Source organism: Durio zibethinus, chromosome 8, assembly GCF_047325235.1.
Source record: "Durio zibethinus cultivar Kanyao isolate XHJ-2024 chromosome 8, ASM4732523v1, whole genome shotgun sequence".
Taxonomy (NCBI): domain Eukaryota; kingdom Viridiplantae; phylum Streptophyta; class Magnoliopsida; order Malvales; family Malvaceae; genus Durio; species Durio zibethinus.
Window position 1 is genome coordinate 28,276,850 of NC_143169.1, and position 72,089 is coordinate 28,348,938.

The 72,089-nt window shown below is 39.9% G+C and overlaps 3 non-coding genes and 7 pseudogenes across 3 annotated transcripts; all 10 read left to right on the forward strand.

The window, feature by feature from the left end:
• The first annotated feature begins 5,752 nt into the window (after positions 1 to 5,752).
• On the forward strand, positions 5,753 to 7,557 carry LOC149517822 (18S ribosomal RNA; annotated as a pseudogene).
• Positions 7,558 to 7,851: 294 nt separating this feature from the next.
• Positions 7,852 to 8,005, forward strand: LOC149517823 (5.8S ribosomal RNA). The gene has a single exon (XR_016344339.1). It is a non-coding gene; the product is annotated as a 5.8S ribosomal RNA (ribosomal RNA).
• Positions 8,006 to 8,237: 232 nt separating this feature from the next.
• LOC149517824 (25S ribosomal RNA) lies at positions 8,238 to 10,872 on the forward strand (annotated as a pseudogene).
• A 12,791-nt stretch (positions 10,873 to 23,663) lies between these two features.
• LOC149517825 (18S ribosomal RNA) lies at positions 23,664 to 24,750 on the forward strand (annotated as a pseudogene).
• Positions 24,751 to 28,765: 4,015 nt separating this feature from the next.
• On the forward strand, positions 28,766 to 28,921 carry LOC149517826 (5.8S ribosomal RNA). The gene has a single exon (XR_016344781.1). It is a non-coding gene; the product is annotated as a 5.8S ribosomal RNA (ribosomal RNA).
• Positions 28,922 to 29,153: 232 nt separating this feature from the next.
• Positions 29,154 to 32,500, forward strand: LOC149517827 (25S ribosomal RNA; annotated as a pseudogene).
• An 18,162-nt stretch (positions 32,501 to 50,662) lies between these two features.
• LOC149517828 (18S ribosomal RNA) lies at positions 50,663 to 52,444 on the forward strand (annotated as a pseudogene).
• Positions 52,445 to 52,792: 348 nt separating this feature from the next.
• On the forward strand, positions 52,793 to 54,090 carry LOC149517829 (18S ribosomal RNA; annotated as a pseudogene).
• Positions 54,091 to 54,380: 290 nt separating this feature from the next.
• Positions 54,381 to 54,536, forward strand: LOC149517830 (5.8S ribosomal RNA). Its single transcript, XR_016344383.1, has one exon. It is a non-coding gene; the product is annotated as a 5.8S ribosomal RNA (ribosomal RNA).
• Positions 54,537 to 54,767: 231 nt separating this feature from the next.
• On the forward strand, positions 54,768 to 58,047 carry LOC149517831 (25S ribosomal RNA; annotated as a pseudogene).
• Positions 58,048 to 72,089: the final 14,042 nt, after the last annotated feature.

The window sequence follows — 72,089 nt, forward strand, 5'->3', positions numbered from 1 at the left end:
AAAGGCCTTGGTAGAGGCCATGAGGGAGGAAATGGGGTAGCTTAAGAGAATCCTCTTCGTATGTGAGGCAATCGTAGGGGGAGGTATACTTGTAATAGCTCTTAGGACTAGGCTGGAGGTTTTTAAGCCTAAGGAGTTCGAGGGGACATGGTCTGCAAAGGATATAGATAACTTCTTATAGGGATAAAACAGTATTTCCATGCAATGGGCATTGAAGGGGATGATACTAATGTAAACACCACCTCTATGTATCTTGTAAACATCACACTTCTGTGGTGGCATCGTAGGTCCAAAGAGACCAGGCATAGGGGTGCTACCATTGGAAAGTGGGAGGAGTTCCAAAGGGAGTTTAGGTAATAGTTTTACCCATAATACGTCATATAGGTTGCACTCACCAATCTATGATGGCTCACCTAATGTGGAGAGGTATGTGACTATGTTGTGGAGTTCTTAAAACTTATGCTTCAAATTCCCAACCTTGGAGAGGATGGGGTGCTTTACAAATTTATGGATAGGCTCAAGCCATGAGCTAAGCAAGAGCTAATAAGGATGGGTGCCTAAAACATCATCCGAGCCGTGACTACTATTAAATCCTTTATGGAATTCAACAAAAGGGACAAGTTTAAGTCTTCCAACCCCAAAGGCAAAGGCAAAGGTAAGGGAGACATGAATAAGTGTAGCAATGGTAAGACACCAATGCATAAATGGAAGTCCTTCAAGAAGGGAGACAAGAAGAAGAACAAATGGGCAATGATAAGGGATGGACACATGACCAGTTTTTTGTGTGATGTTCAACACTAAGCCAAGGATTACCCTAATAAAGCCAAGCTTATGGCCATCATCAAGGGGTAAAAGAAGCAACCCAAGTAGGAAAGACTTGGTTCGATCATGCTAAGTTCTATATTAGCAAAGAAGGGGCATAAGAGAAATAGGCTCATGTTCATCAAAATCTTAATTGCAGAGAAGCACTTGAAAGCCCTGGTGGACATAGGTATATCTGATCTCTTCATGTTCAAAGGAATGGCTGAGAGACTAGGGCTTAAGGTCAAGAAAAAGGTGGGATGGATTAAGACCATTAACTCCAAAAAAGTTTTGATCATTGGCATGGCATAAGGAGTCAAGTTACAACTTAAAGTGTGGAAAAGCAAGGAATCCATTAACGTAATCTATCTTAATGACTATGACTTTGTCATTGGCTTAGATTTTCCTGATAGGATCAATGAACTCCTTGTTCCTTTCACCAACTACATTTGTATCATAGACCATCGATGCCATTGTATTGTCCCAGCGAAATGAGAGCAAAAGACCGTAACCAAAGCAGTATCTACCATCTAGCTTATGAAGGGCATGTAAAAAGAAGAGCCTAGCTTCTTGGTGGCCCTAAAGGATGATAACCTTTACGAATTGCATGACAACACCCACTTGGAGGTGTTGGAGTCCTTCAAGGATGTCATGCTTGTAGAATTGCCTAAGAGACTACCACCCAAAAAGTAGGTAGACCATAAGATTTAATTGGTGCTCGATGGCAAGCCACCAGCGTGAGCCCCATATAAGATGTCACCCCCAAAGCTAAAAGAGCTAAGGAGATATCTCAAGAAGCTTATAGATTTAGGGATTCATCAGGCCCCCTAAAGTTATATAGGGTGCATCGATCCTATTTCATGAAATTATGATGGGGCCTTATGGATGTGCATTGACTATCAAGCACTAAACAAGCTTATGATGAAGAACAAGTATCCTATTCCCCTCATTGTTGACTTGTCCAACCAGTTGGGAGGAACATGGTGGTTTACCAAGCTAGATCTAAAATTCTAAAGGTGATGAACCAAAGACACCATGTGTGACTCACTATAAGGCATAGAGTTCCTAGTAATGCCTTTCGGTATGATAAACACCCCCATAACCTTTTGAATGTTGATGAACAAGGTACTAAAACCCTTTTTTGATCAATTTGTTATAGTGTACCTTGATGATATTGTTATCCATAACTAATCACTTGAAGAACATATGGATCACTTACAACAAGTGTTCCAAGTACTAAGAGAGAATGAACGATACATAAAAAAGGAGAAATGTTCATTCACCTAGCATGAGGTCTTATTCTTAGGCCATATTGTGGGAAATGATCAAATCTAGATGAATGGTGACAAGGTCGGTGCAATCCAAGAGTGGAAACTACCAACCAAAGTCATAGAGTTGCAATCATTCCTTGGTTTAGCAAATTGCTATTGATGATTCATAAAGGGGTACTCAACCATTATGGCACCCTTGATCGACATTCTCAAGAAGGGAAGAGTTTGGGAATAGAGTCCTAAGAGTCAAGAGGTCTTAAATCGCCTGAAGCAAGCTATCATTGAGGAGCCAGTCCTAGCTCTCCTTGACTATACCAAGCTATATTAGGTAGCACTAATGCATCCAACTTTGCTTTTAATAGTGTGTTGATGCAAGACTGGTATCCAATTACCTTCGAGAGTAGAAAACTTAATGAGATCGAGCATTAATTTATAGTCCAAGAGAAAGAGATGACTGTTATGGTGCATTTCTTGCGTATGTGAAGGCCTTACTTATTGGGAAGTAAGTTGTGGTGATGACCAACAACATGGCTACCAGTTACTTCCAAAGTCAAAAGAAGCTTACTCATAAACAAGCTTGCTAGTAAGACTTCCTAGCTAAGTTTAATTTTACCATGGAGTACCAGCTAAGAAAGGCCAATGTCATGGCAGATACACTCAGCCACAAGGCTAAACTAGCAATGATTAGTAGGCCAAAAGGTTCCCTACTTGCGCATATCAAAAAAAGGTTGGTCTAAGATCCCACAACCAAAACCTTAATTGAATATATGAAATAAGGGAATACTAGATGGTTCTAGCTTAAGGGTGATCTACTCTACACCAAAGGAAACCAACTTTGTCCCACAATTTAGCAAGCTATAAAAGGAAATCATGAAGGAGTTTCACAACTCAGATGGGTAGGCCATCTAGGTGTGCACCACACTTTAGTCCTTATTGAGGACCTATATTATTGGCCTAGGATAAGGGATGATATGATGGCCTATGTTAGAACTTGTCTTGTGTGCTAATAAGACAAGATAGAGCAAAAGTCCCTAGTAGACCTCCTAAAACCACTGATAGTTCCCAAACACCTATAGGAGAGTGTCTCCATGGACTTTGTTACTGAACTACCCAAAGTCAATGGGTATGGCAACATCTTCATAGTGGTGGACCAGTTCTCCAAGTATGAAACCTTTGTTTCAACAACTAAGGAATGCCTAATAAAGGAAGCAACCTAATTGTTCCTTAAAACCATAGTCAAGTACTGAGGTGTTCCTTAATCCATCATCAATGATTGAGATGGTTGATTTATTAACAAGTTTTAGAGTGAACTGTTTAGGCTCCAGGGGTCTAACTTGAGGTTCTCTACCATTATGCACCCTTAAACAGATGGTAGACTAAGAGGGTGAATGGCTTCTTAAAGAGGTACCTTCAACATTATATTAGTGCCTCCTAATGAAATTGGCCTAAATTGTTGGACATAGCTCAATTCTCATACAATCTTTAGCAAAGTGAGGCTATGAATCAAAGACCCTTTGAGATTGTGATAGGGCAGTAGCCATGTGCACCCAGTTCTATTGCTTTGGGGTACATAAGATTGAATCTAGCAGCTTGTAAATTTGCCAAAGCATGGCAAGAAAAAGTTGATCTAGCCTAGGTGTGTCTACACAAGGCCATAAAGTAGTCAAAAAAGTGGGCTGATTAAAAGTGGAGGAACACGCAATATCAAGTAGGTGACATGGTACTAGTCAAGCTACACTTGATGCTACGATATCCAGGGATGCACAAGAGGCTTACTCATAGGTATGAAGGTTCTTTCAAAGTTTTTAAGCTAGTAGGCAAGGCTGCATACAAGCTTGAGCTACTTTTATAGTTAAGGTACATATGGTCTTCCATGTAAGTATGCTTAAACCCAACCATAAAAACTCAAATGATCCTTTTTAAGGCCAATCAAAGAAAGCACTAGTGGGCATTAAGGCCTTTTATGATCGAGAGGTCGAACGCATCTTAGTCAATCACATAGTACAATAGTTGCAAAAAATGCCTAGGCATGAGTACTTGGTACAATAGAAAAGTTAGCTAGATACTAAGATAAGCTAAAAGCCAATTAAAACATTATGGTAGTTTTAGGATTAGGTCGACAGGTTCTACAAAAAAGACACAATGAGGGCATCAATGAAACAGATGGAGGAAAATGTCACACCTCTTATGTGCACCATTGAGGCCAAGACCCAAGCACCAATGCATAGAGGCCAGACCCTCACTAAAGCACCAGGTTATAAGAATGAGTCCTTGCTAGAGTTACCTAATAATAAGCTTGAAAACTATTAAGGAGAAGCTTATAGAAAGCCCATAAAAGAGGTGCAAGCACTGTAGGTGTGAAGGCTCTAGATAACCTTAGACACAAGATAGGTGCATGGACATAGAACCTTCTAGAAGAGCCAAATATGAAAATGGGTATGGTTATTGTCGCACTAGGCAAAAAAGCTTCTAGAAGGCCCAAAGTGCAAGCACTTTATGAGAGAGCCAAGAAACTTTTGGACTCAGTGTGCCACAAAGTGTTTGGAACCAACTTTTTTTAAAAAAAATTCCCTTCTTAGAACCCTCTAGAATGTATATTAAAGCTACTCTTTGATAACCACTTAGGCCATTAGGGCTCAATTATAAATAGGGGTGCCTCATCCCCTATAGGACCAACTTATGATCTAATGAGCTTGTGAACCCACAAAGCTATTTAAGCACATTTGTACATAAGCCATATTGTTCCAGTAATAGAAAAGATCTTGTATTCTTTTACCAATGCCTCTTTGGTGTGCTATAGTGTTTGATTGTTTTTAGGGTCTAACTAGTCCTTAGTGAGTGGCACACTCAACCCAGTTAAAGGCTAACTTAGGCATACATCAATGGTAGTTTCCCACCTAGGGCTACACAATTGCAGGGCTTAAGATTGAAGCCCATGACACACGCAATCGATGCTACCAAAGAACCCCCCAAGAACAAGTCCCTTAATCAAGAATGTCCCCCTAGGGTGGTGATAATAAAGTTTGTGTATGTAGTCCTAGCCAAACCAGGCATTGGTGATGTCATGTTGTTGTTGCCTATTGGATGGTAGAGGTAGTCTCATGGCCCTTACTTGTGTTTTTCTCATGCTAAATGGTTATGGCATGGCCTCGTACATTATTTCCTCTATTCAGTCATCGAGTAATCAATTGGGTGAGTTGTAGACTGGTGTGCATGGATGCTACCACTTGTACACTATGGGCATATGAGTCGTGTTATGGTTGTGCATGTTGGTAAGCTCTATGATCGGTGCATCAAATTGTTGACCCATCATCCCTTTTAATCTCCCTCGTGTGGTTACATACCTTAGGGGCATAATCAGGATCCTGAGCTTAATTGATGGAAATCGGATGTCTTGCCATCCCTCGTCTATCTTGTGTCCTTAGGGACAATCTATCAGATCCCAATCATGCTTTGTGTCCCAAGTGTACCACCCAAACCTTTGTGGCCACTTTAGTACACTGGTGTTCGATCATGCTATCAAACACAAAACATTTTATGGGTGTGGGCTTTTGACCTTTGTTCATCCAATGCTATGATTTTATGTGCTCAACATGCATGACACTTGTGCTCCATGTTGGCTCTCTTCATCGCTCAGTCGATGCGTTGAGGCTTGCAGTGCCAACATCCCAAAAGAATGCTACCTAGTTAATCTTACTAGTAGTCATATGCTTGTCTCAAAGGTTTAGCCATGCACATTTAAGTACAAACTAATTTAGACTATGAAGCTATAAATGGCTCGTTAAATCAATTATAGTGTGTTTGATGGTATTTACTACTCAGATAATCGTAGTAACTCTAAAGCTAATTTGTGCAACAAGCCTTAAATTTTGGAAAAGATGCATTTATTGGATAAAAGGTCAATGCAGGCTTTGCCCATTACTCTAATGATTCATGATAACTCAATGAATCACATGACCTTTGTGTCGGTGACACATCATTCAAATTTCTACCTTATCAACTTTCAATGGATGGATAGTGGTCTACTACAGTGGTGACAAATAAAGGAGAATTAGGGTTCGATTCTAGAGAGAAAGCATGAGAAATGGCTACTGCATTTGTGGAAGACAGCAAGTGTGCTAATTACTCAATCTTGATAAGGGGAGGTAGTGACAATAAATAGCAATACTGGGCTTTATGAGTCTAGTAATTGGAATGGGTACAATCTAAATCCCTTAATAAGGATCTATTGAAAGGCAAGTCTACTGCTTGTAGGTGTTGTAATTCTAGCTCTAATCGCGTATATTTAAGTTGTTGTAGTTAAAAAGCTCATGGTTGGAGGTATGGTTGGGTTATTTGATTCACCTCATGGTAAGCATGTGTCTACTCATCCCTATTATCAATAATGTGCTCCTAACCTTAACTGGCTGAGTTGTAACTCCGATGTTGTTACTTTGAAGAAATTAGAGTTCTCAAAATATGCCTATGCTTGTATACATTAGGATTGGATAACAATATAGGATTTCGATCCTATTGTGTTGGCCTTTGGCATTGGAGTAATGATTAATAGGGATAATCGAAGGCATTTGTATTTCATAGTCAAAGGCGAAATTCTTAGATTTATGAAAGATGACCAATTGTGAAAGCATTTGCCAATGATGTTTTCATTAATCAAGAACAAAAGTTAGGGGCTTGAAGACAACCAGATACTATCTTAGTCTTAACCATAAAGAATACTAACCAGGGATTGATGGATGTTACTTTTAGGACTTTGCCAGCACTTTATGAGAAATTGAAGTCTTTGGGTTCTAAGGGGAGTGTGGTCACAAGGTTGAAACTTAAAGGAATTTATAGAAAGGCACACTAGTAGTGGAACCTAGGCTTAATTTGACTCAATACAAAGAAACTTCTAGGTCTAGACATAGTAAAGATTGATAGATTGGGAGCGCTCTTTCTTGATTTTATAGGTGGTGGTGCATGGCCATTCTTAGTTGGTGGAGCAATTTGTTTGGTTAATTTCGTTATCAAATGAGACCTCAGTCTACTAACCAACTACATTGAGGTGATCCTTTGTGGCTAGCTTCTTAGAGGGACTATGGCCACTTAGGCTAAAAAAGTTTAAGGCAATAATAGGTTTGTGATGCCTTCAGATGTTTTGGGCGACATGCCCCACACTGATGTATTCAAGAAATCTATAGCCTTTGTTGATAGGCTTGGGTCATCTTTGAAATTTCATCATGATGGGGATAGATCATTGCAATTGTTGGTCTCCAATGAGGAATTCTTAGTAAGCGTAAGTCATCAACTCATGTTGACTATGTCCCTACCCTTTATACACACCACCCGCTGCTTCTACTAATTGAATGGTCTAGTGAAGTGTTTAGATCATAGTGATGTGGATGGTTAACTACCCACGATGTCATAAAAAGTCCACTAGACCCTATCATTTAGAAGAAAGAGAAGTTATAACAAGGTTTACATAGGTGAACCTGTGGAAGGATCATTGTTGAAACTTGCTTAATGAATGACCTACGAACCTATTAACAAAACATCGAGGGTGTGGGCAAGGCTACCTCTGTGCCCAAACCCCTTCTGGCCCCGAGCATCCATGATGGTTGATTTGTTCCACTTCCCAAGTGATTGAAATGATTAGTATAATTTCCTACAACCAAATAACAAACCCTCGACACAAATTGCACCATGGAACTAAAATGAAAAAAAGCACATGTGCCATCACCATCCCATTTGCTTTACGTACGCGTGTAGTACCTTGACTCTTTTTTTTGTGAAAGACCAAAATGACTTTTGATAATGGATATCTCAGCTCTCGTATTAATGAAGAATGTAGCAAAATTCAATATTTGGTGTGAATTGCAGAATCCTATGAACCATTGAGCTTTAAATGCAAGTTGTGCCCTCAGCCATTAGTTGAGGGTACACCTACCTAGGTGTCATGCATTGTTGCCCCCTCTAACCCCCTACCTATTGGGTTCCAAGTGAAGGGGTGGAAGATGGCTTCCTGTGATCTCATTAGTCATGGTTGGCCTAAAAGTGAGTCCTTGACAATGATAATGCCATTACCATTGGTGGTAAATCTCTCAGCATGTCTTGTCTCTAGTGACATGCACTTGTTGTCCATCTGGACCCTATCAAAACCAATGCATCACTCAGTTGATGTTTGCATTGTAACCTTAGGTCAAGCAGGATTACCCATCGTGTTTAAGCATATCAATAAGTAGATAAAAAGAAACTTACTAGGATTTCCCTAGTAATGGTGAGTGAATCAGGAAGAACCTACCCTAAGAATTGTGTACCCATGGTGTCCAAATTGTAGTATGAAAAAACATCCTTAGTGGTGGACTGAGGCTAAGTACCCTTAAAAGGGGTGCCAAAAAGGGTGAGAGCCCCATTGTGCTTCGACCCTATCACACCATGAGGCACTATTTATGAGTCAGGTAGTTTAGGAATGTAGTCTCAATTAGGCAATAAATTTTGTCCAAGGTTGAGTACAGGTGAAGATTGATAGTGAACAAATACTAAAAAGGAAGGATGAAAATGACTGTGAAAAAAAAGTGAAAGAGTGCTTGAAAATATAGGGAAAGAAGTAGATAGAGGCTAGCAATGCACCCCAGTTGGATGTAGATAGGTGAAAGTTGGTCCACCAATTGGCTCAGGGTATAGACCGATGCAGGTAACAATGATAGCCCAAGCTCGGGCTTTCGATATGCCCATGTAGATGTCATCACTGTAATCAAACAATGTAGCACATGCCATATCAATGTGCCTTAGGACATGTGTGCTCCTAATATCAGCCTACAATTTCCCTATCTGGTCCATCTTGAAACATGGACCAAGGAGTCTGAATGTGTGCTAGTCAACGGGCTAGAAAACCCATAAAGCATAAGGTAGCTAATTTGTAAGATCCCTTATGAGTGTACTACCAACTAACCTTGATCTTCTGAAAAGGGTTCAAGTGTAAGCATGCCTATCGAGACCCAAGAGATAGTGAACTATACCTAAGCAAGGCAAAGCCAGAGAAAACTTTGGTGCAAGCCTACAGTGATACTGACATGCAAATCTTTCATCTAATTAAGTATAGGGTCAAAAGACTAATCGAACCATCTAGTAACTAGTTCCCTCCAAAGTTTCCCTGAGGATAGTTGGAGCCCATAGCAAGTTCTATTGGGTAAGGCCAATGATTAAAGGCATCAGAGGCATAACATCCTTGACATATTCTCAAACTTTAAATAGGTAAGATGGCATGGTTGCTTCATTGAGCCATGCCAAAAAATCGAGAGCTCTGAGTGGGCCATTTTTGGTAAGTCAAGCTATCGATGTGGGATGAATCAAAAGCCAGGTTACAGTGCCCAACTATGTATGAACCTAGAACCCATAAAGGATGTTGGTTGATTAAGACAACAGGATGGTGGTCATGGAAGTTAAAATTCACTAAGGAGTTTGTAATAACTCACCTACCAAATCAAGTAGCCTCGAAAGTGGATGGCACTTAATTTAATGATCTATACCCAATTATCAGGGCAAGGCCAGGCCCCAATGAGTTAAAAGGTGCAACAATTACTGCAAAACTTAGGGTACAAGTTCTAGCAGAGCAGCCATTAGTGCAAATCTTAGTGGTAGTAGCAAATATTCAAATAAGAATGAAAAGGAGAAAAGTTCCATGTAAATGCACTTGCACATGGGTTAGTTGATCCTAAGAGATGAGGAAAGCCTATCTTATAGCGTGTCCAATGTGAGCTTCAAAAGGGAATTAGGTTAAAATTCTTAAATCAGGATGCAACGACTGATGGCAATGTCAGGGAGTCTAAAGACATAGGTAGAGGCCTTGAGAAGGTTTATATTTTCTCGTTAATGGCTTGCCCACCTTGGAAATAGCTCAGCCAAAGGCCAGAAGAGTGCCACATGTTGCATAATGTCTGGTTCACCCTCAATAGCCCTTGAAATTTGGAAGACCATGTGCTATCAGTCCCAATCATACTAATAATTACATCAGGTCTCTAATAAGAATAGCCTCTAGTCAATGGAACAATATAGGCAAATGAAGTCAGCAAATTGTATCTGTAACCTTAGGAAAAGGATTGGCTCAAGGGTTAGGCATAAGGGTCCCAGTCCTAAACCCATCAGTTACCATTGTACTACTCGAGTTATTCCCACAGTGAGAGTGGGTTATCGCGTGTTAGCCAGGGGATGAACTAGGAATAGCTCCCTTGAGGGCCTTTCCTAAGTAATGAATAGTTGACTCAAAATTGATAAAGAGAAGGGAAATCCAACTGTTTAATTAAACCAAAGCATTGTGATTGTCCCTACGATGCTCAAGCAATGTGATTTCTACCCAGTGTTCTGAATGTCAAAATGAAGAAATTCAACTAGGCACGAGTAAATGGCAAGAGTAACTATGGCTCTCTTAAGGTAGCCAAATGCCTCATCATCTAATTAGTAATGTGCTTGAATAGATTAATGAGATTCCCACTATCCCTATCTACTATCCCACTTGTGGCAACCAAGCGTTCATAGCAACATTGCTTTTTGATCCTTTGATGTCAGGTCTTCCTATCATTATGAAGTAGAATTCACCAAGTGTTGCCAATAGGGAACATAAGCTAGGTTTAGACCATTGTGAGATAGGTTAGTTTAACCCTTTTGATGGCAGCATCATAATAGCAATTCAACCTAGTATAAATGGAATCATTGATTCACATAATTGGTCATTGTGTCATGGGCTTCGAACTTAAGCCTGAATCTGTATGGTCTTAGGGCTTGGAATTAACTCCGTATGCCTAAGTTTAACCTATGCAGCTAGTGTACAGGCAAACAAGAAGAAGAAAGGGTGGAATACACAAGTTAGTGAACACAATAGAGAATGCTGGAATATGCAGTATATTACTAAAGATAGATTGTGTCTAAAGATGTGATAATGTACAACTGAGGGTGGGGTGACCCTCTATTTATAGTTGAGGCTCCTAGTTTTACTTATGGCTAACTCCTAAAATTAAAGGATTTACAAGTTTTTGAAAAATCAGGGATTACACATTATTACACAGATTACATAAGGCTCCTCCTGATTTTCAGGGTCAATTAGATCCTCCTACTGAATGCTACCAATCTTAGATGCCTCTAGAAGATTCTAGATTGGCTAGGCTCCTTCGGTCCACCTAGGTACAGTGTGGGCATGTTACAGGGCTAGTCCTAGATGTGTGAGTAGGCCTGTATGTTGTGCGGGCAATTGGGACTTATCTCTCATGCTTATTGTGCCAACCCCTATAACTATCCTCGATGCTTGAACCTTGGTCCCTGTTGCTCGGGCCTAAGCGCTTGGTGCACCCATCCAGGGCATCATATTCTCCCTCACCTAATTGCACAATGCCCTTGTTGCATCCTCTATGTGGAACTACATAATCTGGCTGTGGAACTACCATAAGTCTTCTATTGGCTTCCAACTCACCTCACTGTCTCGAAGTCCTTTCTAGTGCACCAAGTACTCCTATCTTTGCTGGTAGTTCTTTTGTCACACCTCTCGATCAGCAATGATGCTATGGACCTCTGTTTTCTATAAGGCCTTGACTCCCAATGGTGCACACTTCAACTCTTCCCGTACTAGATCTCTCTCATCCTCATGGAATAGCATAAGCATGCTAACATGGAACACTAGGTGTACCCTTAGCTTGCGTGGCATATCTAGCTTGTAGGCAACCTTGCCTACCCTCTTAAGAACTCTAAAAGGTCCCTCGTACCTTTGGACTAAGCCTTTGTGTAGCACTTTTTGGTGCACAATGGGGTGCAACTTCATTGAAACCAAGTCCCCTACTTGGAACTATATGTCCCTCATATTCTGGTCTACCCACTTCTTTGACCTCTTTATGACTTTGTGTAGATAGACTCTGGCCAAGTTGGCTTACTCCTACCAAGCCTTGGCAAACTTGTACGTTGCTAGATTAGGCCCTGTATAACCTGTAGTGATCAAACTAGGGGTTAACAGTTGCTAACCTATCATAATCTTAAAAAGACTCTGGTTCGTTACTTCACTCCTCTGCAAGTTGTATGAAAACTGGGTGACATCTAACTACTTTGGCCAGTCCCTTTACGTGGCACTCACATAGTACCTCAAACAGCCCATTCACTCACTCAGTCTACTTGTCATTCTATAGATGCATGCTGGTGGAAAAGTTCAAGTCTAACCATAATAGCTTGAACAACTCAGTCTAGAGCCACCCTATGAAACACCCATCCTAATCACTAACAACGGTCTTCGATACTCCCTAGTACTTCACCATATTCTTCAGGAAGAAACGGGGTTGCCTATTTGGCTAAGCACTCTTTGGTTACTAGAATGAAAATCCTATACTTGGAAAACCTATCCACCACTACCATGATGTTCCCAAACCCCTCTATTTTTGGTAAATTGACTATGAAATCTAGGATGATGTTCTCCCGTGGTCACCTGGTATCGGTAATGGCTCTAAGAAACCACCAGTTTCTTGAGCTCTACCTTGTCTAATTGAGACATAAGACAAGTCTTCACATAGGCCTCCACATCCTACCTCATGTGTAGCCAGTAATACCATTCCTTTAAAAAGCCTAAGGTGCGACTCACTCCCAGGTGACCAGCCCACCTCGAATCATGGCACTCTTGCAAAACTTCCCTACAAAACTTTCCATGCTATGGCATAAATAACCAATTATCCTTGGTGTACAACAAATCAACTTGCAACCAAAACTGCCTAGTCTTACCTTGCTTGGCATACTCGATGAGAGCCTTGGCTATAGGATCATGCGTGAGCCTTTCCTTGATGCGTGGCACCAAAAACCTTTTTGGTTGGCTAATGGCAGCAAGGTTTGCATTCCTACTCAGGGCATCAGCCACTGTGTTTGCCTACCCAGGCTTATACTCTAACCTGTAATCAAATTTTGCTAGAAAATCCTACCAATGGGCCTACTTGAGGGATAACTTTTTCTGTGTCTAGAAGTAGCTGGTTGCCACATTATCCATTCTGACCATGAACCTCAACCCTAATAGGTAATGCTGCAAAGAGTGCAAGTAGTAGAAGTTACAATTACTTTAACTCTCCTTCATAGCATTCTCCCAAGCTCCTAGGGAGCCAATGGAGTGCATGGCAAAAGTGTTTGGCATAGAGTAAAAAAATGTGCTAGGATTAAGCTCCCGGCCTATGACACTGTACAGGTAAGCAAATGTGCATATTGGAGCCTAACTAAGAGAGGCTTGTGTGTTGAGCCATTATACAGACTAGTGCTTGATAGTGTGTACTATATTGGTGTGTTGTATTAATAGACTAGTGTGCTGGCTTGCAAGAACTAAAATTGGATTGCTTGAATGCCTACTAGAGTTGATGTAATCCTTCAATTTTTGCATTCATGAACTAATAGTTTGTGTGCTTTGGGCTATGGCATAGCTAGGGAAAACCAAATAAGGGGCCTAAGTGAGGTGTTTGAGGAACACCCATCTACAAACAGGTAGGGGAAGGCTTCAGCAAGATATGTGCTAACAAGCACTTGGTTAGTGAAATGTGTGAAGGCCATGTTTTAGATAATAGATCAGTTCAAGACATTAAGGGATCCTTAAATAAGGCAATGGAAAAGCTCATACAGGGTAATGAAGCATTAGAGTCCACAGTGACAACCTTATAAGAGGAATTGGCTAGGCTCAAGGTTCACCATGCTGCATTGTGAGCTATTGTGGTTGCTATTACGGGTTGAGACTGAGAGTAGAGGTGCCTAAGCATTTCATTAATGGACCAAAGTCATGGGTAAAGGCAAAGCTGCAATGAAAAGAGGTTTAGGAGTCAAGTTAGGCCAAAATTACTATGTAATCATTGAGTCAAGTTGAGTACACCAAGTCTCCAAAGCCAAAATGAAAAAGCCAAAGTGGGGGAGACACCGATGTTTGTTCCTCAAATGAGGAAAGGGCTACAGGGAAACCTAGATTTTGTAAAATCAATAGAGCCACCAATAGGGGCAAAAGGCCTTGAGTTACTATTTTTATGCCAGTCAACATCAAGTCAAGGAGTGATCGAATCTTTTGGGCCTCAAGCAAGCAAAGGGGCTATCTAAAAACCAGAGTGGAAGTGGTAAATAGCACCAGAATGAGACCAAAAAAGAGTGGCCAGGTGCTGGTCAAGACCACCAAGGGGTTAGGACCTCTTGAGGAGTTGATAAGGGAAAACCAATAGTAGTGGAGTGCCACAACATAAGTCCCATAGTACAGCCAAATTCCTCATAAGAGAGTGTGCCATAAGCAACTCAAAGGAAGCATAGGAAGCATCAGTAGCATAGATGGAAAGGTCCATTGTAGTAGAGTACTGAGGAATATAGGATTGTAGCAAAATGCTGAGGAACATAGGATCGAGAATAGTAAAAGCCAACAAAGTACATGTTTAGGAATAGGACCAAAATGTTGGAAAATTGGCTTATAGGGTAGGAGTCAATACCAGTGTGCATGGTGGGTGCATCATTGCCTAGCAATGAAGGCATTGCTAGAATGAGTGAGGAAGAATGTCATGGCCCGCAAGCTAGTCCAAGTCCAAGGGTTATCTCCAAGTCAAGTGACGATTGTAGTTCTGGCAAGACAAAGTCTGATAGCCAAGGGAACCACGCCTTGAGGTGCATTCGAGGTCTAGGTCATGGGGAACTACCCCAAAATAATGGGGTAAGTAGTGATCGAGACTCTAAAGGCTCAAGAAAGGTGTTTAGCTTTAGCAGGATTGAATCAGGCCCAAGCGTGGGTGCTAGTCAGTGATGCACGAGCACTTAGATAGACCTAGCAAGTAGCACTAATGATCAAGGTATAGGTGCATGGTCAGGCCCATACACTTAAACAAAGACTTGGGAAGATCAGATTTAAGGGCTTCAAGAAGGCTTATCGCTCAAGTTGATTTTAGCAAGTCAAATATTATGCTGTAGCACCAAATCCCCTAGAATCGAAGATTATAACTTAGCTCCTAAAATCAAAAGATTATAATCTCTAGAGTTTAAGAATATATCTCACACACTAAATGTAAGGCGGACTTGGCTATATATAGAGTCCCCCACCCTCATTGTACACACACTAGAACCATTGAGTAACAACATTCTTACCTCACCTTAAACCTTTTTGTTATTTTTTTGTTAGCCTTTTTTCCAGCATTTATTGTGCCTTTTTGTTTTTTATCGTATTGGGCAACCAAGCCCATAGTCTAGAGTGTCCGTGCACTGTTTCTTATGTTACGCTAATCTAGGATGCAAAAGAGTTCATTCCCATGTCTTAGAGCCACACTAGTTTAGAGCTTGAGTCTCGGCCCATGACAAGTGGGGTTCTTTCTGAGGTGAGTGATAATTTCAGTTCTATAGGATAGAGTCTAAAAGCCAAGACAATTATGCCCTGAGGTGCACTAGAAGTCTAGGTCATGCGAAACTAGCCCAAAACAATAGGAAGGCAGTGATCAAGACTTTAGAGGCTTAGGGACGATGTTCAAGTTCGATAAGATTGAGCCAAGCCCAATGGCAAGCACTAGTGAACAATGTGCGGGCTCTTAGTTGGATCTAGGCGAGTAGTCTGATGATCAAGATGTAGGTGCATGGTTAGACCCAAGTGTGGGCATGCCTGAACACAATCTTAGGAGGATTAGACTTGGAGGCTTATAAAAGGCCTGGTGCTTAGCATGATTTTAGCAAGTCAAGGAATGTGCAGCAACACCAAATCACCTAAAATCAAGGATTGTATCTTAGCTCCTAGAATTAAGGGATTGTAATCTTTAGAGTTTAGGAATGTATCTTAGGCACTAAATGTAAGGAGGACTCAGCTATAAATAGAGAGCCTCCACCCCTATTGTACACATAATAGAACCATTGAGTAATAACATCTTTACTCTTAACTTAAACGTTTCTATTCTTTTTTTGTCAGCTTTTCTTCTGACACTTGATATGCCCTTTTGCTTTACAACATGCTAGGTAACCAAGCTTGTAGTCTAGAGTGTCTATGTACCATTTCTTGCATTAGGTTGATCTAGGACATGAAGGAGTCCATTTTTATATCTTGGACCTACTCGAGCTTGGAGCTTGAGTCTTGGCCTATGACATGTGCACATGCATCGACCACTAGTGAGACTTGTTGGCCCTTTGTCTCGACACATGTCTCGACCACCATCGACACATGCTGGCCCTTTTTAGGCAATTCCCTTGAACACTGTCAGCACATGCTAGGTTGTGCACCACATGCCAGTGTCCTAGGCTTGAGTGACACATCATGTGCACCACGACTAGGTAATAAATGGGTTCAGGCATATGTTCATACTTTTGCCATGCCAATGGCTTTTTAATGGCTTGTAAATTCATATAATAGTCCGCTAACCTTCATGTGAAGTTTCATGGCAAGATGACTTGTTTTCTATTTGTCACAATCTTTAAAACTTTTCGCTATTTAGGATTTTTTGAAATTTTTTTAGGAGTTTTGGCCCCAAATTTGGTATACATGATCCTTGTATTTTTGTTGGAATCTATAAAAAAATTCAATTAAAAAATCAAACTGTAGAAGATTTTATGGTCATTTGAAAAAAACATCCCCATTTTAAACACTTAAATGGTTACTGGCTGAGAACCTATAAAAGCTTTTATGCTCTTTAAGGGGGTGTGAGTTGTCAAGGTTCATTAAGGTATAGGGAGCCAACATAAGGGACAAAGACTAGCACCCATCTCATATCATGTGTAAACACCCTCTGACACCCCACCCCAAATCATCGAAACCCCTAATGCCATCAACTAGATTCTATAGTGATGCTCCAACAATGGTTCCCTAGGCAAAAAAAAAGTGGCACCAACACATGCCTGAGCTCAGCATGTGCACCATAGCCTAGAATCAAACTTCAGTTAAGGCCTCGACCATCAATGGCACATGTTGGCACATGGTGCAAGCACATGCCTTAACCATCATCAAGGCCACCTACCTTAACCACCATTGGCACATGCTAGCCTTTGGTATAGGCACTTGCCTCAACCACCATTAGCACATGCTAGCCCTTGGTGTAGGCACATGCCTCGATCAGCATTAGCTGAAGATGGCCCTTGGTATGGGTAGTTGCCTTAAACACCATTGGCACTTGCTGGCCCTTACAGCAGGCACTTACCTTGGACATCTTTGGCACATGCTAGGCCTTGGGGCAAGTACATACCTTGACCACCACTGGCACTTACGGACCCTTGGTACAGGATATGCCTATTTGAAGAAAGTGTCCCCATTTTAGACACTTTAATGTCTATTGCTAGCATATCTGTAAAATCTCACATGCTCTCTAAAGGGTGGTTGTCTTGGGCCTCTTCTCCCCTCATGGAGGGAGTAGGTGTGTGTGATGGGCCTATCATTGCGTACATGCATGGCAATGTCCCTAGAGCAAATTCCAACCATGAATGCCTTTTAGCTATGTTATCTGGTGGCTAGTTGCTTTAGTAACCCATAGATGCCCATGGCTTCGTTAGATTGGTATACATGTGAAAAAAAGGCTCAGCTATGCCAAGCTTAATCCCATGCCTACAACTGATGTTGGCCTAGACACCAGACCAAGTCCCTAAATTAAGTAACGGCACATTGGGGTAGGCAAGCAAAATGTATGACCATGGGCTAGGTCTAACCAAGTCTTTTGGGTATTTGGTAGTTCCATGGTCCTTTCTTGTTGGCCACAAAAATGCCTTGGCCTGGCCAAGCTTGTGCATATGTCACACCCCACATGAGCACCATTGAGGCTAAGGCTCGAGTGCCAGCACATGGAGGCTAGACCTTCACTCAAGCAGTAGATCACATGAATGAGTCCCTACAAGAGTTACTTGATGTTGAACCTAAGGACCATTCGAGAAAAGCTTCTTAAAAGCCCTAGAAAGGTGGTGCGGGCACTGTAGCTGCGAAGGCTCTAGATAAGCCTAGTTACAAGCCAAGTGCATAGGCATAGAACCTTCTAAAAGGGTGAGATACAAAAATGGGTATGGTTACTGTAGCACTAGGTAGGGATGCTTTCAAAAGGCCAGAGGTGTAGGCACTTTACGAGAGAGCCTGGAACCTTCTAGACTTGGTGCACCACAAAGTGTCTAGAACTAACTTTTTTGTAGAGATTCACTAACCTTGTATGTGTTAAGGGCCTTGGAACCCTTTAGAATGTATATAAGAGCCATACACTTGGCTCACTGGTGACCACTTTAGCTGTGGAGGCTTAAATATAAATAGGGGTGCCCCCTCTCCCGTAAGCAACTTATAAGCTAGTGAATTTGTGAACCCACAAAGCTACTCAAGCACATTTGTACATAAGCCACATTGTTCCAGTAATAAAAAGGATCTTGTATTCTTTTACCATTGCCTTTTTAGTGTGCTATAGTGTTTAATTATCTCTAGGGTCTAATAAGTCATTGGTGAGTGGCACACTCACTCAACTCGATTAAAAGATGACTTAGGCATATGTGAATGGCAGTTTCCTACCTAAGGCTGCACGACTGCAACGCTTAAGATTGAAGTCTATGATAGTTGGCATCAAGGCACAGTTTTGTGCGACCCTAATCTAAGACATGTGTACTTCTAAAAGAGCCCCTAGCACATTGAAAGGTAAGAGACTCATGAGACACACACTATTGGAATGGGTAGAAAGACACCAATAAGGGCATGATCTCAACCTTAGGTGCTCAATTGGCCAAAGTGGAATTAGCCATGGCTAAAATACAAGACAAGTATGAAGACCAAATGGAGGAATTGGTCTTGGCTGGAAAAGAGATCATGGATAAGTTAAGGCAAACTCTTTATGAAGAAATTAAAAGCCTTACCTATAAGAACTCTACCCTAACGGCCTTAGTAGAGGCCATGAGAGAGGAGATGAAGCAACTCAAGAGGAAGCTTTCTACATACAAGGCAACCATAGGGGGAGGCATACTCACAATAACTAGGTAGAGGTTTCCAAGTTAAAGGAGTTAAGGGGGACATGATCTACAAAAGGCATAGACAACTTCTTATGGGACATGGAGTAGTATTTTCAAGCATTGGGCATCGAGAAGGATGGTGTTAAGGTAAGTATTGCCTCTATGTATCTTACAGACATTGCACTTCTATGGTGGCATTACAGGTCCACAGAGGTTAGGCATAGGGGTGATGCCATTGGAACATTAGAAGAGTTCCAAAAGGAGTTTAGGTAGCAGCTTTACCCAAGATACGCTATAGATGAGGCATATACCTAGCTACGATACTTCACCCAACATTAAAAGGTGCAAGATTATGTTTTGGAGTTCTAAGAACTTATGCTCCAAATTCCCAACCTTGCGGAGGATTAGCCCTTTTTGCATTTATGGATGGGCTCAAGCCATGGGCAAAGCAAGAGCTAAAGAGGATGGGTCTCCAGGACCTCACTCGAGCCATGACCATCGTTCAATCCTTAGTGGAATTCAAGAAAAGGTACAATTTTGAGTCTTTCAAGCCCAAAGGCAAGGGCAAAGGTAGGGGAGACAAAGACAAAAGTAGTAATGGTAAGACACTAATGCACAAATAGAAGTCCTCCAAAAAGGGACATAAGAAGAAGGACAAACAATCAGTGACCAAAGATGGACCTATGACCTATTTTCTATGTGACAATCAACATTGAGCCAGGGATTATCCTAATAGAGCCAAACTCATGGCCATCATCAAGAGGTATGAAGAGCAACCCAAGAATGAGGGACTAAAGCTTAGTTTGATCATGCTAAGTTCTATATTAGCAGAGAAGGGCATAAGAAAAAGGGGCTCATGTTCGATAAAATCTCAATTATAGGTAAGTGCTTGAATGCCTTGGTGGACACAAGTACATTTAATCTTTTCATGTTCAAAGGAGTGGCTAAGAGATTGGGGCTCAAGGTCAAGAAAGGGGTGGGATGGATTAAGATCATGAACTCTAAAAAGGTTTCGATCATGGGCATGGCACAAGGAGTCGAGCTATAACTTGAAGCATGGAAAAGTAAGGAATCCATTAAGGTAATCCCTCTCAATGACTATGACTTTGTTATCGATTTAGATTTCCTCTAAAGGATCAATAAACTCCTTGTTCCATTCACCAATTGCATTTGCATCTTAGATGATTTGCATCTTAGACCATTAGTGCCAGTGCAGTGTTTCAATGAAACAAGAGCAAGGGACCAAAACCAAGGCACTATTCATAATCTAGCTCGCTAAGGGCATGCAAAAGGAGGAGCCACCTTTTTGGTGGCCTCAAAGGAGGATGAACTTTAAGAACTAAAAGACAACACCCCTTTAGAGGTGTTGGAGTCCTTCAAGGTTGTCATGCCTATAGAATTATCCAAGAGACTACCTCTCAAAAGGGAGGTAGACCACAAGATTGAATTGGTGCCTGATGCCAAGCCACTAGCCTGAGCCTCATATAAGATGTCACCCCTAGAGTTGGAGGAGCCAAGGAGATAGCTCAAGGAGCTTCTAGATGCACGGTTCATTAAGCCTTCTAAAGCTCTATATGGTGCACTAGTCTTGTTTTAATGGAACCACAATGGGTCTTTACAGATGTGCATCAACTATTAGGTGCTAAACAAGCTTATAGTGAAGAACAAGTATCCTATTCCCCTTATTATCGACTTGTTCAACCAGCTAGGAGGAATACGATGTTTCATCAAGCTGGATCTAAGATTAGGATACTATTAAGTGAGGATAGTTGAAGGTGATGAACCAAATATAGCATGTATGACTAGTTATGGGGTGTACTAGTTCCTAGTAATGCCTTTAGATTTGACGAACGCACCATGATATTATATGCACTGATGAACAACATACTACAATTGTTCCTTAACCAATTTGTTGTCATGTACCATGATGATAATGTTATCTATAGTCAATCATTTAAGAAACATGTGGATCACTTACGGTAAGTGTTTCAAGTACTAAGCAAAAAGGAACTATACGTAAAAAAAGAGAAATATTCATTTGCCCAGTAAGAGGTCTCATTCCTAGGCCATGTTATAGGGAATGGCCAGATCTAGATGAATAGTAATAAGGTCTATGCAATCCAAAAAGTGGGAACCGCCAACCAAGGTCACAGAGTTAAGGTTATTCCTACATCTCGCAAACTACTATTAATGCTTCATAAAGGGATACTCATCCATTTTTTGCAGAATATACTTTGACCACCATTGGCACATACTGGCCCTAGTGTGGGTAGTTGTATTTAAAACTATTGGCATATGCTAGGCTATGCACCATGTATGGGTATCCTAGGCCTAGGCCACACACCATACTCAACACAACATGGCAATAGGTGGGCTTAGGCATATCTTCATATTTTTACCAAGCCAATGCCATTTTTATGGCTTTAAATTCAAATAAGTGCTCACCAGTGCTCACATTTAGGCTTTGCTCAATTTTACTGAACATGAACACCATGCCCTTACCACTATTTTGGCTAGTTCCCCGTGACCTGGGCCTCTAGTAGGCCTCAAGACCTTTTCCCCTAGCTATCAAACCCTATCTTGCTAGAACTAGAACTGCTTCTTGACTCGAAGAGAACCCTTGGGTCTGGAATAGTTTATGGACTATGACATATGCACATGCCTTGACCACCATTAGGATGCATTGGCCCTTGGTCTCGACACATGCTTTATCCACCATCGACATACGCTTGCCCTTTGTGTGGGCAGTTTACTCAAACCATTGGCATATGCTAGGCCACGTTTCATGCATAAGTATCATGGGCTCAAACCTTACACCATTTGCACCATGAGTGGGCAATAGATGGGTTCTTGCACATTATAGTTGTGCTATCCCAATGCCATTTTTATGGCTTGTAAATTTATATAAGGTCATGGAAGCTAAGGTCGTGGGCTAGGTCTAGCCAAGTCTTTTGAGTATTTGGATGTTTTGTAATCCCTTCTCATAGACCACAAAAATACCTTGGCCTGGCTAAGCCCCTGTATATGTCATATGTTGGGAGCTTAAGCCTAGCTACCATGTAGCCTTAGGTGGGAAACTACCATCCATAGGCCTAAATCAGCTTTTTTCTTGACTCTTTGCCAATCACTTTTGCCATGCCTTACATTAGCTCCCTAAGAGCTTAGGAGAAAGCTAGGAAGGAGGGTTAAAGCAATTGTAACTTTTATTTACATGATACTATATGCAATTGCTTAATGCCTAAGTCTATGATATGGTTCTTCTTATTTATGTAGCTTCTAACTTGTTGAAAAATGAGAGGAATGGCCTTTATTTATATTTGAGCCTTTCTAACACATATGACCCTTATTGATCCAAATGTGTGGCTCTTATAGGCCTTCTAGACCCTTTCATGGTCCCTAAACACTTCCTAGGTCAACTAAGGGCTTTGAAAAATCTAGCTTGTTCTATGCTCCCTACTAAGCCTCAGGTCTAGAAGTGTCCAAGTACTCTCACTTAATGCCCGCACCTAGTAGGTTCTAAAACCTTCCCCATCTAGTCACTGCTCCACATGCAGCTAGGTCCTTTCAAAGCCTTTCTTATTTAGGTTGCCTACTATTTTTCCTGCCTGATCCTTTTTGAAACCTTTAGTACCCATGTACATGGCTAGCCTTTAGGCTTATCTAGACTTTTTTGTGCTCGTGCACCTAGCTTGTCTCTAGGCTAATCTAGAGCTTTATCTACTTGCTTGCCTGTGCCACTCTTTTGAGGCATTCTAGATCCTTCCAACGAGCAGTCCTCATTCTTGGCACTAGGTTACTCACCTTGCTGTGCTCTTGCACCTTAGCCTAAGCCCTGATCTACACACTTAGGCCTCGTATATGCCTTTAGGACCTTATTCTTTATCCTTCCAAATCCTTTGCCCATACCAACTCAAACAAGCCATATCTCTTAACCCACTTGGCTTATGACTTGCACATGAACCATGACATATGCAGTCGATGCAACCCAAGAACCTAAGAATAAGTTAGGCAATGTCTTCTTAGGCTGCTGATAATAAAGTTTATATGTCCGATCCTAACCAGACCAAGCATCGATGGTGTCGTGTCATTGTTGTTTATTGGATGGTAGATATAGTCTCATAGCCTTTGCTTATGTTTTTCTTATGCGAAGCTGTTATGGCGTAGCCTCATATGTCATTTCCTCCACTCGCTTGTTGTGTAATTGAATGGGTGGGTTATAGACTGATGTGTGTGGATCCTACCACTTGTACACAATGGGTATATGAGTGGTGCTAAGGTTGTACATGTTGGCAAACTCCATGATCACTGCATTGAACTATTGACCCATCATCCTCTTCAATCTCCCTCTATGAGGTCATAGTACCCTAAGGGTGTAATCAAGATCCTGTGCTGCATACCTAAATTGATGAAAACTAGATGTCTTGCTATCTTTTATTGGTCTTATGTTTTTTGGGGCTATAGGTCGAACCTCAATCAAGGCCCATGTCCCAAGTATGCCACCCAAACCTCTGTGGCCACATTGGTGCATTGGTGTTTGATAGTGCTTCTAGATGCAGAACATTTTGTAAACACGGGCTCTCAACCCTTGTTCATCCAACGCAATACATTTTATGTGCTCGACATGCATGATGCTTCTGCTCTGTGTTAGCTCTCTCTGTCATTTAGTCGGTGCATTAAGGCTCATGTAGTGCCAACATCTCGAAGGAATGCTACCTAGTTGATCTTGCCAATAGTCATATGCTTGTCTAAAAGATTAAGCCATGCATGTGTCAGTTCAAACTAATTCAGACTATGAAACTGCGAATGGCTCAACAAATTAGTTATAGTTCGTTTGATGGTATCTATTACTCAGGTAACCATAGTAATTCTAGAGCTAATACGTGCAACAACTCTTGACTTCTGGAAGGGATGCATTTATTAGATAATAGGTCGATGCAGGCTTTGCCTATTGCTCTAATGATTCATGATAACTTGACAGATCACATTGCCTTTGTATTGGTGATGCATCATTCAAATTTTTGCCCTATCAACTTTCGATGGTAGGATGGTGGCTTACTATGGTGGCAACAAGTAACAAAGAATTAGGGTTTGATTCCAAGGAGGAATCTTGAGAAATGGTAGCAAGTGTGCAAATCACCAAATCCTGACTTGATGAGGTAGTAACAATAAATAATAATACTAAGCTCTATGAGTCTGGTAATTGGAATGAGTACAGTCTAAAACCCTTAATAAGGATCCATTAGAGTTCAAGTCTAGTGCTAGTAGTTGCAATAATTCCAGCTCTAATAGTGTATGTTTATGTTGCTGCAATTAAAAAACTTGTAGTTGAAACTAAGGTTGGGTTATCCGGTCTACCTCATGGTGAACGTTGGTCTACTCATCCCTACTGCCAGTGATGTACTCCTAGCCTTAACTAGTCGAGTCATTCCTCTAAAGTTGTTACTTTGAATAAATTAAAGTGCTCAAAGTAAGCCTAAGATTGTATACATTAGCATGGGATAACATCATAGGATTTTAGTCCTATTGTGTTAGCCTTTGGGATTGGAATAATGATTAACAGGGATAGTCAAGGGCATTCATATTTCATAGTCAGAGGTGAAATTCTTGGATTTATGAAAGATGAACAATTACAAAAGCATTTGCCAAGGATGTTTTCATTAATCAAGAATGAAAGTTAGGGGCTCAAAGACAATCAGATATCATCCTAGTCTCAACCATAAACAATGTTGACCAAGGATCGACAGTGTTACTTTTAGGAATCCATCAACACATTATGAGAAATCAAAGTCTTTGGGTTTTGAGGGGAGTATGGTTGTAAGGCTGAAACTTAAAGGGATTGACATAAGGGCACCACCAAGAGTAGAGCCTGTGGCTTAATTCAACTCAACATAGGGAAACTTACCAGGTCCAAACATAGTAAGGATTGATAGAATGAGAGCTCTTTCTTGATTCTATAGGTGGTGGTGCATGGCTATTCTTGATTGGTAAAGCAATTGGTCTAGTTAATTTCATTAACGAATGAGACTTTAGCCTACTAACTAGCTACGAGGAGGTCATCCTTGATGGCTAGCTTCTTAGAGGGACTACGGTCGCTTAGGCTAAGGAAGTTTGAGGTAATAACAAGTTTATGATGCCTTAGATATTCTAGGCTGCACATGCGCTACACTAATGTATTAATGAGTTTATATGTCACTGTCTATAGAAAAGACCAAGCCAAGGGTTCTCATTGAGACAAGGAGCAGTTTTAAAGCTATTGAGACCAAGTCAATATGTAAGGTAGACCAAGCATAAAGGTGAAGATAAGTCCCAGGAGTAGGACCATGACCCAGAATGGATGCGTAGGCATTGAAATGAGCTCAGGAAGCTTAAGCTAGTGGATTTGGTTTAGTAGCTTTTAGACAGACCCAGGTGCAGGTGCAGGTGTATGCCCAAGCATTGGTAGAACCAAACCAAGCACAAGCCTAGAAAAAGGCCCCACATAGGCACTGCTAAAGAAGGAGTCCAAGATAATTCAAACTCTTTTTTAATAGAGTCCATGTAAAATTAGAACTCTTCAATGTAATCCTATTGTAATGTCCTATATATATTAGACTCTTTGTAAGCTTAGGATAGGAACTATGTCAGCCTTAGCTAATAAGAGGTGCCCCCAACCTTATTATACACTTCACAACTTGAGTAATACAAGTTTACTCTTGCCTATCTCTATCATTCACTTTAGCTTTCTATTAAACAGTTTATATATAGCCTTATCTAGCAGCATATTGGGGCAACTAGCCTTGAAGTTTTGAGAGCCCATTCATCTATCCAATTAAAGGCTTACCTAGGATACTAGATGAGTCAATTCTTGGGTCCTAAAGCCATACAAGTCAAAGCTTAAGTCTCAACCCATGATAAGTGGTATTAGAACAGGTTCAAAATTGGTTCAAAGTTAGCAAAAGCTAGTCTATAGTGATCAACACTATGTGCCACGGTACTAAAGTTAACCTTGGAAGGAAGTTTCGAACATGTTGGTGTAGGCATTCAATTTTATGGTGTGGGCATCGTAGGTCATTTTTGTGCTTGTGTGGTAGTGATATGCCCCATAGTGCACAAGATACAGGTGTACAAGAATGTAGACTAGGTGTTCAATTGATTACTATTGTGGTACTATAAAAGTGCTAGGCATGGTGTGTAGGTGTATAGACTGGTGCTTGACTGAGAATGCAGGGCTTGTTAAGTCAATGTGTAAATTGGTGCTTGACAATGTGTGTGTGTTGGTGTGTTGTGCCAATAGATAGGTGTACTGGTTCATTGAGACCAAGACTAGATCATCAGAATGTGCAAAAGGTTGAGGTAATCTCTTTGGTTTTGTAAATTATTTAAGGTTGTGGCATCACTATGGAAAACTAAACCAAAGGCTAGGGTAAGGGCCTTAATAAGTGCCCACCTATAGACAAAGTAAAGAAGGCTAGATTGAAAGACATGGTGAAGTACCTAGATACCAAATTGTAAAAGTTTGAGGTGACTATTGTTGAATTAAGGTATAGGTTCAAAGATAGGGAAGGTTCCTTGAATGAGGTATTAGAGGTGGTCATGCAATGGAATGAGGCATTGGAGGCCATGGTGTCAACCTTGCAAGAAAAGCTAGCAAGGCTTAGGGTTGATCATACTACATTTCAAACTGCCATAGTTGTTGGTGTGGGCTTAGAACCTAAAGTGGTGGTGGCTAAGCAGTTTTTAGATGCTTAAAAGCTAAGAGTCAAGACCATGCTACAACAAGGAGGTATGTAGGAGTCAAGTTAGGCCAGTGTTGTTGTGGAATCAAAGTCTTAGGTTTATTGCACCAAGTCTCCAAAGCCCAAGGGAAACAACCAAGTGGGGGAGACACCAGTGTTTGTTCCTTATGTGAGGAAAGGGCTATGAGAAATCCCAGATTTTGCATGGCAACTACTGCTACTAGTAGGGATAAAGAGAATAAGCCCTTGAGTTACGTTTTATGTAATAATCAGCATAGGGTGAAAGAGTGCTCGAAATGTACAAGGCCTTCAACCATCAACTACATAGAGAAGTTGTTTGTAGGCAAGAGTAGTAGTGGTGATGAGCACTAAGAAGAGCCCAAGGTGATGCGGCTCAGAGCTTTTTGATTTTTTTGAAAAGGTAGAACCTCTATAGGATATGACAGTGAAGTGGTAATGGAGTGCCATAGCATTAGTCCCAAGGTGCAGCCAGATCCCTCCAAAAAAAAGTTTGTAATAGGCAAGTCAAAGAAAGTAGATGAGACACTAGACGTGCAGGCGAAAAGGACTAGTGCAGCATAGGGTTGATGATACTCAAAAGAACAACCAGTAGAGTACTTATTTGGGTATGGGACAGACACATGGGAAATCTAGTTCAAGGAGACAAGACAAAGTTGATTTGCATAAAGGCATGCAGTTTAGATGCAATATCCCTCTAGTAATAAAGGTGTTGCTAAAATGAGTGTGGAAGAATGTCACAGTCCATAGGAAGGACCAAGCCCAGAGGTTCTCACTGAGAAAGGGAACAGTTCTCACTAAGATAAGGAGTGGTTTTAAAGTAATCAGGACTAAGTTAAAATGCAAGGGAAACTAGGCCCAGAGGCATAATAGAGGTCTTAGGGGTAAGACCATGACCCATAATAGGTGCATAGGCATCGAAACAAGCTTAGGGAGCTCAAGCTAGGGGATCTAGTTCAATAGCTTTCAAATAGACCTAGGCATAAGCACGTGAGTAGGCCCAAGCATAGCAAAACTAAACCATGCATAGGTCTGAAAAAGGGCCCGACATGGATACTGTTGAAGAAGGAGTCCAAGTTAATTCAAACTCTTTTCTGATAGAGTTCATGTAAAATTAGAACTCTCTAATGTAATCATATTATAATGTCTTGTATATATTAGACTCTTTGTAAGCTCTAGGATAGGAACTATGTCAGCCATTGGTTCAAGAGGCCTTTAGCTATAAATAGGAGAAGCCCTCCACCCTTACTATACATACCATAACTTGAATAATACAAGTTTACTCCTTCCTATCTCTGTTGTTCTCTTTAGCTTTCCATCAAGCAATTTATGTGCAGCCTTGTCTAGTAGTAGATTAGAATGGTTAGCCCTGGAGTTTCAAGTGTCCATACATTGATCTAGTTAAAAGCTGCTCTAGGATACCGAATGAGTCAATTCCTAGGACCTAGAGCTACATAAGTCAGAGCCTAAGTCTCAACTTGTGACATATAGCCTTGGCTGATAGGCCCAAGTAATATTTGAAATTTCATCGTCATGGTGATAGATCATTTCAATTGTTGGTCTTCAACGAGGAATTCCTAGTAGGCATGAGTCATCAGCTCATATTGACTACATCCTTGCCTTTTGTACACACTACCCATCACTCCTACTAATTGAATGGTCTGATAAAGTGTTTGGATCATGGCAACATGATAGTTCATTGCCCACGATGTCTCGAGAAGTCCATCGAACCTTACATTTGGAGAAAGGAAAAGTCATAACAAGGTTTTCATATGTGAACTTGTGAAAAGATCATTGTTGAAACTTGCTTAATGAATGATAATGCATTAACAAAACACTAAGGGGGCAAAGGTACCTTCATACCTCAAGCCCCTTCTTGCCTTAGCTGTGCATGACAGTCGATTCATTTCACTTTCTAAGTAGGTGAAACTATTAATATCATCACTTACAGTTGAATAATGAACCCTTGGTGCTAATCACCTTAGGGAACCATAATGAAAAAGAGCATGTGTGCCTTCTCCATCCTATTCATGATGCATACATGGGGGGCATATGACTCTTTTTTTTGTGAAAAACTAAAACAACTCTCAACAATGGATATCTCAACTCTTGTATCGATGAAGAATGTACTAAAATGCGATACATGGTGTGACTTGTAGAATCCAGTGAACCATTGAGTCTTTGAATGCAAGTTGTGCTGCAAGCTATTAGGCTGAGGGCATGCCTGCTTGGGTGTCATGCACTATTTCCCCCTCTAAACCCCTACCCATTAAACTCTACAGTAAGTGGCTAAAAATTGCCCCTCATGATCTCATCAATCTTGGTGGGGCTAAAAGCAAGTTGCCAGCAATGATAGCATCGTGATCATTAGTAGTAAAGCTTTTGGCATTCCTTAACTCTGGTGACACATGCTCATTGTCCATTTAGACCCCATTGGACCCTTCACATCACTTGATTGATGCTAGCATCATGATCCCAAGTCAAGTAGGATTACCTGATGAATTTAAGCATATCAATATGCAGAGAAAAATAAACTTACCAAGATTCCCCTTAGTAACAACAAGCAAACCAAAAAGAGCCCAACTTGAGAATCGGGTGCCCACGGTGTCTAATTGTAGTTTACAGAAGTGTCCTCAGTGGTGGACCAGGCCTAAGTCCCCATGAAAGGGGAGCCAGAGAGGCTGAGAGCCCTGTTGTGCCTAGACCCTATCACACTATGAGGCACTATTTGCAAGTCGGGTTGTTTGGGTATGTAGCCCTGATAGGGCAGTAAATTCCATTAAAGGTTGAATATGGGTGAAAAACTGATAGAGAACAAGTATCATGAGGGAAAGATGAAAAAGACTTTGAAATGAGAGTCAAAGAGTTCTTGAAATTATCAAGAAAGAAGTGAAATGGGGGCCGATGATGCATCTTGGTTAAATGTGGACCAGCAATAGTTGATCCGTCCATTAGCTAGGGCTGGACCATTATGGGTCGTGGCGGTGGCCCGAACCCAAGCTTTCAATATGCCTATGGAAACATCATTACCATGATTATAAAATGTAGCACATGCCATCTCAACATGCCTTGACGCTCACGTGCTCTTGACATAGGCCTGTAGGTACCTCATCTGGCCCATCTTGAAACATGGACCAAAGAGTCTAACATGTTTGTGAGTCAATGGGGTAGAAAACCTATAAGACACAAGGAAGCTAATTGGTGGGATCCCTCACAAGTGAGCTACTGATCGACCTTGATCTTCTGAGAAAGGTTTGAGTGTAAGCATGCATGTAAAGACCTAAAAGATAAGGAACTATGCTTGAGTGGGACAAAGCCAAAGGAAACTATGGTGGAGGCCCACAATGATACTAGCATGTAAATTGTTCATCTAACTTGGGTATAAGGGTGAAAGACTAATCAAACTATTTAATAGTTGGTTCCCTTTAAAGTTTTCCTCAGGATAGTTAGAGCCTTTAGTGAATTCCATCAGGTAAAGCTAATGATTACAGGCATCGAGGTTGTAACACCCTCGACCTATTCTTAAACTTTAAATAGGTAGGACGGTGCGGCTTTATTAAGCCATGCCACAAAATTGAGAGCTCCAAGTGGGCCATTTTTGGCAAGCAAAATTGGTGATGCAGGATGAACCAGAAGCCAAGTTATAGTGCCCAACTTTGCACTAACCTAGAACCCATAAAGTGTGTTGGTTGATTAAGATAGCAGAACTGTGGTCATGGAAGTTGAAATTTGCTAAAGAGTGTGTAACAACTCACCTACTAAGTCAACTGGCCCTGAAAATGAATGACGCTTAAGCACACAACCTATACTCAACTATTAGGGCAAGGGCCAAGCCCCAATGAGTAAGAAGGCACATGTTCATTACAAAACCTAAGGCACGAACTTGGGTCGAGTAGCCATCAGTGTAGATCTTGGCATTAGTAGTAAATATTCAAATGAAGACTTCGAAGGCCAAAGAGAGGAATGGTTCCATGTGAATGGCACTTGCATATAGGTTAGTTGATCCTAAGAGATGGGGAAAAATAGTCTAATAGTGCATCTAGCATAAGCTTTGAAAGGAATAAGGTTAAAATTCTTGAACCAAGATGCAGCGATTGATGGCAACGTTAGAGAATCTAAAGACATTGGTTGGGTCCTCAAAAAGAGTTATCTTTTTTATTTCATGGCTTCCCCACCTTGGAAATGACTCAATTGTAGGTAGGGTTTGGTAGCCAAGTGAGCAACATATGTTGCTTAGTGTCTAGTGCACCCCTGACAACCCTTCAAAATTTGGAACATCGAGTGCCATCCATGTCCAATCATACTCATAACCACATCAAGTCTCCAAGGTAAACAACCATTGGTCAATGGAACAATGTATGCACAGGAAGTCAGCAAAATGGATTCATAACCTCAAGAAAAGGATTAGCTCTAAGGACTATGCATGGGGGTCCTATTCCTAAACCCTTCGACTATCAATGCACTATTGAGCTACTCCTATGGCAAGAGCAAGTCACCATATGTTGGTCGAGAGCCTTCCCCAAACGATGAATAGTCAACTTTGAACTAGTATAGACTAAGGGAATCTGACTATTTAATTAAAACAAAACATTACGATAGTCCCTACAAATGCTTACATAATATGATTTTTGCCCAGTGCTTTGAATGTCTAAGTGAAAAAATTCAACCAAGCATAGGTAAACGACGGGAGTAACTATGACTCTCTTAAGGTAGCCAAATGTCTTGTCATCTAATTATTAATGCACATGAAAGGATTAATGAGATTCCCACTATCTCTATTTACTATCTAGTGAAACTACACCCAAGGGAATGGGTTTGGCAGAATTAGTGAGGAAAAAAGACCCAATTGAGTTTGACTCTAGTCTGACTTTGTGAAATGACTTGAGAGGTGTAGGATAAGTGGGAGCCTTCAGGTGAAATTGAAATACCACTACTTTTAATGCTACTTTACTTATTCTGTAAATCAAAGGTAGGGCATGACCCCTTCTTTTAAACCCAAAGCCAACCTCGATCAGTCAATCTAGGTGAAAGACATTATCAAGTAGGGAGATTGGCTGGGGTGACACATCTATTAAAAGATAATGCAAGTGTCCTAAGATAAGCTCAATGAGAATAGAAATCTCATGTAGAACAAAAGGGTAAAAGCTCATTTGATTTTAATTTCTAGTACAAATACAAACTATGAAAGCATGGCCTATCGATCCTTTAGACAATCAGAATTTGAAGCTAGAGGTGTTAGAAACCACATGGATAATTGGCTTGTGGCAGCCAAGCATTCATAGTGACTTTGCTTCTTGATCCTTCAATGTCATCTTTTTTTATCATTATGAAGCAAAATTCACCAAGTGTTGGATTGTTCACCAACCACTGGGAATGTAAACTAGGTTTAGACTATCATAAGATAGGCTAGATTTATCTTACTGATTGCAGTGTTGCAATAGTAATTTAACCTAGTATGAAAACAATCATTGATTTGTACAATAAGTCATCGCACTTGGTTGAAAAGCCAAAGGAACAAAGCTACCGTGTGTTGGATTATAACCAAATGCCTTCCAGGAAAAATCTAGGCTTGCAATGATGCATGTGCTTGTCACCCAAATGTTGACCCACAGTAGGGGCCAATGCCCTCAAGGGCATGTGTCCTAGGTGTAGCCCTCATAGCGAACAACCACATAGGCCTCCTTAGAGCTCAATTCCCATCAAGTGGTAGGTAGAATCCTTTATAGATGACTTCAATATGTGATGGGATATTGTATATGGTAGAGTAACCCTGCTACCACATTCATTAAGATTCAACCCTTTATCGCTTCAATTTGTCCCTCCCCTCACCACACCCACTAAAGTCCTCTCATTTCATTTCTTTACACCATACCCTTCTAGGGTTAGGGTTGAATGGTGTTCTCCTTTGCAATAGATTCGATCAAGTATTTGTTATAGCCACCATGTAAACTACAATTGAATACCTTTGGTAGTTGCTACAATGATAGCCTCACCTTTGGTGTGGGCACATGCCTCAAACTCCATCAGTGTATGCCAGCCCTTGGTGTAGGTTGTTGCCTTGAACACCATCGATAGCATGTGGCCCTTGGTTGGTGTAGGCAATTGTATCCAATACCATCAACTGATGCTGGCCTATTGTTGCCCCAAACACCATTAGTAGATGTTGGCCCTTACTATGGGATGTTGCCTCAAACACCATTGCCAAATACTGGCACTTGATATGGGCACTTGCCTCAACCACCGATAGTGCAAGCGGGTTCTTGGTGTAGGTTGTTGCCTTAAACTCTTCTTAGTAGATGCTGGCACTTGGTAGGCATGTGTACTGTGAACCTCTCACCCATAGCGCTTGCCTACCCTTCGATCACCATCAGCACTAAATGATGCTCGATGCATATGTCACATGCTCCAATCTTAAGCCAAACTCCATGTAACCTTGGATAGGGAATTGACTCTGTTTGCCTAAGTTAGCCTACAAAAGTCAAGTGCTTAACATAATTCCAACTTGTCAAAAATTGTGCTACAGTATTGGGCCTTTTAAAAGCCCACAAATCTAATCCTCCTAGGACTATGTTGAAGTGTGCCCATACCTATGTCTAACTATGCACCCATACCTCAATCATAAATGCCCATAGCTAGGTCTGATTGTGTGCTCATGCATCACTCACCAGCACCTACACCTAGGCTTGGCTTAATTCTACTGAACTTGAACATTGTGCCTAAGCCTCTAAAGTCTTGATCACTACCTATACCACTAAAAAAAGCTAGTTCCTCATGACCTAGGCCTCTAGTAGGCCTCAAGGCCTAGCTCTCTAGCTATTAAACCTATCTCGCTAGAATTGGAATTGCTCATCGACTCAGAGAGAACCCTTAGGCCAAGGCCAGCTTATAAACCATGACACGTGTCACTAGTTGAGACTTAAGCTTTGACTCATAAGGCTCCAGGACCTAGGAATGAACTCATCCAACTTCCCACATTAGCCTTCAACTGAATTGGTGCATAGACGCTTAAGACTTCAGGGCTAACCATCTAAGCTACTACTAGACAAGCCTACATATAGGGTGTTTAATGGAAAGCTAAAGAGAACAACAAAGATAGGCAAGAGTAAACTTGTATTACTCAAGTTATGGTATGTATAATGAGGGTGGGCACACCTCTTATTTATAGCTAAAACCCCTTTAAATCAATGGTTGACATTGTTCCTATTCTAATGCTCACAAAGAGTACAATATGTATAGGACATACAATGGGATCACAATGAATAGTTCTAAATTTAGTTGTCTACACCTATTTTGGTTTTGCTTGCACATAGGCTTACTCCCACAATCGTGCCTAGTTTTGTCTAAAAGTTGCCAAACTGGATCCCTTGGCCTGAGCTGCCTAAGCTTGTTTCAGTGCCTACAAACACATTCTAGGTCATGGTCCTACATATAGGGCCTCCATTGCACCTTTGGGCCTAGTTTCCCTTACATTTTGACTTGGTCCATGTTGTCTTAGAACCACTTCCTATCTTAGTAAGAACCCTTCGAGAGTAGAATGCATGTGCAAACTAAGCCCCGGTACAGGTGCACTAGGCCTTGGTATGGGCACACCAGGCCATAGTAGACCCAACTATCATTAGGCCCAAGTAGAATTAATAGATAGAACTTTCTAGAAGGATCTGGAGACTCCCATGATAGTATAGTTCCCCACATAATGCAAACTCTTGACGTATATCTCATGTAATCTCTTTATAATCTTGGACACTATAATAGCCATTGGATTGAGTCAATCCTAGCCATTGATTCATGAGGGCTTCAACTATAAATAGAAGGCTGCCCCACCCTCATTCGGTATACAAAAACACTTGAGTGAATACATGTTATAGCATTTTCAAACATCTCTTGCTTTCTAGCTTTTTCTAGCTTTATATTACCTTTCAGTGTTCTTTTGAGTGCTCATTGCTTGAAAATGTTTGCATGCTAACTTAGGCATACTAGGAAGGAGTCTAGCCTAAGGCCACATGGATCATTTGGTTTAAGTCCTAGGCCTATGACACATGCACATGGCTTAAGCACTATCAGGACATGTAGGCCCGTGGTCTTAGCATATGTTTCAACCACCATCAACACATGCTAGCCCTTTGTGCAGGTAGTTCACTCAGACACCATCAACATATGCTAGGCTATGCACCATGCACACCACGATAGACAGTAGGTGGGCTCAAGCACATATTCATATTTCTGCCATGCTAATGTCATTTTTATTGCTTGTAAATTTGTATAAGTGCTCACTAGTGCCCACACCTAGGCCTGGTTCAATTTTGCCAAACATGAACATCATACTTGAGCCTCAGGAGTCTTGATCACTACTGATACCACTACTTTAGGCTAGTTCCTCATAACTTGGGTCTCTAGTAGGCCACAATGCTTGGTCCCTCTGGCTGTCCCTATCTCACTAGAACTGGAACTGCTCTTTGACTCCAAAAGAATGCATAGGCTTAGACCAGCTTGCAAACTATGACACATGCATATGCCTTAACCACCATTAATACATCTTGGCCTTTGGTTTCGACATATGCTTCGACTACCATCAACACATGTTATGTCATGCACCATGCGTGGGTATCCTAAGCTCGAGATGTGTGTCATGGGCTCTAACCTAAGACTCAGAATCAGTGTGGCCTTAGGCTTAGCATCACCTTCTTCTAGCCTAAGTCAACCTAGATCATAAGTGTGCCGGCACTAGAACAATGGGAAGGACAGAATGCATAAGTTTGAGAAAAATAGAACAACAAAGGAATTGCTAGATTATACTCTATATTTTACCAAAGCAAAAGTGTAAGATGATGTACAAAAAAGGGTGACGCAACCCTCTATTTATAGTTGAGGTCCTCAGCTACACTTATGGCTAAATCTCTAGAATCAAGGAATTACAATCAATCAAAGATCACACAGATTACATTAATACACGATTTCTACTTCCTAATTTTTAAGGTCAACCAAATCCTTCAAAAGGCTCCTACTGAGAAGATCTTGCTGCACACTTCCTCTCTTGGGCCTTCTTGGATGTGGTACAGGCATCTTGTAAGCCTGGCCTTTGACGTGTGAGCTAGCCTGTATGCTATGCAAGCAATTTAGACTTCTCTCCAAGGGCTAGTGTGTAAACCCTTACCAATGCTCCTGGTGTGCGAGCCTCAACCTTGGCTGCTTGAGCCTATACTCTTATCTTGGTTGGTAGCTCTTTTGCCTCATTTCTTGATCAGCTATGATGTTGTGGACCTCTTTCTCATATAAGGCCCAAGCTCTCAATGGCGTATGCTTTGATTCTACCCATCCTGGATCTTCTTCATCCTTAAGAAATTGCTTAAGCATGCTAACTTGGAACATCGAGTGTACCTTCAACTTGGGTGGTATATCTAACTTGTAGGCAACCTTGCCTACTCTCTTGACTACTCAGAAAGGTCTTTCATACCTCTGGAAAAGGCCTTTGTGTAGCCCTTTATGGCGCACAATGGGATGCAGCTTCACCAACACCAAGTCTCTTACTTGGAATTACATGTCCCACCTATTCTAGTTTACCCACTTCTTCGACCTTTTTGCCACTTTGTGTAGACAGACTTTGGCCAAGTCAGCTTGCTTTTGCCAAGCCTTGGCAAACTTGTATGCTATTGGATTTGGCCCTGCATAACCTGCAGCAATTGAACTGAGTGTTAGCGGTTGTTGACCTATCATGATCTCAAATGGAATCTAGTTCATTACCTCGCTCCTTTACAAGTTGTAAGAAAACTAGGTGACATCTAATAGCTTTGGCCAGTCCTTTTGTATGGCACTCACATAGTGCCTGAGGTAGACCTCTAATAGCCCATCACATGCTCAATCTGCTCATCGGTCTACGGATGTATGCTAGTGGAAAAGTTCAAGTCTGACCCCAATAACTTGAATAACTCGATCTAGAACCTACCCATGAAATGCCTATCCCGATCACTAACAATGGTCCTCGACACTCCCCAGTACTTCACCACATTTTTCAAGAACAATCGGGCTGCTTCCTCAACTGGGCACTCTTTGGTTGCTAGAATGAAAATCCCATACTTGGAAAACCTATCCACCACTACCATGATGCTTCCAAACCCCTCTGCTTTGGGTAGATTGACTATAAAGTCCAAAGTGATGCTTTCCCATGGTCGTTCTAGCACTAACAATGGCTCCAAAAGATCACTTGGTTTCTTGAGCTCTACCTTGTCATGTTGGCACACAAGATAAATTTTCACATAGGCTTCCACATCTTCCCTCATGTACAGCTAGTAGTATCAGTCATCTATCAAAGCCAAGGTATGGCTCATCCCTGGGTGTCCAGCCAACCTCAAATCATGGCACTTATGCATGACTTCCCTATGAAGCATCCCATGCTACGGCATAAATAGCCTACTGCCTCTAGTGTATAATAAACCATCCTACAACCAAAATCACCTAGTCTTACCTTACTAGGCGTACTCTATGAAAGCCTTGGCTGTATGATCATGCACAAGCCCTTCTTTGATGCGTGGCACCAAAGACCCCTCTGGTTGGCTAATGGTAGCAAAGTTCACCTTTTTACTCAGAGGGTCAACCACCAAGTTTGCCCGCCCTTCTTATACTCTATTTGGAAATCAAACTCCACAAGAAAATCTAGCCATTTCACTTATTTTGAAGATAGCTTTTTCTATGACTGGAAGTAATTGGTCACCACATTGTCCATTTTGACCACGAACCTCGACCCCAATAGGTAATGGTGCCAAGTGCGTAAGTAGTGCACCATTGTAGTCATCTCTTTCTCCTGGGCTATGTACCTATGCTTAGTCTTATTGAGCTTTTGGCTCTCAAATGCAACCGAATGTCCTTCTTACATCAACATACCCCCTATTGCATTGTCCCTTATTGTATAGTTTGATGCATCTATATGCACCTCATACGGCTTGGCATGGTCTGGCAAGGCCAAGATTGGTTTCTCGGTCATAGCATGCTTCAACCGATCAAAGGCTTCCTAGCACCCTGCACTCCACTCCCATGCTTTTTCTTTCTTGGGCAAGTCAATCAATGGCATGGTTATGGCTGAGTGGCCTTTGATGAAGGGCCTATAGTATTTGACTAGCCTAAGGAATAACCTCAACTCAGTGACCTTGGTTGGTGGTTCCCACTCCAAGATGGCATGCACATTGCCTTTATCCATGCGAATCCTGCCACCTCTCACTTTATGGCCTAAGAACAGGATCTCCTACTGGGCAAATGAGCACTTCTCCTTCTTGACATATAGCTTGTGCACCTATAACACCTCAAATACCTGTCTCAAGTGGTCTACATGCTCTCCCAACATCTGGCTATAGATCACAATGTCATCTAGATAAACCATAACAAATTGATCAAATAACAACTGAAGTACCTTATTCATGAGTGTACAAAAGGTTGCTGGGGCATTGGTGAGTCCAAATGGCATGGCTAAGAACTTATATGAGCCATACCAAGTGACATACATTGTCTTAGGCTTATCTCCCTCCATGATTCTGACCTAATAGCAGCCCAACCTCAAATCCAGCTTGGTGAACCACCTTATGCTCCCAAGTTAGTCAAACAATTTCAGAATTAGTGGGATAGGATTCTTGTTCTTGATGGTCAACTTGTTCAAAGCCTGGTAATCTATACACAACCAAAATGACCCATCATGCTTGCATTAGAATAAAACGAGTGCACCATATAGCGTCTTAGATGGCCTGATAAAGCCAGCACCAATCAACTCTTTGAGCTGCTTTCTTAACTCCTCCAACTCTAGTGGGGACATCCAGTAAGGGGCTCTAGTTGGTGGCTTGGCCTTGGGCACCAGCTTGATCTTGTAGTCCATTTCTTTCTTATGTGGTAGCTTGCTAGGCAGCTTTGTGGGCATCACATTGCTAAAGGACTCCAACACTTTTACCACCTTCAAGGGAGTATTGGACTTTTCCTCCCTCGGCTTCTCATACTTTAGGGCTACCAAGAAGGTGTTTTCTTTCCTATTCACTACCTTGGTAAATTGAATGGCTGATACCACCTTAGACTCAATCTCGAACCTTTAGCTCAATGGTAAAAGGCATTGGCACTATGTATCTAGAATGTAAATACAATTGGCAAAAGGCACAAGAAAGGTATTAATCCGAACAAGGAAATCCAACCTAATCATAAACTCATAGTCATCTAAGGGTATTACCTCATTGGTTTCCTTGCCCTTGTAGTCTCTAAGCTATAACTCCACTCCTCGCGCTACTCCAATGGCTAGAACTTCCATGGAGTTCACTGTCTTGATGGTACTAATCCCTTTCTACCCCTTCAATCAGAGCTTTTAGGTTTAAACCCATAAAATAAACAAGTGTGAGGCACTTGTGTCTACCAGTGCACTCACCTTTTGACCTGTAACCACCATATCAACAAACATCAAGCCCTTTGGTTTGTAGCTCACCTTACTTTGGATAGTATTAAGCACCAAAGACCCAAGATTTGCTACCCTTACCATTGGCTCCTCATCAAACTCTTTGTCTACAATAGCCAGCTTACCCTTTTATGGGCAATTACAAGCTATGTAGCTCCTTCCACATCGATAGCATATAAGCGGCTCTCAATCCCCTTTTGCCATTCACTTCCCTGCTAATGGTTTCATTTTGCCATCTTTGTCCAAATGGTCTCGATCCCCATCCTTGGACTGCCAGTCACAATCCCTTCCCTTGGATTACTTCTCTTGGCCCCTCTTGTCCTTGCACTTTCCCTTCGGCTTGAAAGACTCAACTTGTTCAATGGTTTGAACTCTTCCAAGGACTTAGTAGTAGTCATGGCTTTAGCCAAGTCATGAACTCCCTGCCTTTGTAGCTCGTGCTTCTATCATGGTCCTAAAGTGAAGTCAAGAATCCTACATCAGTTAAGTACTAGAGTTGGTCTTGGGATATAAGGGTTCACACCTCTTCCTCCTTGTGAGGGGCCTTTTGTGGGACAAAACTATAAGGCCAGAAGGGCCAGAGTAGATAATACCTTACAAGGGTGTGAACCGTAGTAAATAGGTTGATCTAAGACACTAGATGAGTGCATAATTAGATCTTGGAGCCACATGGGCCTGGAGATTAAGTCTTAATCTGTGACAAGTGAAATCAAAGCCAACTTTATAGGGTACTAGAGATGTACCACGGAGGACAGTGGGACCTTATTAGAGTAAGGAAAGATGTCACGATCCTAAAGTGAAGTCAAGAATCTCACATCAGTTAAATACTAGAGTTGGTCTTAGGATATAAGGGTTCACACCTCTTCCTCCTTGTGAGGCACCTTTTGTGGGATAAAACTATGAGGCCAGAAGGGCCAAAGCAAACAATACCTCACAAGGGTGTGAATCATAGTAGGTAGGCTAATCTAGGACATCAGATGAGTGCATGCCCGGGTCCTAGAGCCACGTAGGGTTAGAGATTAAGTTTCAATCCATGGCACTTCACCCACAGCTTCAACCTATCCATGAAAGCAAATAGGCCTTTTATCTCACTCAGATCCAAAATCTAAAGCATTAGTTCAAAGAATTTTAGGACATAGTCCTTTATCTCCCCTTACTGGGTAAGCTTGCACAACTTCGCTTGGGCTTCATCATTGGCATACTTTAAGTAGAACTACTCTCTGAACTCTTTTCTAAACTTTGCCCAGGTTCCAATCATGGCATGCCATGCCTCACATCATCACACCTGCACCTTCATCACAAGGCAACATTAGTAAGATACATTGATGCAGTGCTTACCTCGGTAGCCTCATCGTACATGCTGATAGCCTAGAAGTACTGCTTCATGCCCCATAAGTAGTTGTCTACTTCTTTGGTAGCCCTAGTCCCCTTGAACCCTTTAGGCTTGGGGATCTACACACGGGTCTTAAATGCTCTAGCAAACATACCATTCCATATGGCAGTCTTACACGCAGTGAACTCACTCCTGAGCTCCTTTATCTCTTTACACATGGCCTTTATGCCATCATACATGGTCTCCACTTAGGCTTTCAAGGTCTTGTTCCTTTAGGTGATCACATCCAAGCCTTGATTGAGAGCAGCTTGTAACTTACCCTTGAGCTCCTCTTCCATGGAGTCTAGCACTTTAATATGAGTCTCCACATCATCAAGCTTCTCCTTCATGTCACCCATGGTCACCTCTCCCTTGGACAACCTCTCATCCATGGTAGACCAGAGGTCTCTTGAACTAGCCTTCTTGCCTCTTCCGCGCCCTTGCTCCTAGGCCGCTGGTTGTTAGCTAGCCACATCACTCTGGGAAGCCATCTCTTTGACTGCGATCTAACCTACACACACAAAAAAGCAGAACCAAAACTACTCTGATACCAACTGTCACAGGCTCTAACCTAAGACTCAAAATTCGTGTAGCCTTAGGCTTGGAATCACCTCCTTCTAGCCTAAGTCAGCCTAGAACTAAAGTGTGAGAGCACTAGAACAATGGGAAGGACAGAACGCACAAGTTTGAGAAAAACAAAAAAGCAAGAGAACTGCTAGAATATGCTTTGTATTTTACTAAAGCAAAAGTGTAAGATGATGTGTAAAAGTGTAAAATGATGTATAAAAGAGGGTGAGGTGACCCTCTATTTATAGTTGAGGCTCCTAGCTACACATATGGCTAAATCACTAGAATTAAGGAATTACAATCAATCAAGGATTACACATATTACATTAATACAGGATTCTATTTTCTAATTTTTAGGGTCAACCAAATCCTCTAGAAGGCTTCTATTGATCCTATGCACTTTTAGAAGATCTTGCTACACGCTTCCTCTTTTGGGCCTTCCTGGATGTGGTGCAGGCATCATGTAAGCCTGGCCTTGGGCATGCAAGCTAGCCTGTATGTTGTATGGGTGATCTGGACTCCTCACCAAGGCCTAGGGTGCAAACCCCCGTCAATGCTCCTAGTGCACCAACCTTAACCTCAAGTGCTTGAGCCTGTGCTCCTAGCGCTCTCGCCCAAGGCATGACACGTGCACCATGCACACCATAACTGAGCAGTAGGTGGGTCCAACCATATCTTCATATTTCTACCATGCCAATGCCATTTTTATAGCTTGTAAATTCATATAAGCGCTCACTAGCACCCATACATGGGCCTAACTTAATTTTGCCAAACATGAACACCATGCTTAAGCCTCTAAAATCTTGATCACTACCTATACCTTTGTTCTAGGCTAGCTTTCTGTAACCTAGGCCTCCAGAAAGCCTCAAGGCCTATCCATCTAGCCATCAAACCTTGTCTTGCTAGAACTAGAATTGCTCCTTGACTTATAGAAAACCTATGGGATTAGACTAGCTTGCGGACTATGATACATGCACATGCCTTAACCACCATCAAGATATGTTGACCTTTAGTCTTAGGTCATGCTTTGACCACCATTAAAACATGCTGGCCCTTTATGTGAGCAGTTCCCTTGAACACATTGGCACATGTTAGGCCACTTACCACACGTAGGTATCCTAGGCTCGAGCTATGCACATATATGCCACGATCAGGCAGTAGGTGGGTTAAGGCACATCTTTATATTTCTACCATGCCAATGCCATTTTTATAGCTTGTAAATTCATATAAGCACTCACCAATGCCTATATCTAGGCTTGGCTCAATTTTACTAAACCTAAACACCATACCTGAGCCTTTAGAGTCTTTATCACTACCTGTACCATTATTTTAGGGTAGTTCCCCATAACTTGGGCCTCTAGTAGGCCTCAAGGCATGGTCCTTATGGCTATCAAACCTTATCCTACTAGAACTAAAACTATTCCTTAACTCAAAAAGAACCCCTAGGCTTGGACCAGCTTATGGACTATGACACATCATATGCCTTGACCTCCATCGACATCGAAGGACCTTTACTGAATGCACATGCCTTAACCACCATCGGGAATTGTTGGCCCTTTATCTCAACACATGCTTTGACCCCTATTGACACATGCTAGCCTTTGTGCATGCAATTCCCTCAAACACAATCAACACATGCTGGCCTCACACCATGCGTAAGTATCCTAGGCCTAGGCCACGCACCATGTGCACCATGATTAGGCAATAGGTGGGTTCAAGCACATCATCATATTTTTGTTGTGCCAATGACATTTTTATGGCTTGCAAATTCATATAATGGTCCCTTAAGCCTTCATGTGAAGTTTCGTGGCAAGATGACTCATTTTCTATTTTTCACAAATTTTTAAATTTTTCTCGATTTAGATTTTTTAAAATTTTTTTTAAAGGACTTTTGGCCCTAATTTTGGTATACATGATCCTTGTATTTTTATTGGCTTCCACACAAAAAATTTAGCTAAAAACTTGAAATGTAGAAGATTTTTTGGCCATTTGAAAAAAGTGCCCCATATTTTAGACTCTTGAATGGCTACTAGCTACAAACTTGTAAAAGCTCTTATGCTCTTTAAGAGGGTGTGAGTTGTCAAGGTTTCTTAGGGATATAGGGCCAATATAAGGGCCAAGTACCAACACCCATCATATATAATGTGTGTACACCTCCCTGACCCCTACCCCTAATCGCTAGAACCTCTAATGCCACTGATCAAGTTCTCTAACGATGGTGCCCTTGGTAAAAAAAAAGCTAAACCAGCACATGCCTGAGTCTAATATATGCACTGTGGCCTAGAATCAAACTTTGACCAAGGCTTCAACCATCAATGGCACATGCTGGTGCATGGTGCGGGTACATGCCTCGAACATCATTAGCATAAGTTAGCCTTCGGTATGGGCACTTGCCTCAACCACCATCGACACAAGCTAGCAATAGGTATGGGCACTTGCCTTGACCATCATTGGCATATTTTAGCCTTTGGTGTGGGCACATACCTCAATCAGCATTGGCAGTAAATGGCCTTTAATGCAGGTAATTACCTTAAACACTATCAGCACATGCTGAGCTTTGGTGTCAGCACATGCCTTGACCACCATCAAAACCTACAAAATCTTGGTGTGAGATATGCTTGTTTGAAAAAAATGTCCCTATTTCAAATGCTCTAATGTCTACTATAAGCATATCTATAAAATCTCTCATACTCTTTAAGAGTTGGTTGTTCGAGCCCTCCTTTCCCCTCTATGAGGGGAGTAGGTGTACATGATGGGCTTGTCATTGCATATATCCATGATAATGTCCCTGGGGCAAAATCTAGGCCATACTTGCCTTCTTGTCATATTGTTTGGTGACTGGTTAGTTTAGTGACCTATAGGCACCTATGGCCTTGACCAGTTGACATGCATGCGAAAAAAGGGCTCGGTTGTGCTAAGCTCAAGCCCGTGCCTGTGACACAAGCTAGGAGCTTAAGCTTAGCTGTCATGCAACCTTAGGTGGGAAATGTTAGAACTCGACTAACCTCCTAAGAGTTTAGGAGAAAGCTAGGAAGGAAATGGTCAAGGCAAGAGTAGTTTATTTACTTGATTAGGTATGTACACTTACTATTTGAACAAGTCCTTATGTGTTCTCTACAAAGGCTTTTAAGGCCTATGTCCCTAATACTCACACTTTTGCTTTGTTATGTTGTCACTTGGCTATGGTTTATGTACAAATGAGGAAAAGGCTCTCCTATTTATACTTGAGCCCCCTTGGTACTTATGGTTATAATGAATCCAAGTGTATGGCCTTTAAGAGCTTTTTTCATAGTTTTATGGTGCCTACACTTCAACACGGTAAGCTAAGGCCTTTTTAGAGATATGCTGATTTCAAGCTCCCCATTAAGCACTTGGGTTTGGAAAAGCCCAAGCATTTTCACTCAATGCCCAAGCATTTTCACTCAATGCCCATACCTAGTGTGTTCCAGAGTCTTCTCTATTTAGGTGCCACTCTACCTATGGTTAGGGCCTTCTAAAGGCTTCTTCATCTATATGCTACAATGCCCGTCACTATGCCTATGCTTGGTCCTTCTGAAACCTTTGGTACTAGCGCACCTAGCCTACCTACAGGCTTGTCTAACCCTTCCATGTTCTAGGCCTTTCTATGTCTAACTACCTGCACCATATCCTAGGCTGTTCTAAAACCTTCTAGCAGACAATCCTTATGCCTGACACCATGTAGCTCACCATGAAGGTACTCCTACACTCTAGCCTTGGCCTTGGCCCACACATTTGGGTAAAGTATGTGCCTTTAAGAACTTGGTCTTGAACCTACCTAAAGCTTCACCTCACCATCTTGAGCAAGTCCTGTCATGTGACTTTCTTGGTTGATGACTTATTCATGATCTATGACATTCTCCCCCATTTGTTCTAGCAATGCCCTTGTTTCTAAAGGAATGCCAATCTTTCACCACACTTGCATGTTAGATCGATGTTTTCCTCTTATCCCAATGGCTTTTGGCACCTAATCGTGATCATCCTTTTCTATTGCCTTGACACTGATGTGTCTATTATTAAACTAACTTTTTCCTTAGAGTCACCCATTATGCACTTTGATAAAAGGGGTCTAGTTGATCTCTTTGGTTTGACTACTGACTCTTTGTGTCCACACTCCACTAATCCTATTAGCTTGATTGGTGGCTCTTTATAGCTACACCATTATCACCTTTATCAAGAACTCGAGAGATTTGCTCCTTTTAGCTCAATCAAATAGCACTGAGCCTCAACACACCATTGGAGTCTTCAAAGTGCTGATTGCTACCATTATTCTTGCCATTAGACTCCTTATAAGTCTTTACAATGGCTACAAGCTTCTTCTATTATAGGCAATCTCTGGGCCTATGTGATTTTAAACATAAAAAGTATGTAAACGTAATGGCTTTCTTACTTTTTTCCTTGTTAAACTCCTCGACCCTTTCCTTACGATGCTAAAGCTTCTCCTCAACCTCATCTTTTGATGAAGAGTGATTACTCTTATCTCCCCCACTTAAGTTGTTGTCCCTAGTCTCGGGAGACTTGGTGCATTCATACTCAACCAATGATTTGGAAATTACAATTGCCTAACTCAAGTCTTGGACCCTATGCCACTTTAACTCGATTCTTGCCCATGGCTTTAACCTATCAAGGAAGTAAAACAAGGCTTCTTGCTCACCCATGTTGGGAACCGTAAGTGACAATTTTAAGAACTTCTGATAATTGTCTTACAGTCTTTCCATTTGAATGAGCCGATGAAACTTCACCCAAGCTTCTTTTTCTCATACTTTAGTTTAAACTGTCTCATTAGTTCCCTCACAAATTGATCCCATATGGTGTTGCAGTCTCCCCTTACTGCATGCTATTACACCTCTGATAGCACTATAAGAGGGCCACATCAATTAAGTTCATGGCAATAGTGCTTACCTTAGCCTCTTCTGTTATACCAGCCACTCAAAAGTACTACTTTATGCTCCACATGAAGTTGTTGACTTCTTTGGCTGAGTGACTTCTCTCGAATGGCTTTGGCTCATGCACTTTCATTGTAGGTTTGGTAGCTTGAAATACAACAAACTCTAGCCCAAGTTGCTCTATTTCTTCCTGTAAGGCTGCCACTTGAGCCTCTAGAGCTTCATTATATTGTGTGAGCATTTTTATCTTTAGAGTCAAGGCATCATGCATCTCTTCTTTGAGCTCTTTCTATATCAAGTCTAACTCTTGGATGCAATCTTCAATGTCCTTGAACTAATCCATCAAATCTCCCATGGCACATTTTACTAACTAAAAGTCCATGGATGACAATAGATCCTTCGAACTAGCTTTTCTCCTCTTGTTATGGGTGGGGAACCCTTTTGCACTTTACTCGTGCACTTCACCTGAAGGTTACTAGCCATGCTTTGGCACATGCACCACAATTGCAAAGCTCAGACTAAGGATTTTCCACAATTTCATTAAGAGCACTCAAGTGTATTTGTGCCCTATTCTTAGCACCAACAACCAACAATCGCCCATAAAACACTTCCCATTACAAGTCTATAGCATAATTGACACACTAACACTCAAGCTGCGCATGCACTAGAACTAACACCAACACTGATTGTAACCAAGGTTTGAAACCTACTTTAATACCAATTCCAATTAGAACTGGCTTGATACCAATTGTCATAGGCTAAAAGCTTAAGCCTAGCAACCATGCGGCCTTAGGTAGGAAACTATCATCCATGTACCTAAGTCAACCTTTAAAAGGACTCGGTGCCATGCACAAACCAACTGTGTTATGCACTTGTGCTGGAACTTGACTAACCTCTTAAGAGTTTAGGAGAAAACTATGAAAAAAATGGTTAAGGCAAGACTAGTTTATTTATTTAATAGGGTATGTTAGTCCCTATGTGTTCTCTATAAAGGCTCTTAAGGCTTAAGTCCCTAATGTTCACACTCGTGCTTCCATATGTTTTCATTTAGTTATGGCTTTTGTATAAATGAAAGGGAGGCTCTACTATTTATACTTGAGCCCTATTGGTACTTATGGTTACAATGAATCAAACTATATGGCCATTGAGGCCCTTCTAGACAGTTCTAGGGTGACCAGGCTCTAACAAGGTCGACTAAGGCCTTTCTAGAGCTATGCTAGTCTTAGGATCCCTACGGAGCCCCTAAGTTTGGAAGAGTTCAGCACTTCCAATGAGTGCCTGCACCAAATGGGTTCCAAAGTCTTTTCCATCTGAGTGCCACTTTACCTATAGCTAGGGTCTTCTAAAGGCTTATTTGTCTAGGTGCTACAGTGCCTATCCATGTGCCCATGCCTAGCCCTTTTGAAACCTTTGGTGCCCATGCACTTGGTCTACCTCCAGACTTCTCTAAACACTTCCATACCTACATGCATAGCCCATCTCTAGGTGGTTCTAGGGTTTTTTGTACCTAACTACTTGTCTTACATCCTGGGGTATTCTAAAACCTTCTAGTAAGTAGTCTTTATACCTAACACCTTGTAGCTCACTATGAGTGTACTCTTACACTCTAGCCCTAGCCTTAGCCTGCACACTTGGGTAAAATATGTGCCTTTAGGACCTTGGTCTCAATATTTCCTAGTGCTTTGCTTGCATTATCTCGAGCAAGTCCTATAATATGACCTTTTTAGTCTAGAACTCATGTACGATCTATAATATTCTTCCCCACTTGTGCTAGCAATGCCCTTGTTGCTAAAGGAATGTCAATCCTCCATCGTACATGCACATTAGTTCATTGTTTGTCTCTTATCTCGATGGTCCTTGGCACCTAATCATGATCATCCCTTTCTCTTACCTTAATAGTGACAGTTTGTTGCCAAACCAATTTTTGCTTGAGTCACCCCTATACACTTTAATGAAAGGGTTTGCCTAATCTTTTTAATTCAACTAGTGGCTCTTCATGACCACACTCTACTAATCCTATTTGGCTTGACTGGTGGCTTTCCGTAGCCACACCATTACCGCCTTCATCGAGAGCTTAAGAAGTTCGCTCCTCTTGGTTCATCCGAATAGCACCAAGCCTTAACACACCATTAGAGTCCTCAACGTGCTAATTGCTACCATTATTCTTGCCATTAAACTCTTTATAAGTCTCCACAATGGCTACAAGCTTCTTCTATTATGGACAATCCCTAGGTATATGGACAATCCCTAGGTATATGTGATCCCGAACATAAGAAGCAGCTAAAGGTAATAGCCTGCTTACCTTTGTCCTTGTTAGGCTCCTCGACCCTTCCATTGTGATGTTATGGCTTCTTCTAACCTCATCCTCTAATGAAAAGCAGTTACTCTTGTCTCCCCTACTTAAGCTACTGCTCCTAGGCTTAAGGAACTTGCTATGTTGATACTTAACCAACAATTTGGCAACTATAATTGCCTAACTCAAGTTTTGGACCTTATGCTACTTTAGCTCAATTTTTGTCCATGACTTTAACCAGTCAAAAAAGTAGAACAAGGCTTCTTGCTTGGCTATGCTAGGAACCATAAGTGATAGTTTCAAGAACTCTTGATAATAGTCTCACACTCTTCCCTTTTGAATGAGTTAGTGAAGCTTTGCCTGAGCTTTTTCTTTTGCATACTCTAGCTTAAACTGTCTTATTAGTTCCCTCACAAATAGATCCCATGTGGTGATTGTAGTGTACCCTTGCTGCATGTTATTGTACCTTTGATGCCACTACAATAAGGCCACATTAATTAAGTACATGGTAGCATGCTTGTCATGGCTTCCTCCACTGTACTAACCACTAGGAAGTACTACCCCATGCCCCACATGAAGTTGTCAACTTCTTTAGCTAAATGACTTCTCATGAATGGCTTTGGGTTAGGACTTTCACCCTAGGTCCTAAACCCTTGTTTGTAACTATGCAACTTGAAATGCAATAAACTCCTACTTGAGTTACTCTAGTTCTTCTCATAAGGCTACCACTTGAACCTTTAGAGCTTCATTATGTTGTGTAAGCACTTCTATCTCTTGAGTTAAGACACTATGCATCTCTTTTTTAAGTTTTTCTTATGCCAAGTCTAACTGTTGGATGTAATCCTCAATGTCTTTAAATTGATCCTTCAAATCTCCCATGGCTAACTTTCATTTTGCCAACCGAGAGGACATGGATAATAATAGATCCTTTGAACCACTCTTTTTCTCCTTGCTTGTGGGTGGGTTACCCTCTTGAACTTCATTCATGCACTCTACTTGAAAGTTACTGGCCATGCTTTTTCATACGTACCATAATTACAAAGCTCAAACTAATGATTTCCCACAATTTACTTAGGAGCACTCACACATATTTATGCCCCACTCTTGGCATCGACAACTAGCAATCACCCACACAATACTTCCCACTGCAAGTTTACAGCACAACTGACACATTAACACATAAGCTACCTGTGCATTCAAACTGACACCAACACTAATCGTAACCAAGGTTTGAAACTTACTTTGATAACAAACTCTAGTTAGAAATAGCACTAATACCAACTATCATAGGCTGGGAGCTTAAGCCTAGCTACCATGCAACCTTAGGTGGGAAACTACTATTTGTATGACTAAGTTAATCTTTAAACCAACTAGGTGCCATGCACTAATCGATTATTCAGTTCACTTGTGCTGAAACTCAACTAATCTCCTAGGAGTTTAGGAAAAAGCTAGAAAGGAAATGGTTAAGGCAATAGTAGTTTATTGACTTGATGGGATATATACACTTACTCTTGGAACACAGCCCCTTATGTGTTCTCTACAAAGGCTCTCAAGGCCTATGTCGCTAATGCTTACATTCTTGCTTCTCTATGTTTTCACTTGGTTATGGCTTATGTACAAATGAGGGGGAGGTTCTCCTATTTATACTTGAGCCCCTTTGGTACTTATGGTTATAATGAATCCAAATGTATGGCCATTAAGGGCTTTTTAGATAGTTCTAAGGTTTCCAAGCTTTAACAAAGTCAGCTAAGGCCTTTCTAGAGATATACTGGTTTTAGGCTACCTACCAAGCCTTTGGGTCTGGATGATTCAGGGCACTTTTTGTAAGTGCCCACACCTAATGGGTTCTAAAGTTTTCTCCGTCTAAGTGCCACTCTACTCATAGTTAGGGTCTTCTAGAGGCTTTTTCTTTGGGTGTTACAGTGCCTATCATTATGATCATGCCCGGCCCATCTGGAACTTTCAATGCCCACACACTTGGCCTACCTTTAGGCTTTCTAGGCACTTTCATGCCTCTGTATATGGCCTATCTCTAGATGGTTCTAGGCTTTTCTATGTCTGACTACTTGTGCCACATCCTAGGGTGCTCTTGAGCCTTCTAACAAGTAGTCCTCATGCCTAGCATTGTGCAACTTACCATGAGTTTACTCCTACACTCTAGCCTTGGCCTTGGTCTGCACACTTGGCTAAAGTATGTGCCTTTAAGACCTTGGTCTCAATCCTTCCTAGTGATTCACCTGCATCATCTCTAGCAAGTCCCGACCATGACCCTCTTGGTCTGGGACTTATACACAGTCCGTGACATCTGTGGCTGATACTACCCCAGACCCCAAACCAAGTCCCTAAATTAGGCAACAACTCCCTAGGATGGTGCAAGCAGAAGTTGCTATCTCAATCTTGGTCTTGCTAAGTCTCTCAAGTATTTGGTAATCTAGTGATCCTTTCTCATCGACCATAAGAATGCCTTGGCTAGGCCAAGCCCATGCATGTAGCCAATGTTGTCTCTGTTAGTCCATTGAGGCCCATGCAGTGTTAACATCCTAAAAGAATGCTATGTGGTTGATCCTACCAGTGTCAAAAGCTTGACTCAAATGACCATAGTAATTCTAGAGTTAATACGTGCAACAAACCCCAACTTCTAAAAGGGATGCATTTATTAGATAAAAGGTTGACGTGGGCTTTGACCATTGCTTTAATGATTTATAGTAACTCAACAAATCACGCGACCTTTATGCCGGTGACGCATCATTCAAATTTCTACCATATCAACTTTTGATGGTAGGATAGTGGCCTACCATGATGGTGAAGGGTAATAGAGAATTAGGGTTCAATTTCGAAAAGGGATCCTAAGAAATGACTAGCAAATCCAAAGAAGGTAGCAAGTGTTAAAATTATCCAATCCTGACATAGGGTGGTAGTCATAATAAATAACAATATCGGGCTTTATGAGTTTGGTAATTGAAATAAGTACAATATAAATTCCTTAATAAGGATCCATTAGAGGGTAAGTCTGGTCCTAGTTGCTATGGTAATACCAATTTTAATGGGATATATTTAAGTTGTTGCAGTTAAAAAGCTCATGGTCAAAATTAGGGTTGTGTCATTTGGTATGCCCATGGTGAGCATCGATCTACTCATCCCTCTGCTAGAGACGTGCTCCTAGCCTTAACCGATTGATCATTCCTCTAGTGCTATTATTTTGAAAAAATTAGAGTGCTCAAAGTAGGCCTATGCTTGTATACATTAGCATAAGATAACATCATAGGATTTCTATCCTATTGTGGTGGCCTTTGAGATCAAAGTAATGATTAACAAGGACAGTTGAGGGCATTCGTATTTCATAGTCAGAGGTGAAATTTTTGGATTTATGAAAGATGAACAATTGTGAAAGCATATACCAAGGATGTTTTCATTAATCAAGAATGAAAGTTTCAAGCTTGAAGATGATCAAATATCATCCTAGTCTCAACCATAAATGTGTCGACCAAGGATCGATGGATGTTACTTTCAGGACTTCGTCGGCACCTTATGAGAAATCAAAGTCTTTGGGTTCTAGAAGGAGTATGGTTACAAGGCTAAAACTTAAAGGAATTGATGGAAGGGCACCACCAAGAGTGCAACCTATGGCTTAATTTAACTCAATACAGGGAAACTTACCATGTCTAGACATAGTAAAGATTGATAAACTGAGAGCTCTTTCTTGATTCTATGAGAAGTGGTGCATGGTAGTTGTTAGTTGGTGGATTGATTTGTCTAGTTAAATCCATTAACGAACAAGACCTCAGCATGTTAACTAGCTACATGGAGGTGATCCTTTGTGGATAGTTTCTTAAAGGGACTATGGTTACTTAAGCTAAGAAAGTTTGAGGTAATAATAGGTCTGTGATGCCCTTAGATGTTCTGCGTTGCACGTGTGCTACACTGATGTATTCAATGAGTCTATAGCCTTAGCTAACAGGTCTGAGTAATTTTTGAAATTTCATCATGCTGGGGATAGTAAGTACAAGTCATCAACTTATGTTGACTACATCTTTGCCCTTTTTACACACTGCCCATCCTACTAGTTGAATATCTAGTGAAGTGTTTGGATCATGGTGACGTGGATGGTTTGCTGCCTATGACATCATGGGAAGTCCACTGAACCTTATCATTTAGAGGAAAGAAAAGTTGTAACAATGTTTTTGTAGGTGAACTTGGGGAAGGATCATTATCGAAACTTGCTCAATGAATGACCCATAAATGTGTTAATGAAGCATTGAGAGGCCAAGCGTGTCTTCATGCCCTGAGCCCTTTCTAGCCCTGGGCATGTGCGATGATCAATTTGTTTTGCCTCTCAAGTGGGAAAAATGATTGGTATCATTGTCTGTGGCCAAATAATGAGCCCTCGATGCATATCGCACTAACGAACTAGAATGAAAAAGAGAGCGTGTGATGTTGCTATCCCTTTCGCAGTGTGTTCGTAAGTGGCACCGTGACTCCTTTTACATGGAAAACCAAAATGACTCTCCGCAATATATATCTCGGGTCTCTCATTGATGAAAAATGTAGCAAAATGTTATACTTGGTGAGAATTGCAAAATCCCATGTGTAGAAAAATTCTTGTATTTTTGTTGGCATCCACAAAAACATTTAGCTAAAAAATCAGTGTAGAAGATTTTATGGCCATTTGAAAAAAGTGTCCCCCATTTCAGACACTTAAATGGCTACTGATTTTGAATCATAAAAGCTTTTATGCTCATTAAAGAGGTGTGAGTTATTGAGGTTCATTGGGGGATAGGGGGCTAATATAAGAGCCAAGGACCAGCACCCACCACACATCATGTGCGCACACCCCCTGGCCCTCCACCTCTAATCATTGAAACCCCCGTTGCCATTATTCAGTTCTTTGATGATGCTATGGCAATTGGAGTAATGATTAATAGGGATAGTCAAGGACATTCATATTTCATAATCAAAGGTGAAATTCTTGGATTTATGAAAGAGGAACAACTATGAAAGCATTTGCCAAGGATGTTTTCATTAATCAGGAATGGAAGTTGAAGGCTCAAAGACAATTACATACTATCTTAGTCTTAACCATAAACGATGCCAACCAAAGATCAATGGATGTTACTTTTAAGACTCCTCTGGCACCTTATAAGAATCAAAGTCTTTGGATTTCAGGTGGAGTATGGTCATAAGGCTGAAACTTAAAGGAATTGATGAAAAGGCACCACTAATAGTGAAGCCTATGGCTTAATTTGACTCAACACATGGAAACTTACCAAGTCTAGACATACAAAGGATTGATAGATTCAGAGCTCTTTTTTTATTCTATAGGTGGTAGTGCATGGTCATTCTTAGTTGGTGGAGTGATTTGTTTAGTTAATTCAATTAATGAACAAGACCTTAGCCTACTAACTAGCTATGTGAAGGTGAACCTCCATGGCTAGCTTCTTAGAATGACTGTGGCCTTTTAGGCTAAGGAAGTTTAAGGCAATAATAAGTCTATGATACCCGTAGATATTTTAGGCCACACACATAATACACTAATGTATTCAATGTATCTATAGCCTTGGTTGATAGTGTTGGTTAATCTTTGAAATTTCAACATGATGGGGATAGATCATTACCATTGTTAGTCTTCAATAAGGAATTCCTAGTAAGCATGATTTATCAACTTGTATTAACTACATCCCTAACCTTTGTACACACCACCTGTCGCTCCTACCAATTGAATGGTCCTCAAAGTATTCAAATCATGGCAACATAGATGGTTTACTACCTGCGACACATTAAGAAGTCCACTAAACTTTATCATTTAGAGGAAGAAGTCATAACAAGGTTTTCATAGGTGAACTTGTGGAAGGATCATTGTTGAAACTTGTTTAATGAATGACACATGAATATGTTAACAAAACATCGATGGGGCGAGGTTGCCTTTATGTTCTAAGGCTCTTTCGGTTGTGGGTGTGCACAATGGTCACTTTTTTTTGCTTGTCAGGTGAATGAAACAATCAGTGTCATCACTTGTGGTCGAATAATGAATCCCCAGCATGAATTGCACCAAGGGATCGAAATGAAAAAAAGCGTGTGTGCCATTGTCATTGGTTCACATTACATGTATGGGTGGCACCGTGACTCCTTTTGTCATGAAAAACCAAAATGACTCTCAACAATGGATATCTCGACTCTCGCTTCGATGAAGAACATAGTGAAATATGATACTTAGTGTGAATTATAGAATCCTATGAGCCATTAAGCCTTTGAATGCAAGTTTAACCCCAAGCCATTAGGCTAGGGGCCTGATTGCCTGCGTGTCATGCATCATCACCCCCTCCAACCCCCCACCCATTGGGCTTTGAGCAAGGGGCAAAAGATGGCCTCTTATGATCTTGTCAGTTGTCATTAGCCCAAAAGTGAGTCCCCAGTAATGATAGTGTTGTGACCATTACTGGTAAAGCTCCCAGCATGCATTGTCTCTAGTGACGAGCATTTATTTTCCATCTAAACCCCATCAGACCTCTTGCATCACTCAATCAATGCACGCATTGTGACCCTAGGTCAGGCAAGATTGCTCTTTGAGTTTAAGCATATCAATAAGTAGAGGAAAAGAAACTTACCAAGATTCCCCTAGTAATGATGAGCAAATTGGGAAAAGCCTAACTTGATAATTGGTCACCTTTGATGTCCAAATTGTAGTTTAGAGAAGCATCTTTAATGGTGGACTGGGCCCAATCCACTAGAAAGAGGTACTGAAGAGGGTGAAAGCCCCATTATGCCTAGACCCTATCACACCATGAGGCGCTATCTACGAGTCGAGTTGTTCAGGAATGTAGCCCTAATCAGGTAGTAAATTCTATCCAAGGCTGAATACAAGGAAGAGACCAATAATGAACAAGTATCGTGAGGGAAAGATGAAAAGGACTTTAAAAAAAGAGTCAAAAAGTGCATGAAATTATCGGTAGAGAAGTAGATGAGGGCTAAGGATGCGTCTCAATTAGATGTGAAATGGCGAGAGTTGGTCCATCAATCGACTTGGGGCATGGATCGATGCAGATCATGGCAATGGCCCAAGCTCGAGCTTTTTATATGCCTACAGAGACATTATCACCACTATCATGGAATGCAACACATGCCATCTAGATGTGTGTCAACCCATATATGCTCCTAGGGTCAACCTATAGGCTTCCCATTTGGCCCATCTTGAAACACAAACCAAGGAGTCTAACATGTGTAAGTCAATGAGCTAGAAAAACCATAAGGTGCAAGGAAACTAATTGGCAAGATCCCTTGCAAGTGCACTACCAACCAACCTTGATCTTTTGAATTACGCCTGAATGAGGCGGAGGCAGAGGAAACCCTGGTGGAGGCCCACAGCAATGCTAACATGCAAATCATTCATCTGTCTTAGGTATAGGGCAAAAAACTAATTGAAATGTCTAGTAGCTAGCTCCCTCTAAAGTTTCTCTCAAGATAGCTAGAGCCCTTAGCAAGTTGTATCAAGTAAAGCCAATGATTAGAGGCATCGGAGGTGCAACACCCTTGACCTATTCACAAACTTTAAATAGGTAAGAGGGTGAGGCTACATCATGGAGCCGTTCCATGGAATCATGAGCTCCAAGCAAGCCATTTTGTTAAGTAGAACTGGTGATGTAGGATGAACTAGAAGTTAGGTTATGATGCCTAACTGCATGCTAACCTAGAACCCACAAAGGTTGTTGGTCAATTGAGACAATAAGAGAGTGGTAATAAAAGTCAAAATCCACTAAGGAGTGTGTAATAATGCACCTGCTAAATCAACTAGCCCTAAAAATGGATAGTGCTTAAGCACACAATCTATATATGGCTATTAGGGCAAGGGCTAGGCCTTAATGAATAGCAAGGTGTGGGGGCACCGCAAAACCCAAAGCATGAGCAGAGCAACCATTAGTATAGATCTTGGTGGTAGTAGCAAATATTCAAATAAGAACTTTAAAGGCTAAAGAAAGGAAAGGTTCTATGTGAATAGCACTTGCACATGGGTTAGTCAATCCTAAAAGATGGGGAAAGTTCATCCGATAGCACGTCCAGCACAAGCTTTAAAAGGGAATCAAGCTAAAATTCTTAAACCAAGATGCGGTGACTAATGGCAATGTTAAGGACTCTGAAGATATTGGTGGAGGCCTCAGGAAGAGTTATCTTTTTTATTTAATGGCCTGTCCACCCTGGAAATGGCTTAACCAAAGGTAGGGTCCAACAACCAAAAGAGTACTACACGTTGCATGGTGTCTAATGTACCCCTGGCGACCTTTGAAAATCCAAAGTACCAACTATCATCCATGCCCAGTCATACTCATAACCGCATCAGGTCTCTAAAGTGAGTGGCCTCTGGTCGATGAACCAATATAGGTAAAAGATGTCAGTAAAATGGATTTGTAACCTTAGGAAAAGGGTTGGCTTTGAAGGCTAGGCATGGGGGTCCCAATCTTGAACCCATCGGCTACTGGTGCACTACTCGAGCTACTCTTACAATGAGAATGGGTCATCACATGCCAGCTAAGGGATGGATTAGGAATGGCTCCCTTAGGGGTCTTTCCTATATGATGAATAGTTGGCTCAAAACTGTTATGGACAAGGGGAATCCAACTATTTAATTAAAACAAAGCATTGCAATGGTCCCTACGGATGCTCACTCAATGTGATTTTTGCCCAGTGCTCTGAATGTCAAAGTGAAGAAATTCAACCAAGTACAGGTAAATAGTGGGAGTAACTATGACTCTCTTAGGGTAACCAAATGCCTCATCATATAATTAATGACATGCATGAGTGGATTAACAAGATTCCCACTATCCCTATCTACTATCCAACAAAACCACAACCAAGGGAATGAGCTTGGTAGAGTCCAACTTTGTGAAATGACTTGAAAGGTATAGGATAAGTGGGAGCCCTTGGGCAAAATTGAAATATCATAACTTTTAACATTATTTTACTTATTCCATGAATCAAAGGTGGGGCATAACCCCTTCTTTTGGAACCAAAACTGCCCTTGGTCGATTAATCCAAGCAAAAAACCTTGTTAGGTGGGGAGTTTGGCTAAGGCAGCACATTTGTTAAAAGATAATGCAGGTGTCCTAAGATGAGCTCAACAAGAATAGAAATCTTGTGTGGAACAAAAGGGTAAAAGCTCATTTGATTCTATTTTCCAGTATGAATACGAATTATGAAAGTGTGGCCTATCGATCCTTTAAACCTTTAAAATTTGAAGCTAGAAGTGTTTGAAAAGTTACTAGAGGGATAATTAGCTTATGATAACCAAGCATTCATAGAGACATTGCTTTTTGATTCTTTGATGTTGGCTCTTCTATCATTTTGAAGTAGAATTCACCAAGTGCTAGATTGTTCACCCACCACTAGGAAACACGAGCTAGGTTTAAACTACCATGAGACAGGTTAGTTTTACCCTACTGATGGTAGCGTCACACCTAGTATGAGAGGAACCATTGATTTGCACAATTGGTCATCATGTTTGGTTGAACAGTTAGTAATGTGAAGCTACCATGCACTAGATTATGACTGAACACCTCTAAGTCAGAATCCAGGCTAGAAATAATGCACACACCCATCACTCGATTGCCAACCTATAGTAGGGGCCTATGGCCTTCAATGGCACATGTCGTAGGTGTAGCCCTTATGGTGGACAAGCCACACGGGCCTCCTTAGGGCTCAATTCCTATCGAGTGGTGGGTAAAATCCTTTACAGATGGCTTAAATATGTGACAAGGTATTGTAAGTGGTAGAGTGGCCTTGCTACCATGATCCACTAAGATTCAACCTTTCATCACTTCGATTCATCCCTTCCCCACTTCACACCCACTAAAGTCCACTCATTTCATTTTTTTACATTGCATACCTTTAGGGTTGGGGATGAATGGTGTTCTCTATTGCAACCAATTTGGCTGGGTCCAAGTAAACAACAACCAAATACCTTTGGTATTTGTTATAGGGAAGGGCTTTCCCTTGGTACAGGGGCTTGCCCTTGGTACAGGCACTTGCCTCGAACTCCATCAGCACACACTAGCCTTTAGTGCAAGTTGTTGCCTCAAACACCGTTGATAACATCTGGCCCTTGGTTGGTGCAGGCAATCGCATCAAACATAATCGATAGATGCTAGCCTATTGTTACCTTAGACACCATATACAGATGCTAACACCATGGTGCGGAATGTTGAATCAGACACCATTGCCAGATGCTGGCACTTTATGTGAGCACTTACCTTAACCATCGTCGGTGCAAATAGGGCCTTGGTGTAGGTTGTTGCCTTGAACACATCTTTGGTAGATGTTGGCACTTGGTATGGAATGTGTATCATGACCCTCCCACCTAAGGCACTTGTTTGCCCTTCAATCACCATCAGCACCAAATAGTGCTCGGAGTATATGTCACGGGTGGTCTTAAGCCAAACCTCGTGTGACCTTATATATGGAATTGACTCCATTTGCTAGAGGTGTAAATGATACATTAGTACTCACTAGCTATTTGGGTCCAACTCAAATAAAATTCAAATTTGGCTTGGTTATTATCGAGTCAAGCTCGAACTTGAGTAGCTAGACTTATCGATCGAGCCAAGTTCAATCATTCTTATTCCTAACTTGAATAGCTCACGAGCCTAATTGATCTTTTATATTTTAATATATTTTAATTAATAAAATATCTTGAACTCGAGTTCGAGCTTAAGCATAGCTAATTAAGCTCTTGTCAAATAAAAAAATCAAGCCTAATCAAGCAAGCTCGAGTAGCTTAAATTCTATCTTAAGTCAAAATTGAGCTAAAAAATAAAACTCAATCAAGTTTGAGCTTCAAAATTTGAGTCAAGCTCGAGTCAAGTTTTGAGCTTTGAATTTTGAGTCAAGCTTAAGCTCAAGCTTAATGCTATATTGGTTTAAACTCGATCGATTACATCTTATTATCTACCTAAGTCAGCATACTAAACTCAAGTGCTTAGCATAATTCCAGCTTGTTAAAGATTATGCTACAGTACTGGGCTTTCTGGAAGCCCACAAATATTGATCCTCCTAAGACTGTGTTTAGCTGTGTTTGTACCTTGGTCAGACCATGCACCTGTACCTAGGTCTGATTGTGTGTCTGTGCATCACTCACCAGCTCTTGCACCTTGGCTTGGCTCAATTTTGTCAAACTTGAATACTATGCCTAAGCCTCAAGAATCTTGATCATTACCCATACCACTGTTTTGGGCTAGTTCCTAATAACTCGGGCCTCTAATAGGCCTCAAGGCTTAGTCCCTGTAAATGTCAGACCCTATCCCGCTAGAACTGGAATTACTTCTAGACTCGAAGAAAACCCCTAGGCCTAGACCAGCTTATGGATCGTAACACATGCATAAGCCTTGACCACCTTCAGGACATGTGGGCTAGTAGACTTGGCACATGCTATCCCTTTATGTGAGCAATTCCCTCAAACAGCATTGGCACATGCTAGGTTACACACCGTATGCAGGTATCCTGGGCTTTGGCCATGCACCATGCACATTATGATCAGGTAATAGGTGCACCCAGGCACATCTTTATATTTCTATAGTGCCAATGTCATTTTTATGGCTTGTAAATTTATATAAGCACTTACCAATGCCCACATCAGGGCTTAGCTCAATTGTGCCTAACTTGAACATTATGTCTGAGCCTCTACAGTCTTGATCACTAACCATACCACTATTCTAACTAGTTCCCCATGACTTAGGCTTCCAGTAGGTCATAAAGCTTGGTCATCCTAATTGTCGAACCCTATCTTGCTAGAACTAGAATTATTCCTTGACTTGGAAAGAACCCTTAGGCTTAGACCAGCTTATGAACTGTGACACATACACATTCCTTGACCAACCATCGAGACATGTTATCCCTTGGTCTTGACACATGCTTCGACCACCACCAGTACATGCTGGCCTTTTATGTGGGTAATTCCCTTGAAAACTGTCAGCACATGCTGGGCTGAGCACTACATGTAGGTATCCTGGGCCTTGGCTATGTACCATGCATACCATGACCAGGTAGTAGGTGGGTTTAGGCACATTTTCATATTTTTGCTAAGCCAATGCCATTTTTATGGCTTGTAAATTCATATAAGCACTTACCAGTGCCCATACGTAGGCTTGACTCAACTTTGTTGAACATGAGCACCATGCATGAACCTCTAGAGTCTTGATCACTACCCGTACCATTGTTTTGGGCTAGTTTCCCATGACCTGGGCCTCTAATATGCCTCAAGGCCTACTTCCCCTAGCTGTCGAACCTTGTCCGACTAGAATTGGAACTATTCCTTAACTTAGAGAGAACCCCTAAGCCTGGACCAGCTTACAAACCATGACACATGCACATGCCAATGCCTTAATCACCATCGACACATAATGAATCATGGTGCATGCACATGCCTTGACCATCATCGGGACATGTTGGCCCTTGGTCTCGATACATACATCAACCACCATCAGCACATGTTGGCTTTTGGTGTGGGTTATTGCCTCAAACACCATCGCCAAATGTTGGCACTTGGTGCAGCATGTGTACCATGACCCTATCACCACTCTTCAATCCCTTTCAAGGAACTTGTTTGCCCCTTGAGTGCCATCAGCACCAAATGACACTCAGTGCATGTGTCATGGGCTCTAATCTTAAGCCAAACTCCATGTGACCTTAGATATGTAACTGACTCTATGTGCCTTAGTCAACCTACGAAACTCAAGTGCTTAGTATAATTCCAGCTTGTCAAAGATTATGCTGTAATATTTTGCCTTTTAGAAGCCTCCAAATTTGATCCTCTTAGGACTGTGTTCAGGTGTGCCCACACTTGGGTCTAACCATGCACCCATACCTCAATCATCAGTGCCCTTACTTAGGTTTGGCTGTATGCTTGCATATCACTCACCAATAACTACACTTGGGCTTGGCTTAATTCTACCAAACTTGAACACTATGCCTAAGCCTTTTGAGTCCTAATTGCTACCCATACCATTGTTCTGTGCTAATTCCTTGTGACCTGGGCCTCTAATAAGGCTCAAGGCCCGATCCTCTTGGATGTCAAACCCTATCCTATTAGAACTAGAATTGCTTCTTGACTCGAAAAAAACCCTTAGGCCTAGAAAAGCTTATAGACCATGACACATGTACATGCCTCAACCATCATCGACATCAAATGACCTTCGATGCATGTATCACGGATCGCGGACAAGTTCAAGACCAAGAGGGTCATGTCACAAGACTTGCTTATGATGATATGGGTAATGAACTAGGAAAGATTGAAACAGAAGCCCTAAAGGCACTTACTTTATCCAAATGTGTGGGTCAAGCCAAGGTCAGAGCGTAGGAGTGCACTCAAGGTAAGTTGCACAGCGATAAGGATAAAGGCTACTCATTGGAAACTTCTAGAAAGCCTTAAGATATGGCATAAGCAGTCAGGTGCAGAAAGGCCTAGCACCTCCTGGAGATAGGCTAGGCTTGCGGGCATGGAAACTTTTAGATTAACTTAGAGATAGGCTAAATGGTTGGGCATGAAAGGGCTAGAGAAGCTTGGAGGTAAGCGAGGTGCGAGGGCACTGAAGGTTTCAGAAGGGTTAGGCATACGCACAATGATGGGCACTATAGAGCCTAGATGAGAAAGCCTATAAAAAGCTCTAGTTGCATGTAGAGTGGCACCAAATGGAAAAGGCTCTAGAACCAGCTAGGTGTGAGCACTCAAGGGAAATGCCTGAACTTTTTCAAACTAAGGGGCTTAACAGGGAAACTGAAACTAGAAGATCTCTAGAAAGGCCTTAGCCAACCTTATTAGAGCCTAGGCACTCTATAACTATCTACAAGACCTTTAATGGACATACACTTGGATTCATTCTAACAACAAATGCCAAGGGGGCTTAAGTATAAATAGGCAAGTTTCCTCGTAATTTGTACATAAGCCATAATCAAGTGACAACAAGAGACGCAAGAGTATAAAACATTAGGGACTTAGGCCTTAAGAGCCTTTTTAGAGAATACATAAGGATTGCGTTCCAAGAGCAAGTGTACATACCCCATCAAGTCAATAAACCACTCTTGCTTTAACCATTTTCTTCCTAGCTTTCTCCTAAACTCTTAGGAGATTTGTCGTGTTTCAGCACAAGTGCATAGCACAAAGAGTTGGTTAAAGGCTAACTTAGGCATAGGGATGATAGTTTCCTACTTAAGGTCGCATAATAGCTAGGCATATAGATGGTAGTTTTTTGGGCTATGCACCATGCAAACCAAGATCGGGTAGTAGGTAGGTTCAGGTACATCTTCATATTTTTGCCATGCCAATGCCATTTTCATGGCTTGTAAATTCATATAATGGTCTCCTAAGCCTTCATGGGAAGTTTCATGGCAAGATGAACCATTTTTTATTTTTCATGATTTTTTAAATTTTTTATGGTTTAGGATTTTTTGACATTATTTTAAGAGTTTTGGCCCAAATTTTGGTATACATGATCTTTGTATTTCTGTTGGCATCCACAAAAAAATTTAGCTAAAAAATTAAAGTATGGAAGATTTTGTGGCCATTTGAAAAAAGCATCCCCATTTTAAACACTTGAATTGTTATTAGATGTGAACTTGTAAAAGCTCTTATGCTTATTAAGGGGGAGAGTTGTCAAGGTTCATTAGGGAATAAGGGGCCAATATAAGGGCTAAGGACAGCACCCATTGCATATCATGCACTCACCCTCTAGCCCACCACCCCTAACTGTTAGAACCCTCAATGCCACTGATCAGGTTCTATGATAATGCTCTAGTGATGGTGCTCTAGGTAAAAGAACGTAGTGCCAGCACATGCCTGAGCCCAACATGTGCATCGTCGCCCAAAATCAAACTTTGGCCAAGGCCTCAACCATCAATAACACATGCTACTGCATGGTACAAGCACATGCCTTAACCATCACCAGCATAATTTGGCCCTTGGTACAGGCACTTGCTTTGATCACCATTGACACATGCTGGCCCTTGGTGTAGGTACATACCTCGATCTGGCCCTTGGTGTAGGCACATACCTCGATCAGGATTGGCATAACCTGGATTTGATACAGACATATACCTCAATCAACATTAGCACAGGATGGCCTTTGGTACGAGCAGTTGCCTCGAACACTATTGGCACATGCTGGGCCTTGGTATGAACACATGCCTCGACCACCATTGGCACCTATAGACCTTTAGTGCAAGATATGCCTATTTGAAAAAGTGTCTCCATTTCAGACACTTTAATGTCTTCTATTGAAATATTTGTAAAATCTCTCATGCTTTTTAGGGGTTGATTGTTTGGGCCCCTCTCTCCTCTTTATGAAGGGAAAAGGTGTGTGTGATGAGCTTGTCTTTACATACATCCACGGTAACATCCTTAGACCAAAATCCAAGCCATGCATGCCTTCTACTATGTTGTTAGGTGACTGGTTGCTCTAGTGACCTGTAATCATCCATCACCCTAATCAGTTCACATGCATGAGAAAAAAGCTCAGCTGTGCCAAGTTTATACCCATGCCTACAGCTGATGTTGCCTTAGACCTTAGACCAAGTCCCTAAATTGGGTAATGGCTCTTTAAGGTGATGCAAGTACAAACAGTGGTCCTAAGCTTGGTCTGGCCAAGTATTTTGGGTATTTGGCAACCTTGTGGTCCTTTCTCATCAACCATAAAAATGCCTTGGCCTAGCCAAGCCCGTGTATGTGTCATAGGTAGAGGGCTAAAGTTTAGCACCTGTGCAGCCTTAGGTTGGAAACTACCATCCATCTGCCAAAGTTAGCATTTTTTCCAACTTTATGCTAAACATTTGTGTTGTGCACTCCGTTGGCTCTCTAACAGCTTGAGAGAAAACTAAGAATGAGAGTTAAAACAATTGTATTTCTATTTATTTGATGCTCTATGTCTATCTCCAAGTCTCTATGTATGGCTAAGTTTAAGACTTGGTTCTTTTAACTTCTCTCTTATTGTTGCTAACTTCTTACAAATGAGAGGAAAGACCCTTATTTATACTTAAGTCTCCCTAGCACATATGGCCTTTATTAATCCAAGTGTGTTGCCATTATATGCCTTTAGTCCATTACATGGTCCTTAGACACTTCCTAGGTTGGCTAAGGCCTTTGCAAAATCTAGCTGGTTCTAGGCTCCGTGCTGACCCTCATGTCTGGAAGAGTCTAGGCACACTAGTTGACTACCTAAGCCTAGCAGGCTCTAGAGCATTCCCCATTTAATCACTATTCTACTTAAAACTAGGGCCTTCCAAATCTTTCATCATCTGGGCACTACAATACCTATTACTATTCCTACACATAGCCCTTCTAGAACCATTAATGGCCATGCATGTGGCCTACCTCTAGGCTTCTCTAGACTTTTCTACACTTGTGCGCCTAGCCTGTCTCTAGGCTAATCTAGAGCCTTTGGTGCCTACCTTCTCATGCCACTCTTTTGGGGCATTCTAGATATTTCTAATGAGTAGTCCCAATTCTTGGTACTAGGCTACTCACCTCACTATTCTCTTGCACCTTAGCCTAGGCCCTAGTTTGCTCACTGAGCCTAGTATGTGCCCTTAAGACCTTGGCCTCAATCCTTCTAGGTCTTTCACCTACACCAACTTGAAAAAGCTGAGTCTATCAACTAACTTGGCTTAGGACTTTCTGCGTAGACCATGACATTCTCCCGCACTTGTCGGATCAATGTCCCACTCTTGTCTTGATGGTCCTTGGCACACAATGGTTCTTGGTACATGATGGTTCTTGGTATAACATCATAGTCATCCCTTGTTCTGGTCATAATCCCAATATGGTTCCTATGAAACCAATGCTTGTCAAATTAAGTAGTGCCTTAGTTGGTGACATGCCATTACCTTGTCTTCATGCTTAATTGGCCCTTTGGGGCATGCAGCACTTGCATCACATAAGCTTATGTGATCCTAGTTGTTGAAGCACACAACGCCTCTATGCCTAATGTGCCATTACCCTCTTTTCTACACCATGGGGTCCTTACCCTCTTCTCACACTCAATGGGCCTTTTTAGGTGTATAGTGCACAAATGTAAGGTGTCCATGCTCATGTCTAGGCCATTACCTTTTCTTCAACAAACCATCTATCTCTAGGGCCAATGTCACCTATGCCTCTACCTTAATAAGGCAACATTAGTAAGATATATCGAAGCAGTGCTTACCTTAGTAGCATCGTCCTGCATACCCATGGCCTAGAAGTACTATTCCATCCCCTATAGATAGTTGTCTACTTCCTTGGCTATCCTAGTCCCCTCAAACTCCTTGGGCTTAGAAATCTTCACACAGGTCTTAGACACTCCAGTAATCATGCCATTCCCAATAGCTATCTTGCAAGCAGTAAACTCCCCCTTGAGTTCCTCCATCTCCTTGTGCATGGTCTCTACCTAGGCCTCCAAGGTTTTATTCCTCTGGGTGATCATGTTAATGGCCTCATTCAGAGCTACTTGCAACTCACTTTTGAGCTTTTCCTCTATAGAGTCCAATGCCTTAATGTGAGTCTCAACCTCGTCAAGTTTTTCCTTCACATCACCCACTGTCACCTCCACCTTAAACAGCCTCCCATCCATGGTAGACTAGATGTCCCTTGAACTAGCTTTCTTCCCCCTTCCATAACTTTACTCCTAAGCCTCTAGTTGTTGGCTAGCAACATTACTCTGGGATGCCATTTCTGTAAATGCATTGAGTGTGATCTAAACTTCACCGAATAGAACCCACACAGAACCTACTCTGATACTAACTAGCATAGGCTTGGATCTTTAAACCAAAATCCATGCAGCCTTAGACTAGGAATGAGCTCATTATGTCTAAGTCAGCCTAGGAACCAAGCGTGCGGGCACTAGACCAACTAAAAGGGCAGAATATGCAAGTTTGAGAGAATAAGAGAATGTTGGAATATGTTGTATATTACTGAAGACAAAATGTGTCTAATGATGTACAACTAAGGGTAGGGTGACCCTTTATTTATAGTTGAGGCCCTAAGACTAATTATGGCCACTTCCTAAAATCAAAAGATTACATATTCCAAGAATTAAGGGATTTACACATTAATACATAGATTAAACCCTGATTCTAAGGACCTCCTCCTGATTCTTAGGGTTGACTAGGTCCTCCCACTGAATGCTACCAATCCTGGATGCTTCTAGAAGATTCTGGATCTGCCAATCTCCCCTAGGTCCACCTAGGTGAGGTGTGAGCATGTTGCAGGCTGGTCCTGGCTAGGCGGTCTGGACATTTCTCCCATGCTTATTACGCCAACCTTTACAACTGTCCCTAGTGCTCGAGCCTATTAATATTTAAACAATTAATAAGTAAAAGATTTAAAAAATAGATCTGTTTATCGAATAAGTTTAAATGTTATGATTATTTTAACAATTATTTATTTTAAATCGTTATTACTTTTAGTTTTTTCATATAACAATTGTTTTTGTTCATACAAGCTTATTCATATTAAAATAATATTAATTTATTAATATTTCGACAATTAATAAGAAAAAAATTTTAAATAAATGTGCTTACCAAATAAGTTCAAATAGTCACAACTATTTGAGTAATTATTTATTTCAAATCGTTATGACCTTTTGTTTTGCCATAAAACAATTGTATCAATTCATATAAACTTATTTAAAATAAAATAATACTAATTTATTAATATTCCCAAAATTAATGAGTAATTTAAAAAATGAATCTATTTACCATACAAATTCAAATAGTTATAACTAATTGAACAATTATCTATTTCAAATCATTATGACGTTTTGTTTTATCATAAAATAATTGTTTTTGTTCATTCAAGCTTATTTCGAATAAAATAATATAATTTTATTAATATTTCAAAAATTACTAAGTAGAAATTTAAAAAATAAATCTATTTTCAGAACACATTCAAATACTTTAACTATTTGAATAATTATCTATTTCAAATAGCTATTGCCTTTTGTTTTGTCATAAACCAATTGTTTCTATTCATATAAACTTATTTGAAATAAAATAATACTAATTTACTAATATTCTAAAAATTAATAAATAAATGTTTTAAAAAATAAATTTATTTACTGAGAAGCTCAAATATTTATGACTGTTTGACAAAACAAAAGTCATAATGATTTGAATTATATAATTGTTCAAATAGTCATAACTATTTAAACTTATTTGGTAAACAAATTCATTTTTTAAATCATTTACTTATTAGTTGTCTGAATATTAATAAATTTGTATTATTTTAATTGAAACAAGGTTTTATGAATACAAAAAAAATATTTTATAATAAAATAAAAGGTTATAGTGATTTGAAATAAGTAACTGTTTAAATAGTCTTAACTATTTAAACTTATTTGATAAACAGATTTAGTTTTTAAATCTCTTACTTATTAATTTTTGAAATATTAATAAATTAAAATTATGTTATTCATAGTCAATTGTATAACAAAAACAATTGTTTTGTGACAAAACAAAAGGTCATAATGATTTGAAATAGATAATTGTTCAAACAATTATAACTATTTGTACTGGTCATGCCAATAAATTCATTTTTTAAATCTATTATTTATTAATTTTTAGAATATTAATAAATTAGCATTACTTTTATTCCAAATAGGATTATATCAACAGAAATTTTGTTTTATGATAAAACAAATGATCATAACAGTTTGAAATAAATAATTGTTCAAATTGTTATAACTAATTGAACTAGTTTTATATAGATTTATTTTTTAAAATCTCTTATTAATTATCAAAATATTAATAAATTCATATTATTTTATTATAAACAAACTTATATGAATTAAAAACATTTGTTTTATGACAAAACAAAAGGTCATAACGATTTGAAATAGAGAATTGTTCGCATAGCCATTAAATCTCTTAGTTATTAATTTTCATAATATTATTATATTAGATTACTTTATTCCGAATAAGCTTGTATAAACATAAATAATTATTTTGACAAAACAAAAGATTATAACTATTTGAAATATATAATTGTTTAAATAGTAATAATTATTTGAACTGGTTCAGTAACCATATTTAATTTTTAAATCTCATACATATAAAATTTTGAAATATTAATAAATTAGTATTATTTTATTCTGAATTGCCTTGTATGATGAAGAACAATTGTTTTAGGACAAAACAAAAGTTCATAATGGTTTGAAATAGATGATTGTTCAAATTTGTTAGCTTTATAGGTGAGATGGTGATCCAAGAGGGAGGGTGAATTGGATTTCTCCAAATTCTTCTCAAAAAATGATTTTAATATAGTTGAATGGAAATTAAAACAATAAGCACTTTTTATGAAAATATAATGCAAACAATAACAATTAATGAACCTAAATCAAATATAATCAACAATAAATTATAAAGAGATAAGGATAGAGAAATCAAACACAATAATTTATAGAGGTTCAGTCCTTCTTCACAAGGCACCTACGTCCTTTCTTCTTGGTTGTCCACACCAAGGCTTCAATCCACTATTCTTGAATTGAAAATACAACCTATCTTTTTCTTTCTAAGGCTTAAGATAGAAACCTCTACCCTTTGTAGTATTTTACCCAATCTCACTACAAAGCTCTCAATAGGATACCTCACCTTTTGTTCTCTTCCACCCTTGTATATCAAAGGTAATTTTGCAAACAATAGAACAACTTCTCTAAGGCTAAGTTTTTGCTAAGTTTAAGTACAAGAAAATGATGAATGAACAACAAATAAAAATTGTATATAATAAATACAAAGATATGGACTTTGAAGCTCTAAAAACTATTGATTTTTTTTTATAGAATGAAAATATAGCTTGTTGGCTCTTGCTCTCTTGATTTATCAATCCTCTTGGTGTGTTGGAATGCCTAATTTTAGAGAAATTGAATAAGTAGCCATTGGGAAAGTTTGGGAAGTGAAAGTAGCCATTGAATGCATGAAAAAAATAACTGTTGGTGTGATTCTGCCCAGACCCGATCGATCCCTTCCTTGAGGGAATCAATCTTGTAAATGGTTAGGTGGTTGTCTCTTATTTTGCACTCTACTCACTAATTTAATCATATCTTGAGTTATATAAATCCAAATCACAAACCATTTGAAGATTTAGAAACTAGACTTAAAGGGCTTTCTATATTCATCACCTAATTCATTGAGTATGAATTATAGTGAATTTTCAAAGCTACCCCTTGTGCAGTTTTTCTGACAACTGCAGAGTGTCTAGTAAAAATTCAAAATCTTTTCTTAGAAAATTTGGATTTTGATTTTGTTTGATCCATTAGAAAGTAGACTCAAAGAGCTTTCCAACCATCTAAAATTCAAATATTAAAACTTTGTGAATTAATACAGAAAAATAAAATAAGTTCAATGTTGGAAAACTTTGTTATTATACAACAGCTTTCTCAAGTTAATCTTTTTCTCAAAACCAATATTATCAAAATTGTATTAAGTCCAAAATAAATAAATTCATTTTACAAACAACAATTGGACTTTCATTTAAGCTCAAATAAATAATCTTTAAAGATAGATTTGGTTTAAGAAATATGAAACCAAGAAAGGTTTGTTTAAACTTTGAAAATCATATTATTTATTTAGTACCAAAATATAAAACTTAAGAACATGCACTAAATAAATCTTTTTCAAAATTTTGATCAAGTTTATTTATCTTTAATGTTTTGTCATTTCAAAATAAAGATCAATTCAAGGCTAACAAAATGGCTATAATTATTTAAAATGATTTGATAAACTAATTTATTTTTCAAATCTCCAACTTTTCAATTTTTGAAATATTAATAAAGTAATATTATTTTATGTTGGATAAGCTATTGTGAGCTAAAACAATTGTTTTATGATAAAACCAATGTTCGATAAATAGATGATTTTTTTAAATTTCTTGCTTATTAATTTTTTGAATGTTAATAAAATAGTATTATTTTATTTCAAATAAGTATATATGAATTGAAACAATTATTTTATGACTACACAAAAGCTCATAACGATTTGAACTAGATAATTGTTCAAATAGTCTTAACTATTTAAACTGTTTCAACAAACATATTTATTTTTTAAATCTCTTGGTTATTAATTTTTAAAATATTATTATTTTAGCAATATTTTACTCCAAATAAGCTTGTATAAATAGAAACAATTTTTTTATGACAATACAAAAATCATAATGATTTAAGATAAATAATTTTTAAATAGTCATAACTATTTGAATTGGTTCAATAAGCAGATTTAGTTTTTAAATCTCTTATTAAGTTTTGAAATATGAATAAATTAGTATTATTTTATTCTGAATAATTTTGTATGAATAAAAACAATTTGGAAACAAAATGTCATAACGATTGGAAATAGATAATAGTTCAAATGGTCATGATTATTTGAACTTATTCAGTAAATAGATTTATTTATTAAATTTTCAACTTATTAATTTTTAGAATATTGATAAATTAGTATTATTTTATTTCAAATAAACTTGTATGAATAGAAACATATGCTTTATGACAAACAAGAGATCATAACGATTTGAAATAAATAATTGTTTAAATAGTCATAACTATTTTAACTTTCTAGGCAAATAGATTTATTTTTTAAATTTTTTACTTATTAATTTTTGAAATTTTAATAAATTAGTATTATTTTATTCCGAATAAGCTTTTATGAATAAAAACAATTAGTTTATGATAAAACAAAAGGTAATAATGATTTGAAATAGATAAAATCATTATAACATTTTTGTTTTGTCATAAAACAATTATTTTTGTTCAAAGAAGCTTATTCAGAATAAAATAATACTAATCTAATAATATTATGAAAATTAATAACTAAGAGATTTAAAAAATAAATTTGTTTGTCGAACCAATTTAAATAATTAAGGCTATATGAATAATGTTCTATTTCAAATCGTTATGACTTTTTGTTTTGTCGTAAAAGAAATGTTAAGTTTGTTCGGAATAAAATAATATTAATTTATTAATATTTTGAAAATTAATAAGAGATTTTAAAAAAAATATGTTTACCAAACTAGTTCAATTAGTTATAACAATTTGAATAATTATTTATCTCAAATCTTTATGACCTTTTGTTTTGTCATAAAATAATTGTTTCCATTGATACAGTCTTATTCAAAATAAAGCAATGCTAATTTATTAATATTCTAACAATTAATAAGTAACAGAGTTAAAAAAATGAATCCGTTGGTTTGACCCATACAAATAGTTATAATAGTTTGAACAGTTATCTATTTCAAGTCGTAATGACCTTTGTTTTGTCAGAAAATAATTATTTCTGTTCGTACAAGCTGAATCTTCAAAATCTTAATAGATTGGTATTATTTTATTCTAAATAATTTTGCATGAATAGAAATAATTATTTTATGACAAAATAGGAGGTAATAATGATTTGAACTAGATAAGTTTTCAAATGGACATGACTATTTGAACTTGTTTGGCAAACATATTTAGTTTTTAAATCTCCTACCTATTAATTTTCAAAATATTTATAAATTAGTATTATTTTATTCTGAATAAACTTATATGAATAGAAACAATTTTTTTATAACAAACAAAAGATAATAACTATTTTAAATAAATAATTGTTCAAACAGTGATAACTATTTAAACTTGCTCAGTAAATAGATTTATTTTTAAATCTTTTACTTATTTAATTTTGGAATATTAATAAATTAGTATTATTTTATTTCAAATACGCTTGTATGAATAGAAACAATTGGATTATGACAAAACAAAAGGTCATAACTATTTGAAATAGATAATTATTCAAATTATCATAACTTTTGAATGTGTTCAAAAAATAGATTTATTTTTTAAATTTTTACTTATTAATTTCTAGAATATTAATAAATTTATATTATTTTA